Source organism: Sturnus vulgaris, chromosome 26 (genome assembly GCF_052056855.1).
Source record: "Sturnus vulgaris isolate bStuVul1 chromosome 26, bStuVul1.hap1, whole genome shotgun sequence".
NCBI lineage: Eukaryota > Metazoa > Chordata > Aves > Passeriformes > Sturnidae > Sturnus > Sturnus vulgaris.
Genome location: NC_142268.1, coordinates 5,150,411 through 5,216,949, shown reverse-complemented (window position 1 = coordinate 5,216,949; position 66,539 = coordinate 5,150,411). Strand labels below are relative to the sequence as shown.

Genomic DNA, 66,539 nt, shown 5'->3' with positions numbered 1-66,539 from the left:
GCAGGGAACAGCAGACTCCAGAGGAAGTTATTTTCTGTGGAGCTTCTCTGGAACCAAGGGATGGTCCCAACCCCATTCTCCAATACCTATCCTTATTGCTATCACCTATCCTGTATCATCCTATCCCTTCTTCCATGCAGTCCCAGCAGCCCAGATACCCAAGAAAGGCAGTATCACCAGCACACATCACAAGTAGCTCCTTCAAACAGCCCCCACATTCATGGTGGCACATCCCCCCTGTCCTCATCCCTATCCCTGTTCCTGTCCCAAGCATGTCAGCCTGTGAGCGGGTGGGCTGTGGGGAGTGTCTTTGTTCCCTGCCTTTCTGCATCCCAGCTCCTTCCCAGGCTGACCTGGCGGGTCACTGTGTGAAAGTTCAGTCTGGTCTGAACTCACACAAATTCCTGCAGCTGCTCAGCCCCAGGCTCACGTCACCAGGAGGGATGGTTGGATGATTTATAGGAAGGTTACTCACAGTGTTGCTTTGTTGTTAGAAATTGCAAACGTAAGGGAGACTCCAGTGAGAGGGAATAGGATGTGTGAAATACATCATCACAGCTTCAAGGATAAATTTAGGTTTTCCAGAGGAACATAATTCTGATTCAGCAGAGGACGGGAAAAATACGACATGGATTTCCTCCTGGCCTCCATCTGGGCACAGCAGCACGTCTCACCCAGACAGGCACTGGCAGCATTCCTGGACAGAGGGGGTATCTCTCAGTCTCTGTTCACACCTGGTCCTGCAGGGATGCATCCATTGCCACCCTGCTCTGGCCCTGCAGCCAGTTTGCTAAACCCCCACCCCGGAGGTCACCTATTCCTGCTCTTCCCAATCAAGTTTGCTGGCTCAAGCTTTGTCACTCCCCACTCTGGAGAAGGGCCATGTGGCTCCTGCCACCTACCCAGAGTGGTTGTACCCCAACCCTCACTGCCCCGAGGGCATAGCAGGGTGGCACAGCCTGCCAGAGCATAGCCTCATCCTTTCCCAGGGCTGGGGACACCCCCTTGTCAGAGGATACCCAAACTTCTGCTCTCAGCTGCTTCTTGAGCAGAAATTAATTTCCAAGCAGAGTCAGTCAGAAAGACGGAAAATTTGCCACAGCCATCCACCCCAGAGAGAAGCAGCTCCATAGGGAACTCAGCCATGTCACTGGGCTCCATTTCCACCCTGTCTCCTCTGGCTTTCCCTGCCACAGGGCAGCCCTGGGTAAACCACTGGCAGACCAAGTGAGGCAAGATGTTGTTACCCAGGTTGTCGTGTCTTCTGAGGTATCCAGAGGGTGGGTGAGGATTGCAGCCACCCTGGTGTCCCTCTCATCTGGGAAAGGTCCTGGGACCAATTAGCCCAGAGCAGGGAGGCCTATTTTCAGGTTTGAAAAGCTGACATAAAAGGCCAGCAATGCTCTTGTTCTAAGCAGTCTCCTTATTTTCCTGGGGAGCCTGGATGAACGTTATGCAAGTCTTAACTCCCCTTTATTCTTCCTGCCATCCTGGGCTCTGTGGGGAGCACCGGGGTTACTGTGCAGAAGGTCGCACATGCCAGAAGGCAGGAAACTAGAGGGCAGGGGTAATGTGGGAGGCTTTGCAGCCAGAGAAATCCGACCCTTATTTTTTATAACCATCTCTTGGTTTAACCAACATGCATTTCACATTAGGGTCTCTGGCTGGCTGAGCTTGCAGCTAAGGGCTCAGGGAGCTCCAGGTTCCGGGGGATGAGGCTGGCCCTTGGCATACTCAGTCTGCTCATTAGCCCATGTGGGAAGGGCCGGACCACAGGGACCAGGACTGGGCTCTGCTCTCATTGTGAGACAATGCTGGCTCCTATTTTATCAGCAGCCTTTGGCTAGTGACAGACAATGAATTTAGTAGAACCTTTGATGGGCATGAGGGTAACAGGGAAGTTCTCCAGTATTTTCTGAACATCCTTTCATTTCATTGTAGTTTCTGAAAGGAGATGCCCAGAGCCACTGGAAGGAAAGAGCTGCTGTGGCAAGTACAAGAACAGCCCACAGAGTTCATCCACAGCCCTATTGTCACTCCTGGCCACTCATCTCCTCCTCTGTGATGGGGACAGAGACAGCTCTGCCATTGCTTGGCATTCATCAGTCAGTATCTGCTGGTGGCCATGACCCCTCTGTCCTGCTGGCACAGCCCCTCACAGGCTGCATCTCCTGATGCAATACAAACGCTTTTTTTGGCTGCGCTGTGTGAAAATCCTCCAGGTCACTTCTGCTGCCCAGGAAAGTTTTAGTTGCCCCAGGACATTCAGGATGGGTATCCACGAGAACCCCTGGGGACATGCCCTCCTGTCCAACACTGTGCTGAGCAAGTGCTGGGTAAGAGCTGTGTGGCCTCCTCACCCACAAGGGCTCTGCTGGATCTCTGCCTGTCCCCATGGGGCTACAGCTGCTTTTCCTCCTGGGAAGAGACTTGCAGGAAAGTGCAGCAGAGCTTTATGAAGGAGGACGACAGGGGACACATTCCTCATGCAGCAGCAAAGACAGAAGGACACAAATTTTGAGGCACTATCCTAAAAACTCCAGCTGGGGAGTGCCTGCTTGGTTTGTGACTATGACAATGTGGTGCTTGGGTTCCTCACCTGGCTCTGCTGGCAGAAGCTCAGGGAGAGGTAGAGCCTTGCCCCCAGGGACCAGGCGAGGCAGCAGTGATGTCTCTCCACCCCCCAGCCAGCTGCATCCTAACTGTGTGCTCAGCCATGTAGCAGGGTGTCCAGGAAGGAATATCAGCCTCAGGCTGCGTCTGGGAAGTCGGGATATTTCCTGCTGTGAAGGTAAAGGGAAGGGTCTGCAGGGTGGGGACCAAAAAAAAAAAAAAAAAAGTGATGAAAACAAGGCTTTGTTGCATGCATTTTCCAAAGGGAAATATATCTTAACCTTTAGTCAAGATTTTCCTGCATTTTCATGCTCAGATTCTGGATTTTTCTAGATTTTTACACCACACTGCACAGGACATACAGGCATTGGGAGGTGAAAAAAAGCTGTGAAAACCTGAAAAGAAACAGATGAAAACGTCCCAAAGCATCAAGAACCCCAGCAGCCCCTTTCATAGCCCCCTTCGCTGGTAAAACACCAACAGTGGCTGGGGAAACTCCAAATCCCCAGCAGGGCTGGGAGAGAAGAGCTGGCCCCATTTCCGGCCATGGCTCTTTCCCTGCTCTGACACGGATTTTAGCTGATTCTTGGTTTCCTAAACTGAGCATTTTGCTGCCCACAGGGTGGATCTGAGCTCTCCCCAGAAGAGCAGCACTGTCCCTGCTGCAGGGCTTGACTTCCCAAGTGGGAGCTGCCCAGCACCCAGCACTCACAGGTACTTCCCCCGAGGCATCCCACACCCAGAATCCATCACCCAGCACTGAGATACATCCCCTGGGGCATCCTACACCCAGAACCTACCACCCCAGCACATAGCACCCAGAGATACCTCGCCTGGGTCATCCCACACTTGGAACCCAGCACTCACAAGTACCTCTGCAGGGGCATCTTACCCCAGCTTTCCTCATCCTCAGGTCAGAGAGGTGCATGTGCTGTGCAGTGGTTCAGCTGGGACAGGGCAACATCTGTTTAGTTTGAGTTTCTTAAACAAACAAAGGCTGTGGGTTTTCTACCTGGCAGACAGGGGTTTCCATTCCCAGGACTTTGCTCGGCACTGTAAGAAACCTGATGCAGGTCCATGTCTGTGCCCGAGCTTTGAGCTTGGATGCTGCTGTTGGACCAGCTCACTCAGCTGGAGCTGAGCGTGTGCCCTCGGGAGGTGCCCAGCTTTGACATCTGGTGATCCCCTATGCAAGAAAATTCAAATACCTAGAGAAAGAGGCCCTGATTGACAAGAATGCAGCTACACACTCAGGGAGTCTGGAAATTGTTTCTCCATTGCAAAGCACAGAGAAAAGGCAAATTCTGAGTCCAAGAAAACTCTCCCATCCTAAAAAAGGAGTCCAAAATGGGGACAATCAAAGTGGCTGAGGTTGCCATGATCATGAGCTGGCAAACAATCACCTGAGACCATGAAGCATCATGGCTCCTCCATTCCAGCTGAGAAGTAGGGTTTGTGCTGGGGAGTGTCTCTTTCAACGGTGGTTGTTTGGTTCCCTGTTGCGAAATGGCCCTTTCCAAACCCACCCAGATCAATTCCTTCAATTGGGCAGAAACTCTCTTGGGAGAAACTCTCCAGGGAGAGAAAAGTCAGGGTGCAGAGGGCTGGTCCCAGCCTTCCCAGTGCCCTTGCCCATGAGGTGCAAGTCCCCCTGGATGCCCTTCCATGCATTCCTTGGTGGGGACCTGACTTTCATCAAGAGTTTCCCTGGACCAACCAGAGAAAGCCCACCAGCAGTTTCTGGTGCGTGTTCCTTCTCCTGGTGTGAGGCTACCCAGGAACATCCTGTCACCAGCCTCTTCTGGGATTCTGCAGAAAACGTGAATATCAACACAAGTGCACTGTGGCATCAGCACCTTCCTGCGGCTCAGGGCTGCCTTCAGCACCAGTGACTTGAGGCAGTTTATGGGTTGTGCCAGCGGCTGTGGCATCACCAGCAGCAGGCTCAGCCCTCATGGCTGTCCCCCCACCTCTGATGGTTCCCTGGAGAAGCCCCAGCCACACCTGAGTGCAGATCCCAGGTGCTCCCAGCCACAGCAAGGACTGGGAGCCGCTGGCTCTTGCTGCTTTCCTTTGATGCTGAGTTTCACTGAGGTGCTGATGACTTTCTGGGGAAGAGCCTCACCACAGCCTCAGGGCTTTGGTGAAACCCAGCTGTGCAGCCAGTCCAGGCAGTGCTCATTTACACAACCACATCCTGTAAATGTTTGTAAATGTTTGCAATCCCCACTTACAGCTCCTTGGGATGATTTTGTAGGACATCAGCAGAATCAGGTAGGAGGGACACTGTTCTCCTGACTTCTTCGCCAGGATGGTTTCTTCCTCTCTCCCAAACCTTTCTAACACCCTGAGCTGATGTGAAGGATGGAACTCTGCCTGGCTGTGCATCTCCTTTATCCTTGGACTTCAGGACAGGAAGCAAAAATAGCTGTCAGAAAGGGGAAAGCGACCTTTGCCATTTGAATAACTGTTTGCTGTGTCAGCACAGGCACAATGTGTTTGAGCATTTTGTGCAAAGTTTCAGCAGCTCTGAGCCAGGATTTTCGCCTCTCTTTTGGCAGCCATGAATAACACCGGGAATGTGGCTTCATAATCCTTGCTCAGGGAAGCACTTGGGAGAGGAGGTACCTTCCAGGGAATGTGAGTGATGACTGTAGGATTCCCTGTGTGTCTCCATGCCAGAAACTCTCCCCTGACTTGTTGACCCACCACGGAATGGGAAGGGAAAGGCCACAGCAATGGGAGAGGATAGAATGGGATGGAAGGAAGGAAGGGATATGCTTCAGGGATGGGATGGGAAGACAAAGACTGCAGGCATGGAATGGGAAAGGCTGCAGGAATGAGAATAGGCTCAGGAATGTCACAAGGCGTTTGGGATTTAGTACCAAATCCTCACCCCATGATAGGTCTTTTGAACACACAAAACCAAAAGCCGAAGACCTGCCCCACTGCCTTCTTGGTTCAGTCAAGGGGTTCAATATTCTCTGCCACGGGGCAACAAATGGGTCTCCTGGGGAGCTGAGAGCCTGCCTGGAGGCCCAGAGAGCCAAGGACAAGGCAGCTGAGCTGGAACTCTGGGTCCTGGGGGCCCTGAGTACCCTCAGAGTGCTGCGGCTGAGGGTCCAGACCAGGGAGAGCCAAGTGCTGCCCGTGGGTGACCGAACCCACGTGGCCTTTCTGCCTTGGCAAACCCAACCCAGAGAGTGAAATTAGTAGCAATTAAAAATTAAGCTTGGCTCAGACTCAAATCAAACTTTCTACCAATTTTAGCTGCTTGTTGCTTTGGAGACAGCATGCACTGGAGTTCAACTGATGACGCAACACAGAGGGGATTTCTGCTTGCTTGGGGCTCTGGGCCAGGAAAAGACATGAGGGCTGCCAGTGGCTGGAGCAGAACAAGCTGAGGTTGGAACCAAAGTACCAAACCAAAGAGAGGTTGGTACACCTCTACAACACCTGATGTCTCATTTGAAGATTTGTGTATTTCTGCTTTTTGATTAATTCTCACTCAATTAATTTTTATCCTCTTCCAGAGGTAAAAAGGAGACCTTTAGAGCCAAGGAGAGAAACAAGATATTGATTAAATCTTCCAGCAAAGACCCCCATGACCCTTCAGTGAAGAAGGGATGCCCAGGGTACCCACAGGACCTTTGATGGAGTGTGGGGGCAGGCTGGGGGCTGGTGTGGTGGGCTGGGTTTGATGGCCAGGATGTCACTGTGGCAGTGCCTGGAGAGCTTCCTCAGCCATTCTGGCCACCTCCAACACCGAGTGACGGGCAGCACAGCTTGGCAGCACAGCTTGGCCCAAAGCAAACAAGGCTGAGGTCAGGAGCAAGGACAGCGGATGGCAGCCATGCTGAGTGGTGGCACCACCCACCAGCAGCCCCTGAGAGGGAAATCCCCTGGCAATGGGGCCCTCAGCAGCACCAGTGGGTGCCCACTGGCAGCAGCCCTGCAGCAAACCCATTACTGTGTGTGGAAAAGAAGGAAACCTCCCCTGTAAAGGCATTTCCCAGCTGTGGGGTGTATGCAGGATGAGATCAGGTGATGTCACAGGAGCTCTCTCACCATCCTGCAAACTGTCTCCAAGTGATCTCAGGCTAACACAGTCCTGGCAGGCTCAGAGACACCCTGCCCCAGTACCTGCTGGCTGGACAGGTGAGCAAGTGAGCCACCAGGCTATCTGCCATCTGAGGGATACCATAGCCAAAAAGAAATTAAGCCTCCAGTCACCCACTACAGCAACATTTTAATACAGAGAAGTGGAAGATTTCAGTTCTGCAAAGCCTACGAACAGTGTCACTGTACTTTTGTATTTCACTTTGAAGGGACTTGGAGAAGGCAAGATACCATCGTGATGGGCAGGGACAGGCTTGGGGCAGATGGCCCAGCTGGGGCACAGCTGCTCACCCCAATCTGCCTTTGAGTGCCCCTTGGTGGGGATGGGCACCAGCAGCCTTTGGGCTCAGTGGGTGTCTGAGCTGCAGCTCCTTGGGCCAAGTGTCCGTGTGGGGCTGAGCCGTGCCCTTGCCTGTGGCATCGGCTGGGTCACCCTGATGTGCAGCGAGAGCCTGGGGTCTCAGACACGGCTCCAGCATTCCAGACGGCTGCTGGAGAGGCAACTGCCACCCCTCATTTATGTTACCCTGACAATATTCCCCATAACTGACTGAACGAATCATGCAGGGCTGTAAGAGCTCCCTAATTAACACAGTTATTATTAGCAATGTCAGGACAGGTTTGAAAAAGGCAAGTTCAGAGTCCCTGTGCCTGACAGCAAATCCCGCATGACTGTGATGTCCTCTCTTGTCACTTGAGAGTTCTGGCCGGACCTGGACTGTGGGAGCAAGGACATCCCTGGGTGTCAGATGGGTTGGATGGGCTGCACAGGCACTGGTCCAGGTATGGCAGCCTCTGCACAGGATGAGTGGGGTCATGTTGTTGCCAGTCTTTCCCCATGGGCCAAGAAACTGCTCTTGGCTCATACCCAGGCAAATCCCAAGGGAATTGGGAGCTTCATTACTCAGGCCAATACTCCTGGTGATGTCAACAGGATGTGCAGGGGGAGCAAGGTGACAGGGCTCTGCAGGGAGCAGGGAAGTGTGCTGGCTGTCCTGCAGTGCTGCCTCTTCCCCAGCCCCCAGACCGCCCTGGCTTCTGCCCGAGAGCTGGTGGCTTCAGGGGCTCTTTGCCATATGTAGGGCAGCCCCGGGGTGCCTGCAGCAGCTTGTGCACTGCCAGAGCTCCTGCTCCCCATTGAGTGCTTGGAGAGGTGCCTAATTCATCCTTTCAGAGCAGAGATAAGATGGATTAAGGCCTGCTGAACGGTTGCCAAAAGAATCGCCATTAGGCCCTGGAGAGCTTAATCTCCACCAGACTAAAAGCAGACAGGCTGCACCCACAGCTAGTCCTGTCTGCCAGGGGATAAACACCCAGCTCAGGATTTCAGGGAAACCTTTGGAGGCTGTGAAACATATCCTAAATTGTACATGCTGTCCAGAGTGCCCAAGGCTGGGTGCTGGATCCCACACTTCCCCCAGCTCCCAGGGGGAAGTCGCTGAGTGTAATGCAGAGTATTACACTCATTGGCCATGGTGTATTGGCCATGGAGTCTCAGACACCTCTGTGCCTTGACTCTTTCTTTCCATGAGCTCATGTCCAAGGCTCCTCCATCCTGGCAGCATTATCTCCTGCAGATTAGCTCCCCAAGCTGTCCTTGCCCATGTACTTCTCAGCTGACTCACTTTTGTTATTTCCTGTCCCTATCTCTGATTTCCTTGGCTGTTCTCACACTACCATTCCCCAAGGTCCAGCTCCTCTCCAGGTATCCCTGACCTCAGTGCTGACATGTTTCCCAGCCTCCAGGCTGATTTCAGGGTATAATGATGTACCTTTCCATGGAGCTAGAGCATGGAGGGCACAGAGTTCCCTCTCCCCTCCCACGGTGATAGACAACATTAATTTGCATCCATGCAGCCTGCCTGGGACACCTGCACAGCCACATGTGGTCAGCATTGTGCCCAGCATGACCACCTCAGCCTGGGTAAGGAAGTTCCAATCTGGTGTCTCATCCTTTCCTGGGAAGAAGTGGTGAGACTGGCCAGGGGTTTGGAAAGCCAGACCAAGCAGGCCAGTGTTTGCAATTTAGTCAAATCTGTACCAGGTGCCAACTACCACAACGGATCTGATCCCACTGGCTTTACATCACAACCAACACCTCTCAGGACTAGAGACAGGGAGAATGGGCCCCATCAACCAGACCCTGCTAGAGATCTCTGGCTCTCTCGCCATCCCACAAAGAGAGATTTTGAGTTCCCTTTCCTGCCAGACCCTGGAAAGAGGCAAAGCGTTGGCAGCATGCCAGGGCAGTGCTTGTGACAGCGACTTTGGGGCTCATCACACCTCTGCCCTGAAGATACACTGACACCCCCAATGTCATTGTCTCTGGATTTTTGTTGACAGAAGAGGTCTCACAGGCATCCCTCTCCCACCAGTACTGTGTGGTTAAGTCAGCCTGTATTAAAGCACAGCCCCTAAAACCTCCAGCCCCAGCCTTGAGCCCTTCCCTCCATTACCTCGGGGTTCCCCTAACCCCCAGCTCCTTTCATACAGGTAAAGAACCCTCCAACTTCACTGTTGTCCCCCCTGCCCTCCCACCGCCACCCTCTCCCCTTCCTTGCCTGGCTCCTACACTTGCATTCCCCCAAGACAGCAGCTGCCTCTGGCCATGGGGTAGATGGAGGCTGGGCACTGCTCTTCCCTCTCCACTGGAATGATGCAACCTGGACTCTGTGGTGGTGACACTCTGTCCCAGCCAAACAAACACATCTCGGACCGCGTGTTTCATTGCAACAGCCTGCATAGCCCTGGCCTTCCCAGCCAGGGACAGCCCAGCTGTGGCTGGCAGAGCCAGGGCTGGCAGTGGCAGCTCCTCTGGTGCAAACACAGTCCCAGCACCCCTCGGGGATGATTTTTGGCTGGGCTGTGGCTGCCAAGACCAAGGAAGGGCTGAGGTCTCCAGTACACAAGAGACCCGCATCCCAAGCGGTTCCACTCCTGATGCTGGGATGAGCTCAGCTGGGGTCCTGTGGTGTCCCTGCATCCTCACCTGTCTCTGCACCTGCTCTGCCCGGTCTCTTCTCTGCCCTCCACGGCAGAGCAGAGCTGTTGGGGACATGGAGGGCATCAGCTGATCCTCTGGGGCCTTTTGGTGCTGCCCCTAAACTCCCTATGGGCACAGCCAGGCACATGAGAAGGGCCTGAGTCCAAGTGAAGCCATGGGATCCATGTGGCACCTGGCACTGGGATTGTCCCCAGTCACAGGATGAGCCGAGGCACCAGCACGATTCAGAGCAGGAGCCGAGGGCACTGGCTGTCCCCGAGGGTGACACAGGGACTGCCACAGCTGGAGGCACCACGGTGGAGCCCAGACAGAGCCCAGCAGGGAGGACAGCAGGGTGCCAGAGGCGGCAGGGAACACTGATGGGCAGATGTAGGTGAGAGTTAAGCTGTGTTGGGGGCACTGAGCCTTCCCCATGCTCCCTTGATGTAATATTTGTGGGAGCAGTGTGTTCCAGCAGTGCCATAAACACAAAGAAGCAATAAACTTGCCTTTCGCTGCCTGTGGAGCCTTGGGACCATCTAAATTAGGAAACAAAGGAAGAAACAACAACTCCAAAGGGCTTTTCCCTAGCTGAGCTGAAAATAGAGCATAAGCCGGGAGGGGGAAGTTCAGCCCAGACAGGGGCATGTGGGAGCTGGGACAACCCAGCTGGCCCCAGTGCCACCCCCACGCCTGGCCTAGAGCCAGCCTCTGCCTGGGAACAGACAGCCAGGGCAGTGTCCCTGGGCACGGTGGGTGATGGTGGCCTCAGCATCACTGTCCTCCCGAGAGCAGCAAAGGATGCTCAGCCAGGCTGTAGGGCTCTGGTATGGGAATGCTGGTGGTGTCTGTATGAAAACACACTGCCTCTACCTCCGCCCTGCCTTTTGGGCAGCCTGCCTGGAGCTGTATCTCCTCTCCTGCACCCTTCACAGCCCCTTCTTGCCCTGATCCTCCAGTAAGGGAGTGCCATTGCTGCAGGAGCCACACTTGTGTTCCAGTCCCATTTGTAGGTCACTGACCTCATCCTAGCTCAGCTCAGTGCTGTCGTCACATGGGCAGGAGCTGATCCCCAACACTCTGAACCTTGGCCCAGCACTTGGTATCTCCTGGGCATGGACAGTGTCAGCTCATTCAAAATTAACCATTCTGGGTCATCTTCCTCGCAGAAAACAATGATATTGCAGAAACTGAGGTTCTCACCCAAGGATGATTGTGAAGACAGGTCTGCATTCAGATTTACCTAGCCCCTCAGCAGGCTATTACTCCTCTTCTCACCCCTATGGTTCCCCAAACTGTAAAGTTTTATGGTACTGTCATCAACCCTCACCAGCCTATTGCCACCCATGACCAACCACTCACCATCTGTTGCCTTCCATCCCAAACCCATCCCTACCCACCACTAGCAACACATCATCATCCACCACCATCCACCACTAACCCATTGCCACCCCTCACCCCTCACTAACCCATCACCAGCCATCATCATCCACCAAACCATCACTGGCCCATGCCCACCCATTCCCAGCCAGTCCCACCCATCCTCACTGGGAAACAGACCCAGCCCCCTGTGGTGATGGCAAGGTGTGGCCCAGGCCCGTGTGGCACTGCATGAGAGGCTGTGGGGACAGTGCCTGCGTGTGCAGCTGAAGCACTGGTGGCAGTGAGCTGTGGGGTCAGTCCTGCCAGCCCCCAGGGCTTTTGGGGCTCTCAGATCACAGCTCATGTTATGAAAAGCATAAATTATTAATTGCAGCTAAGAAGAGAAAGGCTGTGAGCTGCTGCCTGCTCAGACCCGCTGTTCATCTCTGAGCTCTGCCAGCTTAAAGCAGGTCTCACATTTATATTTCATGAGTGTGTCCTTCAGCAGCAGTTTTACAGTGAAAAGAAGGAGTAATGCACGCTCTGCACAGAGCCCAGGCGGGCAGCCCCAGCAGCCTCCTCCATCCCAGCCAGAACCTGCTGCACGAGAAAACCCTCCCCAGGCACTGAATCCTGTTTTCTCATAAAATTTAGGACAATCCGTTAGGGCTTGTCCTGTGCTTTGGAGGCAGGCACCAGCAGGCGGGTTGGCACAAGCCATCCTTGTGAGGTGGGTGCTGGGAGCACACAGAAAGCTGAGCTCCATGGAGGTTGTCTCAGCCTAGAAGGCTTGTCTGGTCCTGAGTCCCAGCTGCTGTCCCATCAGAGCAAATTCACATCACACCTCATTAAAAATGTGGGGCTTAGTCCAGGCACCCACCCCAGACATATGCAGTGGAGGTGGGGTGAACTTATACAGCCCCAGCATTTGGGGAACATCCTGCAAAGACCTGTCGTGCAGAAACACCTCCCTGGCTCTGTGTTTTGGGCACCTGCCAGGTCCTGGACTGACCTGGGGCCTTTCTCTGCTTGCTGCCAGGTGGTTTGGGGTCTTGGGATGATGACCTGGGTACCTGCATTGGACAAGTTGGGTTTGTGCTCCATGCAGCTTCAAGCAGGAGTGTTCCCCCCTCAACACCCCTGGATGTGCCATCTCCCGTGGGCGGTTGTCAGCTTGGGTTCAGCTCTTCTATCACCTGCTCTGAGGAGCCTGTCTGCTTGTTTGTTCTTGCCTGAACCCATTAATTAACCTGAATTAAAGTATCATTCGAGCTGACAGTGCCGGGTTCCCTTGTGGCAAGGATGTTCATTACAATTACCACCTGGGCAAGGAAATGACAGCAAAATTCCTGCACTGCCAAGGTCTGGGAATGATCCACCAGCAGGACCCACAGACCTGGGATGAGGCTGGGATAATGGCAAAGAGCCCAATCCCACGCAGCTTTCTGGGTGCAGATGCAAAAACCCTTGAGCCTCAGGTAGCAAGGGGCTCTGCTGGGGGGATTGAATCCCCATCCAGCCTAGGGATGATAGGGAAAAATTCCTGTCTGTGATGCAGTAGCTGCTGCTCATGGGGTTTGGTTAGAACCCACCAAAAAGCTCCTCCCTGGAGGAGATACAGCCCTGGGATGGGCTGCAGAGCCATAGGCAATCTCCATCCCTGCCTGGGGTTTCCAAACCTGGTTGCACCATGCTGTGGCCATCCTGACCTGCCAGGTGCTAGGGCTGGCCCCGTCTGATCAGCATGGACATCCCATGGCCACTGGGCTCTTGTGGCTGTGATGGACCCTTCCCTCTCTCAGCACCCACTGTCTCCTGCCCAAGATGTGTTTTTTCTTAGAGATGAGTGGAAATATAGACAAATCCTTATGGAGCGAGAGAGGAGCATGGCCGGGTCAAGGAGCATTGCTTTGAGCCTTTTGCCCCTGCTAGTGACCCAACGGTGGAGAGTCCTGCATTTTGTAAAGATCATGCAGGTCCATCCTCATCCAAGCAAGAAACCCTGCAATGCTCCCACACCAGGAGTAGTGTGGGGGGTGTCAGTGGGAGTCCCTGTGCCCTTTTTTGGAGATTTCCATTGGAGGTGAAAGGAGTGAAAGGTGAAGCATGAGCAGAACTCAGCCTGTGTGTCCCAGTGCTCTGAGCCTGCAGCGGGTGCTCCTGTCCCCACAGCCGTGCAGCCCCTTCCTGTGCCTGTGGACAGATGGAACGCTGCTGCTGAAGGGCAGGAAATGCCAGCTGAGCCAGATTTTAAAACTAAATTATATCTTGACTTTTTCACTAGCTTTACCACAAGATGTGATCCCTGTCAGCGAGCCTCAGTGGGTTTGGATATGTTCATATTTCCATTTTTCTCTGTAGCCCATTTCCAACACCTTGGGTATCCAGTGCAGTTTCTGTGCTGCATGTTCTCGCTCGTTCAATGAATAATCAATTTAACTGCCATATGCACTGCTCATCAAGAAAAAAACTGCTTCTTGTTAAAGGTGTGAAAGTTAGTCATGTGTAAAATTAGCTTAGCCCTCAGATGGGAATTGATTTCAAAGCCATGGAACCTGCCCGGGTTCCCAGGAGCTGGACCGTTTTCAAACCAGCTCCTGTTTTGCAGAAGAGGGAAAATATTTTCCCAAAATATGGGAGGAGGGTTCTGGAGACTCACTCATGGCTAGGTGGCAGAGGGAAGAGCAGTCACCAGGATGAGAGCCCGAGCTGTATTCCCATGCTTTGAAACAGCCAGCTAGGAAGAAAATGTGCCAACACCCAGAGGGAGCTGAGGGCAGCTGTGCCCAAGCAGTGCCTGTCCGTGGAAGGGTGTCCTGTCCTGGCGCCTGTCCTGGGGCTATAGGTGACCCTGGCCAGCCCTGCTCCTGGGCTGCTGGTCCTACACGCTACAGATTGTTTCTTTTTGTTTTGAAGAAAAATGAACTTCTGGGGTGGGATTTTCCCCCACTCCAGGGATTTGGACATTAATTTGTAGTGGGGATTAAGAGTTCAAATCCCTTAAGCAGCTTTTGCAGCCCCATCCTTCATTCCCCTCACTGCTGAGACCCCTGGCCAGCCGTGCTCAAGCATGGGCAGTGTCTGTGACACCCCCACACCAGCAAGGCCCTGAGCATGGAGGCATTGGCATCACATCATCAAAGACCCCTTTGCCCTGCAGGAGACAGAGACATGGCTGTACCCAGTCCCTGGAGGGACAGCTCCCAGCAGCCTAGCTGGAGGTTTCACTGCCAGCTCCATCCTGGCTCTGGGCACAGAGCATCTGCTGGGGCTGAGGCAGGGCAGCATGAAGGGCTTTTACCATCCAAGACTAACATGAGCTTTGGTAAAGGCTCTGGCATCCCCTTAAATATCTCAAATTCAGCTACGCCCCTGGAGTCACCCTTCCCAAAACCACAGGGCTCAGCCTCTGCCCCACTCCAGTGTAGGAGGCCAGTGTTGGGATTTGGGGTTTAAGGCTGGTCCCCCCAGCATCACACTCCTCAGAGCTGAGAAGCTAATGAAATGTTTCCACTGCAAGACACTTCTATAAATAGACTGACACCATTTCTCTGCTTAATTACCATGGATTTTTAGGCTATTCCCACTACATTTCAGTTCTGCATGTTGATTTCCTTATGACTTGCCCCTGGGAATATCTGTCATGGTTTAAAGAGCAGAGTTCACTGGAAGGCAAGGCACAGCTTAAACAGCTCAACATCCAGGACAATAAACCCAAGGAGAAGGATTGTTCTCCTGGTTTGAATAGAGGGAAAGACTGTGGGTGTGCTGTTTCCAGCCGAAGACTGCTGGCAGCATGTGGAATGTCTGGAATGCCATGGCAGGTAACAGAAATCTGCAGGATGCAGCTGGCAGGGCTCCCTCTCTGGCAGGACCCTTACCCCAGGGCTTGGCCTGGGCAGGGGTTAAGGGAGGGCATGGCTCCCAGGTGTGGAGCACCAGATCCCTGGGATCTTCACCCCCTGCCTGGAAAAAGGGCTCCACATCACAAATGTATGTGGACCCCTTCCTGGATTTCTCCACAAGGTCCTGTCCCCACCTTGGAGATGTGGGGGAGAAGAGTGTGAATTTGGGGCTGTCCACTTGGGCTGTGCCCTGGTGATATGGCAGTTCAAGCATAGTGCAGGGGTGCAGTGCCCCTCTGTCCCCTGGCATGACCCTCCTTGAGCCATTGGCATCACCCCCTCCATTGCTGAGGGCACAGAGGAGGAGGATCCCAGTCTGGCCTCAGGGCACCCTTGGGCACTGGGGACTCCTCTTCCCAAGGGCTTTGGGATAGGGGGCGAGGCAGGAACAGCCCTGGGCCTGCTACCAGCATGGCCTCTCCACTGGGTCACAGCAGGAGGAGGGTGCCCAAGCCTGGGAACCCCATCAACATTTGAGCCCCATTAGTTCCCATCTCCATGGGGATGCTGCTCAGTCATGCTGTGGGCAGTCACAGGGCTTGGGGAAACCAGGGCTGCCTTCATGCCACAGCCCTCCTGCCTCTCTGGTATCACCAATCTCACTGCCCACTCCCAAGGTGGTGCTTGCTTTGCTCTCCCCTCCTCCTTCTCTTCACATTCCCAGTCACTCCCAGCAGGGATCCCCCTTTAGCCCAGAGTTTGCTGCTAGTCCCTGAAAAATTCTGCAAGACGCTGGCAGCTTGATCCTTCTCACATGTCCTTGTGTCATCCTGGGCCAGCAGCTCCCACTGCCCCAGCTGTCTCCACCTCTTACAGCATTCCATCCCTCTCCATGAAGGTCACTGCCACCATGAACCACCCACAACCACCCAAGAAGCAAAGCTTGGCCTGGGAAGGGAGAGGGAAATGCTGTACCCACACCCAGGCTGCTGCTGCCGCATCCCCATCCCCACTGACAGCCAGGCTGCAGGCTCTGCTGCACAAACTCCAAGGGGTTCTGTGATGGCAGCAGCCACTAAGTAACCTCTCAGGTCTTTCAGATGAAGTGAGGTAGCCACTGGCCAACAGGCTGGTTTGGAGCAGACCCTGGTGAGTGGGAGAGAATATGCACACACCAGGGAGATTTTCTGAGCCAGTGACCACTGTGGAATGTGCCAAATTTCACATTAACACAGTGATAGATGTCTGCAGGCACATCAAACCAGCAAAAGCCCTCCTTGTGAAGCAAAGGCAGCAGCTTATTTGGATTTCCTCTGAAATAATATAACTCCAGACAAGGGCAGATTTGAAAAGCATGCAGTTCCCAATGGCTTTTATCATAATACCAAAGAATCATTAAGGTTGGAAAAGACCTCTAAGATCATTGAGTCCAACCATTATCCCAGGCCTGCAAGGTTCACCACATTGAGCACTTAGGGCCAAAGATAGCACAGCTAAAATCATGCCCAGCCACCAGCCATCTGGAAAACAGCTCTCACTCATGTCACATCCAGTGTGTCAATGCACTGTGAGGTGGGAACAACTGTGGTGTGCTCCAGTCTGAATCAGGGCTATGTGGAGGGAATGGTCAGCACAGAGAAAAGGAGCAACTCCAGCGTCCATTTGTGGGTGCAGCATCCCATGGCAATGCTGGGAAAGGAAATCTCTCAGGATCCAAAACCTGGGCTCACCTGTGAGCTAGCAGCCAAACAAGTCGAGCATATTAGGCTCGTCCATCTAAGAAATGTTCCAGATATTCATATCTCTGCTTCGGGTTGTGCTCCCTCCCTGGGGAATGCATAGGAAGGAGAAACACAGGGGAGAGCAGCTCTTCGTGGTTTGCATAAGCTTCTACTCCTCTGTCTGAACAGGAAATCAGTGAATTTTGGGAGTCAGGTCAATGCTGCCCAGGGAAATTCTGAGTTTGGTTAGGGCCAGTGAAAATCTGAAAAGCTGTCCTCAGCTGGGGTGGCGGCTGAGCTGTAGCTGTGCTCAAGGAGGCTTCCATGAGCTTCTAAGAACCTTCCAGGGAGCATCCCCACCTCCTACCCCAGCTCCCAGGAAAGAGTCAGCATCTTCACCCTCCTTCCTTTTGCTATTTGCTGATAAATCGCTCCTGGATCCTTAAGACACTTCCACGAGTCCTGGACTGAGGGGTGGTGTTTCTGCAGCACTTCCCCACTTCTAAGGAAATACCACATCAGAAAGCTCATGCTCATGGGGTCAGTTCCTTTGCTCTTGGGAGAGACTCTTTCCCATCGGGGTGTCAGAAAGGGGGGGGGGGGGGGGGGGGGGCTGAAGACCCCTCTTCCCACTTGGAATTAGACAAACAGCTCAGCCCAGAACAACAGGGATGCACCAGAGGAGTGTAATGCAGCTGGTGCTTGGCAATACATTACTGGAAAGTCCGAGGTGGACAATGCTAAAATGAAGTGTCATCTCCCATGGAACATTCCTGACTGCCCTGGACTCACAGCTGCCTGTGGAGGACCCTGGATTTCAGGGGCTGCATGGAAGGACAGTGCTCCCCACACAGTGCAGCCAGGTCTGGCCAGCAGGAGAGCAGGATGCTGCTGAGGGTTTTGAAAGCACAAAGCATCAGACCAACTACCAACACCCAGGACCAGCACTCCACACCCAGGACCCAATGCTCATCCCTGGTACTAGGACTTAGTACCAATACCCAGAGCCACTCCCAGTACCAGCCCTCAGTACAAGCACCCAGTGCTGACCCCAGCATCAAAGTGCTGATGTTCAACATCATTCCTAGCACAGAGACCCTGTAGCAGCACCAGTGCATGAGGCAGTGGTGTCCCAGATTTTGGTTTAATTAAACCAGTTCAGGGTTTGACCCATTCACGCACAGGCTTTCCCAGTTTCTCATCCCTGACAAAGGAGAAGGAATTCATTAAATCCATGAGGAAAGGAAAAGGGCTGGGGGTGAGCAGGAGTCCCCCCGTCGCCTGGGGCTCGGCAGGGCTAAGGCATCTCCTGCACGTGGCACAAAGAGCCACAAGAGCTGCTCCCCCAGCATGCTGAGCTCATCCTCCCACGCCTGCGCCTGCTGCCCGGACAGGGTCTCCGGAGGAGCCGAGCTCACGCAACAGCCCTTCTTCCAGGCACCCGTGCTGCTGCCTCCAGAGCTTTATGAATATTGTAGCAAGGCGGTTTCTTTCATCTCTGCTTCTTTCCAGGGAGCCCCAAACCTTCTGCACATTCATTTCCACCTCACTATTCCTCTTAATTATTTAAAACTCGCCTTCCCGAAAGCGGAGCCCTTCCATTATCACTCCTTCCTTTGCAGCGCGTGTGGAATTTGGGGACTTGCAAATCCACTCAGCTTCTTCACATTCGTGCAGAGCAGCAGGTTTCCTCAGGCTCCCCTCCCTGCTCCCTTCCAGCCTGGCCCCAGGCCACATTCACAGAGGCCTCAGCCACGGAAACCTCAGACCCAAGGCAGAGCATAGCAGCTTTTTACTGGGGTCCTGAATGTGGAGGATCTTCCCCACATGACTTTGATAATTTCCATGACTCTTCTCGGAGATTCTCCCCTAGAGCTGCGTGTGGGGTCAGATGTCCCTGCACTGCAGCTGTACTGACATGGCTCATTCTAGAAAAATCCCTGCTGCTCCATGCCCAAGCTCAGCAAAGCTGAAAGCACCTGCAAGAACTCTCTGCAGGGCAGATCCCCTCCCTGTCCCTCTAATGAGATTCACTGTTTATGCCTTTTGACAGGGGAATGCCAAAGCTCCCCAAATACTTAAAGTTAAAACCTGCTGGCTCAAATGCAGTTTTCAATAAAATAGATCTATATTAACACCTTCTCTGTCTACTTCTGAAAGGTGGCAGCTGCATTTGAGCATCAGAATATGTCTCTTCCTGCTGGCCCAGCTCCCAGCTCACCATGCTGCTGGGATCCAGCCACAGCTGAAAAGGGAGGGTCTGGTGGAGCTTTGGGGGTGCTGGCAGGACACAGGAGCTGGGGGTGACTCAGACAGCTTTGACACATCTCGATCTCCTGTCATGCCTGAACCTGCCGGGTGCTCAACAGCCAGGGATTTGTGCCTGCACCAGCCCTGCCTGCCCTGCACCATGCTTGGGTGTGAGCAGTGTGACCAGAACGTTTGCTGGAGCAACAGACCCCTGGCCACTGCTCTTTTCCCCCATCCTGCTGTTGGTGTGCCATTCTCTGGTTATTTCATTCCCTAAGGGTCTCTTGGTTTGACTCATCCTCCCTGAGGCCACTGTGGGAGGATTGGGGTTTTCTCCCCCCACTGAAGGGGACAAGGGTGGTGAGGAGGTGCAGTGTGCCCCTCATGGACACCTGGTCACCCTCACCAGCTGTGCACTATTCCTGTTACTATTATTCATTTATGCATTTATTGGTACCCAGCTGCAGACTGGAAATAGGCTGGGGGCTCCGAGAGGACACTGGTGTGGAGGGGCTGCCAGAGTCCCCAGCCTCCACCACCACCAGCAGCATCATCCAAACAGGGAGACCCCACCCTGAGCAGCTCCCAGCTTCATAACCCCCAAAATACTCCAAGAGAGGTGCATGCAACCCCTCTAGGGCTGTGTCAGCAATGTCCTGGGTGGACATTGGAAATTGTTGCTGTGGCATCACTGAGGACCCTGTGGCACCGGCCCTTAGGGGGTCCATCCCTTCCCCACCACCCTGACTTGGTTGGTGGCTGCTCCCCAGCACTGGGACCCCTGGCTCGTTGTGGCCAGGCCAGCACTCGCCTCCATGCACCACTCCCTGAATTAATCATCAGCCTCACTCTGCGCTCAACTCCTCACTTAAAGAGATTTTTACACATTAAAAATGCACAGCACTAAATGATTGATGGCTAAGGCCCCCTGCACCCTGAGGAGGAGCTCAGGTTGCTCCAGCTTTACTTTCCACCAGGACTCCAGCACGTCCTTGTCCCCATCCATCCCCAGTGCTGCACTGGGCATCATCTCAGGGGAAAAAACAGCATGGCAGTGACCCCCAGAAAAGGCATCTTTAGCTCTCTAGAGCTGCTGGTGGTGTGTTGAAGGTGTTTTAGGTGGTGGAGCATCTCCAGAGCCCTCGGATGAGCCTGTTGTGGCCATCACCAGTGGGAACAAGATGCTCTGATCCTGACTGGGGTCTTGGGATGGTCTCAGGGGGGCTGTTTGCCAGCATGAGCAACACAGCGGAGGGCTTCAGGCTTGAGTGAGAGCTGCAATAGGAGCCTTCTGTTCTCTCTACCCATGACTCCATCTCTCCATGTCATACCAAGCCATGGCAGGTGTTTGGGAGCAGCCATCGAGGGGCTGCAAAGGTCAGGAAGGGAGAGAAAAAATCTTTGTGCTGACCTGGGCTGGGTGGGCTCTTGTCCATCCTGTCACTGTCCCCAGCAGAAACAAGCTCTTGCCCCCGCCTTTCCAGAGCCTTGCTGCTCCCTGCCCCTAGCCGATGCCCACACATCAGGCACCTCCTCCTGACACATTCCAGCAGGCACCCCCAGCACCGACCTCCTAAACTCATCCCCTAAACACACCCCCACACCCACCCCTTAAACTCACATCCTAAACCCATGCCCTAAACCCATCCCCTAAACTCAGCCCTAAACTCACCCCAAGCCCATCCCAGGCCCCCGCCCCGATTCCCGGGGCTGCAGCGCCCCCTGCCGGTCACAGCGGGGCAGGCACGGGCGGACGGGGCTGGGAAGGAACTGGGAAGGGGCCGGGAAGGGACCGGGAAGGGACCGGGAAGGGGCTGGGACGGGGCTGGGAAGGGACTGGGAAGGGGATGGGAAGGGGCTGGGAAGGGGCTGGGACGGGGCTGGGAAGCGTCCGGGAAGGGGCTGGGAAGGGGCCGGGAAGGGACTGGGAAGGGGCTGGGGAGGAGCTGGGAAGGGGCTGGAACGGGGCTGGGACGGGGCTGGAACGGGGCTCCGGGAGTGAAGCGACGGAGCTGAGAGCTCGGGGTCATGGCCGCCTGTGACCCCCTCACCCCGTCACTCTATCGTTCCATCACCCTGCCAGTGCCTCACCTTGCCACCCCACCACCTTGTCACCCTGTCACCCCATGATGGCTGCTCCCCAGGCAGATGTGACTTGCTCCCAAAGTTCCCCCGGACCCAGCCTCAGAGGTTCACTCTGGGCAGACCCCGACGTGCTGCCCACCTCACCAGCGAGGTCGGCACCTCTGCCTGCTGCCCCCAGCCCTAGCTGTGCCGTGGTGCCCTGCTCCCCAACCCAGCCACCACTGCCTGCACTCCCCTCTGCCCGGTGGGTCTTGGGTTCCCTGCGGCATCACCCTCCTGTTCAGAGGTCGATGGGCTGCACCAGGCACCTCCTGGAATCCTCATCTGTCTGGAGGGACACTTCCTTTCGCACTGCCCCCACACCCTGCTCGACCTCGACATTCAGGGCCTGGGTTGCACCCCTCACACATTGAATCATTAACAACTGTCCCTTATTTCAGGTGTCTGTCCTGCTCTCGGAGGAGACGTGTCTGGAGCAGCGCCAGGGGGCCGGAGCAGCACTTCTGGCACCCACAGTGCTCCAGATGTCCCCAGGTGCCAGTAATGCTGTAGGTGCTCCCTGCCACGTGTCCCATCACGCTGTTCCTCTTCTTTTCTTCCTCCAGGGAGAGGATGCAGGTCCCACACGCCTGGCTGCTCCCCATGGGGCCGTCCCTGTCCCCGCAGGGTAGGTAGGCTCTGACCAGCAAGTTCAGAGGTACCACCTACAATTGTGCAGCACCTGCAAGAAGAAAACTCCCGTAGATTGGACACTTTGCAGCTTCTCTCTGCTCGCTGGCAAAGAACGAACCAGCTGGATGCTGGCACCCGGGTAGTCTGGACACGGTGGGGCTCCTGGACAGAGCCTGGCAGGAGGGAGCTCCTGGAAGCGGTGCCGACGGATCGACACCTGGGGAGCGTGCTCCTGTCCTGGAGATGGAGTGGGAAGCTCCCAGTGGAGATCCGAGAGCAGAAAGCAATGGCAGAGGTGCTGCCCGGAGGAGGGTTGGGGCTCTGACCCGCCCCGGAGGCGGCAGCGGCACAGCCTCTCTGTCCTTGGCCCCGCTCCAGGGCTGCCAGCTCAAAGGCACGATTGTCTGCCGGCGCCAGATGTGCCGCTCCGAGCGCGGCACAGAGCGGCTTTTCTGCTCTTCTCAATGACAGATCTGTGCCATTCCCGTCGGGAAGGTTCCGCTGCGTGGCCCCGGTCCTTGCCAGATCCTCGGCAGCCGGGAACCTGCCGGACACGAGTGGCTTTTCCCGATTCCGCTGGAAATGTCAAAAAGGAGTCGGGCGCCGTCAGCCCGAGGGCTCTGCGGCAGAGGGAGTGAAGCTGTGGCAGGGGGAGTGGAGGCCTGAAAACAGCTGGAAATTACTCGCCAGGGAAAAACGGAGTTTAGCTGTGCAGGGCAGAGAGGCATCTGCTGGTCAGGAAATTCCCTCTTTGTCCTAAGGACTCAGCTGGCATCTTTGCTGGGTGCTGAGGGCAGAGAGCACAGCAGCAGGAGGGATCTGGGGACTAGTTTGTGCTTACAGTGTACAGCCAGACCCATCCTGCTCTGCAGGGTGAAGGATTGAGCTGGAAATCAGTGAGTGAAGCTGAGACCCTATCACCCACCAGGTGATGGCGACATCCTTATCCCGACCCAGGCCAGTGTCTCTGTCTATCACCAGGGGCTGGGGATCTCAGGGTTGTTGCCCCTGAGCAAGGGCATTTCCTACAGAGGACAGGGCTGCAGCTGGGACCCCACCCTACTGTGGGACTGAGGTCACAGGAATTCACAGGAGCAGGTGTCCTCCTTTCCAGGAGTCACCCCTTTTGGGGACAATCAGTTTGGGCACCTGTTTTCAAAATCCATTTTACAGCCTGCTGGCTACAGAAGGACATGAGGGCCCAGAGCCCCTAAAGGAAAATTATGGCTGCTCATTGATGATTTTGAAAGAGTGTAGTGTTTCAGCCAAGATCACAGATTTTCAAGGCAACCCAGGCTGCAAATTCTCCACGCACAGCATGATCCCAGTACCAGAATGTCCCAGATATGGGGACATCCCACTGATGGGTCTCACTGACGCTGGGGTGTGTTTAGGGCCACACAACATCAGGATGTGCCAGCCGTTGGGGCAGGTCCTCCTGATGCTGCCGGCAGGGTTGGCCCGTGGCCAAAGCAAACCCCAGCTGCAGAAAACCTGCACGGCATTTCCCTCAGCACTGATAAGGCTGAATTGCAATTGCAGCCACAAACAAAAAAAGCTGTCCTGGTTTTCCCTGGGCTAGCCAAGCGCTGTGCCAAGCACATCAAGGATTGCCTGAGATAAAAGGCCACGCCCACTGTGCTGCACAAGCACAAAATATCACCTGTGGCCGGCTACATCAGAGGGGACACGGGTTGGGGTATACAGGGGATGAGAGCACCTGGACTAGGGCTGGTCTTGCAGAGCTGTGCTGGCGACTAGCACGCACTGGGTCACATACCTACCCTAGTGGAACGTAGCAGGAGGTGGCACGGAACAGACGGTCCCAGGGAGAGTGAGTCATTGAGGGTGGTCTATGTTTGATGCAGGTGCCACAGCATAGCCCTAACCTATGGTCAAGGGGGTCTCCAGGAGGTGATGGGTGGTGGGAAACGGCAAAGCAGAAGGCTTTTGGCAAGGAGTCTGTGTGGTGGTTGTCACTTTGTCAGGGTTTGTCTTCCCCCAGTGGCTTCAGCCTCCACGCAAGCCCCTTCTCTGCCAGCTCAGGTGGGTCTGAGCACCACGTGTGCACCCCTAGCTCCTTGGGGACCCTTCCCCAGGTCCCACGCTGCTGGGGAAGTGGCTCTTGGGCTCTTTGTTTTCCTGCAGCATCTCAGGGAGGAAGGATCTGAGCAGAGAGGTGACAAGAGGAAACAAACTTTCTGTTCACTCCCAAACCTGCAGGCAGAAAACAAGGACATCCTGCTGGGTTGGCTGGGCAGGGACGCTGTGCCTGTGGGAAGCGTGCTGGGCTGGGATACTGCTGGCATTACCGCCCTTTCCTACACGGACTGGGCCAGACAGAGCCTCACAGCTTCTGCCTCTGGTCCCAAGCTGTGCCCAGCCTGGCGAGTTCACTCAGGGGACCATGGAGGGGGTGGTGGATCCAGGAGCCGAGCTCAGGCTGGCCTGGTGGAGCTGGAGCAAACAGAGATTAACTCAGGAAGCCAGGAGATGGATGGAACACATCTGATCATCTGTTTCCCAGGTGTACCCTGAGCACACACTGCTCCTCCCTGCCATGGGCCACCACTGGCCAGTCTGGGCACCCAGGACTTCGGAGCCCACTGCCTCAGAAAGGACCAAGATCAGCTCAGGGCTGCAAGACCCTGCTGCCCACGGGGGAGACCAGACTGCCCAGGGGTCAGGATCCCACAGCCCAGGGAGAAAACTGAGTCATCCAGAGCTGCAGCAGGCGGAATGGCTCATGCTGAAGCACATGGGACTGCAGCCCTTTCCCACCAGCATATACAGCAGCATTTCTCAGGGTCTCTCCATCCAGGAGCCATCTGAATGACACAGAATGACAGCGAATGCCTGCTGCTAGCCCACCAAAACCTGGACAAGCTTTGTGTGTTTTCTCGTGTGCCACCACCACCCAATTCCTGTGCTGTGTGCAGAGGGACAGGGATGCAGCCGGTTCTGTCAGTCTGCAGTCACCTCCAGCTCCCGGGGCTCTGTTCCCAGCACACTGTGGAGAAGCACTCAGCTGTGCTGATGTGAGTCATAACACATGCACACAGGCACACACATTTCTTACTGCCCTGATAGGAAAAGAGGCACAATCACATTCACAGTCCCAGTAGGGACTGGCAGAGGGAAAAGGATTGGTATTCACAGAGAAAGTAATTTTTTTAGACCTTCTTCTGGAACAAAGAAAGCTTTTTAATAGATTTGATTCTATGAAAACTCATCAGCATCATTTTTGGGTCTGGCACAGCTGTTCCTTCACAATGGCCATTGAAATCAGCCTTGACCCTGTATGAGTGTCCTTACCTGTAGCCTTTCCCAGACTGAGCATCTGTGCATCTTTCACCCACACAGGCACCAGTCCTAATGCCCACAACCTCACAGTTACACTTTGGCACAGGTGTGGGTGCACCACTGCAATTTGCCTCCAAGCCTGGGCTCAGCTACACCTGCTGGGCATTGCCTGGGCAGGCAGGTGCCACAGCTTGGACTGGTCCTGGCTCGGCATCCCTACTGTTGGGTGAAGCCACCACACCAGTCGCCAGCCAAGGCTTCAGAAGCTCTTTGCTCCATGTGATCTGCTCCTGGATGCAGATGGGATTTACAAAGGGTGTAAACACAAGCCAGCCAGGTGAGTTCTCTGGCCATGGCCTCATATTTAAGTCCCACGTACTTGCTGCAGAAAATAATGAATATTGGAAACAAGGGATGTCCCTTGGGTTTGATTCTTCTCAGTGATCAGAACTTAAAGCCACAGGAGTCTGATCCACGGAGGGAACAATGCAATCCCTCTTGTTCAAAGGCTGCAGGTGAGTCTCAGCCTGGAAATATCTCTAAGCTGCCAGAGTTTTGTGATCCAGCACCACATTCAGGCAGCCCCAGAGGTCTGTTTCTTCGGTGGTGCTGGGTGGTTTGCAGTCTCCCCAGTCTTCCACAGCTCGACCCCCGTGCTGGGGTGGCACGTGGGGGTCTGGCACCCACAGAGCTGCGGTGACATCACTTTCCCACGCTCATGTTTCCTCAACTCCTCCTTTGTTGTTTTCTTCCCTTTGCAGGGCGGAAACTAGAATTGCTACCTGGAGGTGGGTGACATTTTTGTCGGATGTCCAAGGGCAGGAGTGAGGGACCTGGATGTGGGCCCATCATGGAACTGTGACCCGGGATGCAGGGCATGAGCTCCGCAGCACAGCCAGGCCTTGGCTTATTGCCCCAGACTACCTTTCCTGACCTGGATGGACAGAGAAGGTGAAGGTGCACGGTGCAGAGGACCCAAGTGATTTCTTCTCCAAGTAGTCAGTGGCAAGAGCAGTGCTATTCCAGACCTGCTTTGGAGACTGATTGAGGGTGTGAAATCACCAAGTTCATTACCACAGGATGCTGGGGAGGCCAAGTATGCAAATGGATTGGCGAGGGACAAGGTCTGTCAGTGGAGGTAGATTCATTAGAGCTATTAAGGTACTTCCGTCCGGATGCAAACCCTTTCCCAGGAAGTCCCCAAACTGCCTGCCAGCAGCTGGGAGGGACGTCGGGAAGCACATCTTGTTTCTCCTGCTCTTCCCGTGAGTAGTGTTACAGAAGAGCCAGATATGGAAAAATACCCGTGAAGTTCAGAGCTGAGAAGGAATGAAAAAGAAGCAAAAATCGTTGCTGAGGGTTTCAGCGCTGAAAGGGTCTGGAGGAGTTAGTGAGGGCAAGCTCTAAGGTGGGGAATGGCCGGGGTTCTTACAGAGAGCCCAAGAGCTCGCGGCTCAGCGACCAGCACGGGAAGCAGGCGGGGAGAAAGCTGGCAAGAAAAGGAGACAAACAGCCGCTGCTGGGACAGGGAGGGCTGCCAGAAACCCAGCGGGGCCAGGCCCGGGGAGCCCAGCCAGGGCCAGAGGCACACTGCTCCTGGCCATGGGTGGGACAAAGGCAACATGTGCGGCGGGCGGCTGTGCTGGGGGGAGCACAGTGGTGCGGGGAGCTGAACCCCAGCCACCCGCAGGACCCCGGCAAGCAGCGGGGCTGAGCTCAGGGCAGAATACCCCAGCATCGGGGTGATGTGGGCAGGGGATCCCCCTTTCTGCAGGGTGACCATCCCCCATGTGGACAGGTTAGGGAGAATCCCGTCCCGAGTGACTGGAGCGGGCGCACCCCATCCCCAGGGTAATCAGAACAGAGGACCGGGGGGTGACAAGGGCAGGGGACACCCCTCCCCCAGGTAACAGGAATGGGGCATATCCCATCCCGGGCGGGCACGGGGACAGTGAAACCCCCTCCCCACGCGGAGAGCGGGCTAGCGGGGATGCCGCGGGGCGAGCGCTCGGGGGCGTTACCCGTCCCGTCCCGTCGGGCCCGGGGCCCGGGGCCCGGGGCCCGTCCCCGCCCCCGCCCCCGCCCCGCCCCGGCCGCTGCTGCTGCCGCTGCCGCTCCCGCCCGCCCTCGGCCCGGGGCTGCGGCGGGCAGCGCTGCCCGGCGCCGCGGAGCCGCCCGAGAGTCCCGGGCCCGGGGCTGTGTCCCGGCTGCAGCCCAGGAGCCCGGCGGCACGGTGAGGGACGGCGGGGACCGGGCGGGACGGGCGGGCCCGGCGGCCGCGGCGGCGGGGCGGGGGCTCATCCCGGTGGCGGCCCCCGCAGCCGCCGCCGCCCGTGGCCCCCCGAGAGGCTGGAGCCCCCGCAGATGGGGATGGGGCGGGATGGGGCGGCCCCGGCACCCCCCGCCCCGGGGGCTCCGCCCGAGCGGCCCCGGCGGCGGGAACGGGAGAGGAGCTGGGCCGGGCCGGGCTGGAACTGCCCCCCTCCGGCTGGCGGCGGCGGGGGGCGGTCCCCGGGTCCCCTGGGCTGGGGATGGGCTGTCGCCCCGACGTGCGGGTGCCTGGAATGTGTTGCTGGCGCCTCGGGGCGCTGGGGATCCCCCAGGGATGCCGGGAACCCGTAAGGTTGGGGATGCTGGCGGACTCCCAGGGAGCTGGGGAACTGCATGGTTGGGGGTTCTGGGGATTTCCTGGGGTCCTCGGGACCTCTTCGGGCTGGGTGTGCTATGGGTTCCCCTGGGACCCCGGGGCTGCTGAAGAATTTGGGGTGCTGCAAGGTTTGGAGTCCTGCAGGGTTTGGGGCTCTGCAGGGTTTGGGGTCCTGTAGGGTTTGGGGCGCTGCAGGGTTTGGAGTCCTGTAGGGTTTGGGGCGCTCCTGCGTGCACATGGAGATCCCACTATGGGGTTGTGCACAATGCTATGCGTGTACCTCGCCTGTACCTGGGCTCCGGGTGTAAATTTAGTTTCATCTCCGAGCCCCTCAGAGCAGGACAAGCCCAGGCTATCGCTGCTGATGCCGTGTGTTGTCAGCAGCCCCCAGGGAATCGGGAGGTGTCTGTGGAAGGTGCTGCTGGACAGCTGTGGTGAGGGTGCAAGGAAAGGGGTTGATGTTCTCTAGTGAAACTGTAAGGAGCTTCTAGCACTATCAGTGTGAGGGGGCTGGTAGAGCTGATCCCCATGTGACTAAGTCTGTGTGTGGACTCTACACCTGGTGTGTGTGAGCTCAGGTAGGTCCTTGAGGAGCTGGAGTGGGTGCAGAGCCTGGGCAACCCCTTTGGCCTCCCAGCCAACCGGGCCGTTGATGACAACTCCAGCAATAACAACCCTGAAGTTAGGCTGAGATGATCGAAGCATTTCCTTTTGTCTCCCTGGGTCAGCGTTTTGCACCCACCCACCTGGATCCAGCTCCTCCAAGAGCAGCTCCAGCATAGACAGCGTGGCCAGGGTGGCCTGGGCAAATAGGGACAGGCCCTCCCATACAGCCCCTGCAGCAGGGGACAGGGACAAGGAGGTGTCATGAGCCCTGGGTACCTCCTGCTGCACCCAGCCACAGTGCTGGCAGGTAACACTGCAGCTGACAAGCACGTGTGACAGCTGGCTGTGTGCGAGGAGCCCAAATCCTGGCAGGTTGCTGGTAGTGGAGCAAGCCGTGTGCTTGCTCAGTGGTTTCCCTTTAACTTTGGAACAGCCTCAGTTCCAAGCTTCAGGGCTTATCGCCTGCACAGCTACGAGGGAAGCATGCCTGGCTGAGATAAATCAAATTGTGCTGGCCAGGGCTGCTCTGGACTCTGTTCTTCTCACATTCCTCATGACCTCAGTATTTTGGCTCAGGAGGAGAGCCAGGGAGAGCCCTCCCTGTGTCCAGCCCCGGCCCTGCTGGTGGAGCAGCTCGGGCTGCAGTGCAGCAGGTGGTTGAACTGGGCTGAGGGCTGCTACAGCTGCACCCCTGGGGAGGGAAAGGGCCCAAAGGTCTCCAGCTTTAGGAACAGTTCCCCCAGACCTCTCCTCTGCCAGTCCGGGAGCTCAGGAACCCCAAGGGAAAATTGCCCCATGAGGCCAGGGGTCCCAAGATGCTGTCTGGAGCTGGGGCTGGAGCATGAGCACCAGTGGTGCCTGGGCTGTGCCCAGCGTGCCTCATCCCTGACATGACTTCTTATGACAATTGAGCAGAGCAGCTCCAGTTTTGACCCCAAGTTTCCCATGTTGACATTGGTACAACAGCACGAGGGGAAAATACAGGTGTGAGCCCAGGGCAAAGCATAGCCCTGCTTCCATGGGGGTGGTTGGGTGCCTGCACATCCTCCTCCCCTCACTGCCAAGCCTCCCTACCAGTCCTTTGCTTGTACTATCCTGCTTTCCTGTTGAAACACCAGTGCTAGAAACACTTTCACTGCTTCCGAAGAGAGCTGGGATCATGAAAGGGCTCCCCCCAGGGATCCATGTGCCCAGCCCCTTCAGCAACCTGAACCAGTGCCCAAGGGAGCAGCTGAAAATCAGTCTTTGACCCCAGAATGGCTGCTACAATTGGTCCCAGCAAGACTTCAGCCCAGGTGGAGAGCAGCTGCCTGAGTGGTGCCGTGGTTGTGGCAGCCGGGTCCGGCTGGTCTGACAGTGCCTCAGCCATGGATGTGAAGACTCAACCTGCTGGACAAGTGGGGACCATCTGCCCCTACTTGTCCAATCCAGCCCCATGCCTTTTCCCCAGGGACAGTTTGCATGGCCCAAGGAGCCTGGGAGGTGTTTGCACCTTGCAGGAGGGTTTGAATATCATGGGGTCCCTGGGGCCACTTGGACATGGTTGGGAGCTAGCACGTCCCATCACCTTTTTTGGAGCTTAGTGAGGACAGAAACTCGTGCCCTGGTCCAGCCCATTCTGTCAGACACAAAGAAATGGGGTCTGGAAGCAGTGGGAGGATGTCCCCCATGGTCGGGATGCAGCTGCTGAAGGGGCCATAGGAGGTGGCAGGTGATGAGCAGCCTGTCCCCAGCTCAGTGGAGGGGACACCAGTGCAGTGCTGGTGCAAACACTTTGCTGCTGCAGTGGTGTGGGAGGTCTCCAGACCTCGGCAGAGGAGGTTTTTCCTGTCCCCAGGCAGGACAATACCCAGGCCGGGCGGCGGAAGGGAGCTGCCGGCCACTTCCCCCCGAGGAAACGCACCCGCTGGTCTGGCTCCTGTTGCTCTCTCTTCCTCTTTGATTTACAACATGTGTGGAGCCCAGCGGGAAGTTTGTCCTGGCCCCAGCACTGTTTAATTACCTGCAGCAAGGGCCGTGCAGAGGAGGAAGCCAAACTCTTCCCAGGGTGGGAGGGATTAGACGCGGTGGGGGATGTGTGGACCCTCTTGGGCATGAAGCCAGCAGCTTGGGAATGATGGATGCCAGCATGGAGCTGGGATGTTCCCAGGGGAGGTGGAATGGGTGCCTGCTCGAAGGTGGGATGATACCAAGGGAGGTGGAATTTGGGATGTGCATTGGCTGTGGGTGGGTCGGCAAAGGAGCGGGAGAGCCCCAGAATGCGTCCTGGTGACTAGTGGAAAGTGTTTCATCTCTGCCCAGTTGGACTCAGCCCTGTGCACTGGGCTGTGAGTGGAAGGTCGCTGTGGTGCCCAGGCTGAGCCTGGCCTGGCGCTGCCACAGCTCTGCTGGCTCCACAGGGTCAGGGCAAGCTGAGGGCTGGTGGCTGCAGCAGGGGCTGGGGAATGGCTGCAACATCAGCATGAGGGACGGATGTGGGTGTTTCTGTGCAGCCAAGGCCAGATCCTGCACTGTTCCCTGGGCAGCGCTGAGCCTCAGTTTCCCTGAGGGCTGTGCCCATTCCTCTGCAGGATTCTTCCTCCCCTGCTTTCTTCCAAAAATAGCCCAGTGCCAAATGCTTTGCCCACCAACAGCTGCTCAGCCCGATGGCCACCTGTGCCCCATGGGCAGAACCATCAGAACCCTGATGCCATGCACAGCAGCAGTGCATGCTCCCAATTGCTCTTGTCCCATCCCAGGAGCCCTTCACACCTGAGCCCCAGCATCCAGATGCTGTCAGATGTTGCATCAGGTCCCAGCTCAGTGCTCACAGAAGGTGGCACCCCCAGCCATGAGCTCAGTTCTGGACCACAGCCATATCCTGTTGGCTCTCCTCCAGTGTGTCCATGCCTGGCTCCTGGGAAAACCAGGCTCCTATTTCATTTCCCTCTGCCTTATCCGGCATTATGGACAGGGAAAAGCAGTCAGGCCCCTCCTGGGGGTCATCAGCCCCTGAGGACACCCCTGAGGCCTTGTGGGGCACCCTGGTTGGTGAGAATGGGCATCACACCCAGCACTGACAGGTGGTGGCAGCTCCCTGCAGTGCCGTGGCTTTGCCAAAGCATCAATTCCCTTTATCCAAAGCAAACTTCACACTGAATATTGCACCTATACAGGTTACAGCCTCTTTTTTTTTCCTGGCCTGCTCCCACTGTATGGCCAAGCTCCAGCTTGTGACCCTTGGATCAGGCAGCACCACGCTTGCCTGGCACTGGCTTCAGTGCCAGCCCTGGGCTGGAGGAGGCCAGAGGACCTGGCAGATGGCAGGGGGCAGCCACAGAGCTCTCCCTGGATGGGGGTCAGGGCAGTGTGGCTGCCTGGGGCTCACCAGTCCCGGGATCATAGGGTTTGGCTGGACGTGGTCTTGTTGTTGCAGGTTGATGGTCCTCTGGTCAGCAGCATTCCAGGAAGAAGATGGCTCAGCCAGCACCCCTGAACCAGAACCTCCCAGGTAAAGTGACCAGGGTTATCACCAGGTAGTGCCAGCGGAAGGGGTGCAAGGGAGGTGGCAGGGCTGAGCTATCCCATCCCATCCCATCCCATCCCATCCCATCCCATCCCATCCCATCCCATCCCATCCCATCCCATCCCATCCCATCCCATCCCATCCCAATGGAGTTCCTCATTCCAGCACCAGCCCTGACATGGACTGGGTGCCCTGTGATACTCTATGGCACTGAGGGTGCTGGATACAGACACATCACACATTATGGAGGAGAGGGGCCTGCAGACTCTGAAGTCCAGTAATAACCAGTTGGAAAAGTCATCCTGTCTCCATCAGGTCCCTGCCTAACCGTCCCTGCTCCTCTTGCAGATCTCGGGGGCCCGTTCTTGTACCGGGACCAGGATGATGGAGAGAAGAGCTCATATTCCGTGGAAACCCCTTATGGCTTCCTGCTGGACCTTGATTTCCTGAAATATGTTGATGATATTGAAAGTGGCCAAACACTCAAGAAAGTGCCACTGCCTCGCAGGGTGAAAGGGTCCCGTGCACCGCCCAGCACCCTGCGCAGCCCCAGCAGCCACACCAGCACCTGGACCTCCACCGAGTCCCTGACCTCCACGGCCAGCGAGGAGGGCAGGACAGCACTGCTGTTGTCCCCGCACGGCCGAGCGCCCCTGGAGCCTGTGAGCAAGCCAACCTCCCACCCCATCCCACTGCTGCCAGTTCGGCTGCTCCCACCTCCCACCCGCAAGTCCCTCGTGCCAAACCCACGGGTGGAGAAGACCTTGCTGGAGACGAGCAGGAGGCTGGAGCAGGAGCAGGGTCGTTTGCAGGATGTTGGCGGTCCCTCCCAAAGTGCCCTGCCAAGTGCCCTGGGCCAGCCACCCCACTGGGTGCCAGTGGGCACTGAGGGCCAGGCGGGCTGGGGCCGGGTGAGTCCTGGCAGCTCGGGGCGCAGCACTCCGGCTGCGGGGCTCGGCACGGCGCCGCTGCAGCACGTGCGCGAGCAGATGGCTGCAGCCCTGCGACAGCTCCGCGACCTGGAGGAGCAGGTGAAAACCATCCCGCTCCTGGAGATGCAGATCTGCGAGTTGAAGAGGGAGAAGGCAAAGTTGCTAGAGAAGCTGTCGGCAGAGCCTGGCGAGGCATTGTATCACCCCTCTGGCTCTGAGACAGGGGAAGGGGGTGAGGAAGTGCCCCGCCCAGGGCCAGAGAGTGAAGCAGAGCCAGCGAAGGGGCGAACGAGCAAAATTGCAGAGCTGAGGAAGCTGACAGAGAAGCTGGCTGTGCCGGAGCGGAACATCAGGGCTTGGCCAGGCAAGAGCCCCAGGGTGGCTGAGAGGCCGTGCCGCTCTGTGGCAGTGGGTGAGGACCGGGCCATGACAGATGCCGTCTTCTACTACCGGTCGCAGCAGGAGAGTGGGGACACGCCGGACGGTGGCACACAGGGACGCAGGGATGTGGCTGTCTGGGTGCTGGAGTCCTCGCTGGGGCTGGCCACTGAGGCGGAGCGGGAGCTGGAGCTGCTGCAGCAGACGGTGGGGCACCAGAAGGAGGTGATCACCGTGATGGAGGGGCATCTGCAGGAGGCCACGCGGGAGCTGGAGGAGCTGCGGCTGGAGGTGTGTGCCCGCCGGCCCCGCGGGCAGGTGGACAAGGAGGTGATGGCCAAGCCGCAAGTGGCCGAGGCACAGGTGGAGGCTGTGGTAGTGACACGGAGCCGGGCAGCTGGTGACCCCCCAAAGACGGCAGAGGCAGGTGTGGAGTGCTGCCCCCCGACCTCCTGTGTCGCTGTGGGCTGCCGCCCCCACGGGCAGGACGTGGCAGTGGGACCTGATTCAGCTGCCAGCTGCGATGACAAGGGCAGCCAGACAGATGTGGGCAGCGTTGTTCTGGCAGGAGAAAAGGAGTCTGGTGGAGGCAAGGTGATGGAGCCTGGCCTGGGTGATGGCCTGAGCAGCCCCTCAGCGCCAGGTGCAGGAGCAACGGGGGAAATGTGCCCAGACAGCCAAGGCCCTGGGCCAGCTGTGCTGGAGATGGCACACAGCAACCAGGACCCATCCCCAGCACAGGACAGTGGAGCTGCCCCAAGCCCTGCAGCCGGTGAGCATCACCAGGGATGATGCCAGGGTCTGGGTTGGAATGTTCCTGCAGGAAGGGGAGGATGGCCTTGTTGGGGTAATGCCTGTAGGGCCAACGCTACCCATGCTCCAGCAGTTGCCCATGTCTCTTCCATGCCTATCTGGGGGTCTAGTGGGTTTGGGGTGCTTGGCTAGTCCCAGGGAGAGACCGTTTACAAGAGCATGTAGTGACAGGACAAGAGAGAGCGTTTTCAAAACAACAGTAGGTTTAGATCAGATACTAAGAAACATTCTTCACTGTGAAGTGGTAATGCCCTGGCACAGGTTACCTAGAGAAGTTGTGTATGCCCCATCCCTGGAAGTGTTTAAGGCCAGGTTCGATGGAGCTCTGAGCAACCTGGTCTAGTGGAAGATGTCCCTGACCATGGCAGTGGAGTTGAAATGAGATGATCTTTAAGGTCGCCTCTAACCCAGGCCATTCCATGATTCTACAATTCTATGATGTTGCTCACTGGCCCTTGACAGCCATCTCTTTCCCTGTAGGAGCCCTGAAGTCCATAATGAAGAAGCGGGATGGTCCTCCCCGGGGCGAGGCAGAGGGCAGCAAGAAGAGCCTGCAGTTTGTGGGCGTGCTGAATGGGGAGTACGTGCTGAGGGTCTTCTGCCACCCCGTGAGCCAATCCTGGTCTCCTGCATCCCTGTCCTGGGCTGGTACCAGTGACAGGGCCTGAAGGGGGCCACACTGGTGCTGTGTTGCCATTGAGCATCCTCCTTCTGTGCAGGTATGAGAGCACATCGAGTGAGGAGGAGGAAGAAGGCAACAGCTCCTCTGAGAAGGCTTCAGCCGACAGTTCCAACAGTTCGGAGCAGGGAGACACCGACACCTCAGAGGAGGAGGCTGGAGAAGGCACATGTGAGCCCAGACTGGAGTGCAAGGGGACTGATGTGGCCCTGCTGGAGCCCCCGGAGGTGAAGGAAAAGTAAGTGCCAGTGAAGAAGGCTCTCTGCTCCATAGCCCTGCACAGCTGGGAGCCATGGTACTGGCCCTGCCAGCTCAGGGCATCTGCCCCACTTTCAGTACTCATAGTGGGAAAAACCCATTCAGCTCCTGCAGAGACTATTCATCAGGAAACAATCTTTCCAGTTTCTTGGGTCTGCTAAAGAAAGGATGGGAGGCCCCAGATGCCTCTTTGCTGCAGAAGATAGAGTGGGACAAAAACCCAACAGCCTTCAATAGCATTTTTCAACAAAAGGAAAAAATGTGGCCTAAGAATGGGTGAATCGTGCCCGAGCACATCCATATAGGGCTCTGTTCTGCAGCGGTTTGCAGAGACTGAAGCAAGCCAGGGTGCAGCTACTGGGCTGGAGGTTGCACTCTGGGGACCTTGTGGAGTTACAGGCACTGGGGAGCTCACAGGTTTGGTGAGATGATGCAGCCACACACTGTGGATATCCTCATGCTTTCCACAGGTTCGAGCTGAGCCCCAAGATGAGGGAGGCCTGCCTCATTGTCAAGACCCACCTGGGCCACCCTGGTGCTGCCAAGAGCAAAGAGGTGGTAAGTGGAGTGTTGGGATGGGATGGCGTGACCAGCCCCTGCCGACATCCCCCAGAGCTGGCCCTACTCAGAGAGGGACCAGCAAAGCCTGGCTCAGCACCTGCCCCCAAAATACAGCCCTTTGCTCCAGGGTTTGTCCCAGAAACCCCAAAACCCCTATGGTCTCAGCTCAGGCCATGCCCAGCATGGATTTGGGCAATTCAGGGTCCTGCCTTCACCCACCCCCTCTGGAGCAGGGATTCTGCTCCCTGCCACCTGGGCTGGCAGCAGGGGATGGGTGCCAGGGTGTGAGACCATGCAGAGGCTTACGGGGAGCTCAGGCTCTCTCTCCCCACAGCTCGCCAGCAGCAGCCTGGTCCTTCAGGAGTGGTTCCGTCTGTCCAGCCAAAAGTCGTCCATCCCTGACACGGTTGCCAACCACCTCCTGGCCTTTGCCGAGGTCTCACCGGCTTTCCTGGCCCACGTGGTGAACCTGGCAGATGGGAATGGCAACACAGCCCTGCACTACAGCGTCTCCCACTCCAACTTCCACATCGTGTGGCTACTGCTGGATACAGGTCAGTGCCCCCCAGCCCCAGAAACAGCCCCTGGCCAGCATCCTACTGTACCCCAGGTCATGTCCTGGCCATGTCAGCACAGGAAGTAGGCATTGGCAGCAGAGGGACAAGGAGAACTTCCCTGGGCTGTATCTGTTCATAGGTGTGGGGGTGGAAGTCACCCCAGCCCCTTTGGGAAGCCCAGATTTCATGGGGGAGATCCATCAGCAGTTCTGTGCCTATGGGATGGCTCACAGCACCCTGGGCAGGACTGCGAGGAGGAGCCAGGCATGTGGTTTGGCCCACCAGCCCTGCAGCATCCTGAACCCCCTCTGCCCACCCCCATAGGGATCTGTAACGTGGATCACCAGAACAAAGCTGGGTACACAGCCCTCATGCTGGCAGCACTGGCAGCCGTTGAGCAGGAGGAGGACATGAATGTGGTCAGGAGGCTCTTCAGCATGGGCAACGTCAACGCCAAGGCCAGCCAGGTTGGTGCTGTCTGGGGGCCGCCACATCTTGACCCTCCCACCCCCAGGCAGATGCCAGAGCCACGCTCAGTTCTTCCAAGGGCAGGACAGTGGCTCCAAAACCTGCAGGCATTGGTGCATGGGGAGGGCATCACCTTAGGAGCTCCTCCTGCCTGGCAGCAGGGCTGTCTCAGCTGTGGTCCTGTGCTGTGGGGACAAGCAGGTAGCAGAGTGGGGCAGGAGTGGCCTGGCAGTGTCCCTTCCTTGCAGGCTGGCCAGACAGCGCTGATGTTGGCTGTCAGCCACGGGAGGCAGGAGATGGTGGAAGCTCTGCTCGCCTGTGGGGCTGACGTGAACCTGCAGGACGAGGAGGGCTCGACTGCACTGATGTGCGCCTGCGAGCACGGCCGCCTGGAGACCGTGAGGCTGCTGCTGGCTCAGCCCACCTGCGACATCTCCATTGTGGACAGTGTAAGGTTCTGCCACTGGGCCTGGGCAGCCCACGCTGTGGCCTGTCCCCAGACCCCTTTCTGCATGCTCTCCTTTACTTTCTAGGATGGTAACAACGCTGTTGCCATCGCACTGGAGGCCGGTCACAGCGACATCGCTACGCTCCTCTATGCTCACCTCAATGGCACAAAGGCACAGACACCCGTGAGTACCACACCGCTCTCCACGGGAGGGGAAGGGGCTGTGACACAGACGAGTGTCTCCAGGAAGAGGCTGCAGGACCAAGAGCAGAGCATTTCAGGTGCCACGTGCTCAGAACAGCCCAGCTGGCCCTGACCGGGAGTCACTGGAGGGGTCTCTGGTGACCACTCTCTTTGCAGCAGGGGACTTCACCAACAGCCACAAAGAGCCCCAGGAGTCCAAAGAAACAGAGTTAGAGTGACCTTGGGATCCAGCCAGGGGCCACCATCAGCACTGGGCTGTGATTCACATCCCCTCACCTGCCACCCCTCCGTGTCAAAGTGCTCTCTGCAGCTTTAGTCCCGTCACAAGCACCATCCCTGGGCCTCCCTCGCCTATCTCCTCCACTGGATCCAGCTCACAGGCGGACACCTCACCACCAAGTGACCAGTGCCAAGTGACCTTGCAGTGGGACCCCACCCCTCTGCTCCCTGCCACAACCACCAGAGCTGCGCCACCTCCGAGCCCTCAGCAAGGAGGAACAGCAGAGAACCAACCCAGCAGAAACAGCACCTGGTTTGTGCTCTCTGGCAGCTCTGAGAAGGCAGCAGTGCCAGTGACATGGAGCCAGGAGGGCAAGTGACAGGTCCTGGCGCCAGCAGGGACATGGTGCTCTGCAGGCACATCCTCTACAGCAATGGGAGAGGGAATGCTGTCTTGGATAGGGGCTGGGAGCATTTCCACACTCAAATACTTGCCCTTCTTTTCTGGCATTTCCTTTCCTGGCTAAAATCTGACTTTTTTCTCTTTTCTAGCACATGCATACAAAGCAAGAAAAATATATTGCTTGTCCAAAGGATTAAGTTCAACATGAAATCACGTGGGATTTGGTTTGCTCAATAGGAGCAAAACCTCTGAGCAATTGGGGTTGCAGCCAAGTGAAAAAAGGGGCTGAGGGCCAAGGATGTATTTGGGGACTAAGCCTGCCTGATAACCCACAAGGGGAGCAGGTCTTTCTCCCAAGAAGAGAGACCAATTACCTCCTGAACATTCCCCAATTAACTAGTCCCACAGACTGTGTGGATAGCCAGAGCCCACAGCCGAGTCCCTCTCTGCCTACCTCCCATCCCAAAAGGGAGAGCAGCTGAGGACAGCACCAGGAAAAACACATGGGGCCGAAGAGCTCAGAGCACACAGGTGGAGCCTGCAAAAGGGAACATGTATGTCAGAGAATGTGTCTGTGCAAGTGTGTGAGCACTGTGGGGTGGGAATAGGTTAAGGACAAGGACCAGGATAAAGGATTTTGCATGGGAAGGCAGCTGTGCTCTGAATCCTTCACAAAGGTAATGTGTTGTGCCCCACATTCCTACTCCTTGGCCCAGCCTCACCACTTCTGCCCCCGCCTGACCTGCCCTGAGCTGGGGAACCCCACAACCCTCCCAAGAAACTTGCTCTCAGCTTTGCACTGGAGTTAATATACAGCGCTCACTGCCACTCCCTAATACACTACTCTGTTGATTGGTATTTTAATACTGATGTTTATTTTTAAGATATAAATAAAGTTATTTTGAAATATTACAGTAACATCTGCAGTCTCCTGCCTTCTTGTCTGGCTTACAATAAACCCTGCAAGAGCTGCAGCAAAGGCACAGCCTTGGCACAGCTCCCGACCTGAGCAGGTGACCCCACATTCCAAGTCATTCACTGCAAGTTTGTGCACTGGCTACATCCCTCAGTCTGGTTTTCTTCCTGCTGAAGTGTCTCAGGCAGCTGCAGCAGTGTCTGCCCATTTCTTTCTGCAGGACCAGCTGCAGCCCTGCACTGCTCTTGGTTCTCTGTGGTGCTGATATTACACTGCATCATTAAAGGACAATCACCAAACCTATTGTGAAGATGCAAACTGCCTCCCTCCTCAGATGGACAGGGACCAGGCTGACACCACAGGGATATTCCAGAAAGGATACAGTTCTCTAAGCCACTCTGTCCCAGTCACCCAGCACTCAGGGCTGGCAGGGGCCAGAGCAAACACTCTTGGGTCACTGATGAAGGTGTGAAGGAATGAGCAGCAGCCACAGGACTGAACTCAGAGGACTTCTGGCACACACAGCCACTTCTGAGCTCTGCTGCATCACACAAGCCAGGGAGTACAGCCTTGTACTAATTCTCTGAAACAGAAACCCCCAAAGAATCACAAATTACATCAAGCAACAGCATGAACACAGGGGCTTTCTCCACGGCACAAACTCCTCACCTCATGTTGCCCATGAGCTGTCCAAGGCACAACCAGAACTGGAAGGACAAATCCCACAAACACTCTAACATCAGCCCTGCAACAGTGCCTGCTCCAGTTCAACATTTTGCACAACTGTCCCAGAAGTGCTCTGCTTAGCTTTAGGACACCCAAATCCTCACTCACACCTGCCACTGAACTGCCTCAGTCAAGCTCGGGACACTGTAGACCAAAAACACTCCCATTAGAGACCACACATGAGAAGCTGCAGATCTGACTCTACCCAAACACACCACGAACATGGACCACTCTATAAGAAGATAAAGAACACCAGTCCTTAAAAACCTACCCTTGAACCAGCAGTTTTAAGGCTCATTCTAGACTTTTCAGGCCTACTTCTGATTTACATAATATCCTAAAACAACATATCTTGCTAACTGATTTTATGGTGGAAAGGAAAGCCAAAGAAAGTGAGACAGAGGAGTCAGTAAGTCAAAAATAAGTGACAAGCATTTGCCCTCTGTGGGTGACTGCCAAGAAGATATATTTACAGCAGCATTCACTGAGCAGTTTGCTAAGGACAGACAGATAGATGCACCAAGCCGTTTTTTTGTAAGCTGGTACCAAGTTTGACTTTCAACTCGTGATTTAATTCCACTGAGGTATGCTAAGGTTCCAGGGCCACTTCACCATTACATACAGAAAATCACTTACCAAGAACGTTAGGATTAAGACTACTGTAATCAAAACATAATTATTTTTGTTGCAAGAAGTCAGTAAAGATGCAGTAACACAGTGATATTATAATAAAGACACTATGCCCTGCAACAAGCAGGGCATATTGCTACTGAACCCGAAAAAAGCGGCAGGTGCTGAGGTGGGAGACAAAACAGAGGTGTCAGGCGGCGCTCGATGAGTGAAACCCGGGCAAGGGGCTACTGGAAAAACCCTTTATTGCAGTGACACGGCCGCCACACTCCTCCCCATCCGCGCCCCGCGACCAAACGAGCGGCGCAAGGCTCCATGCCCCGACGGACGATCGGCAGCAGGGGCGGCCCCACGGCCCGCTTAGCGCAGCCGCCGGGCCTCGCGCTCCGACTCCAGCAGGGTGAGAACGTCGCCCTCGCGCACCGGCCCCTTCACGTTGCGGATGATGGAGCGGCTCGTGTCGTCCATGAACTCCACGCGCACCTGCGGGGCAGGACCGCGTCAGCCCGGCCGGGTCCGGCCCGTGGCATCGCGCCCGCCCGGCCCGGCCTGCTCACCTGAGTGCACTGCCCCTGAGAACCGGTCCGGCCCAGCACTTTGGTGACCTGCGGGGACAGAGTGGAGAGTAAGCGCGGTGCCGCAGCGCGGCGCAGCCCAGCTCGGCCCGGTCCCGGTACTCACCCTGGCCAGCTTGATAGGTTGCACGCGGCTCGTGTCCATGGCGGCTCCGGGGCGCGGAAAGAGGGGGCACAACCCCGCGTCACTTTATATAGCTTCAAGTCTCGCGAGACCCAGCGTTCCGCGCGCGCTCCCGGCACCCCCCGCGCCCCTGCCCTTCACCGCGGCCAAGATGGCGACGGCAACTCGTCTGATCCAGCGGCTCCGCAACTTCCTGGCGGGGGTAAGAACCCCGGGCTCGGGCGTGTTCTGCCCCGCGGGAAGCTGCGCTGCGCCCCCGGCTCCGAGGAGCCTCCGGCGCAGGGCGGCAGCCCTGCCTGAGCTGCTCTGGCCTTGCCTTGCAGCGGGATCTCCAGGCGAAGCTTCAGCTGCGCTACGAGGAGATCGCTAAGAGGTGCTGGGGCCGGGCTGGGCCGGGCGGCGGGCAGGGCGCTGAGCTGCCCCGGCCCTGCTACTGACGCTCGGGTCGTTCTCTGCCTAGGACCCAGCCGGCGCCGCGGCTCCCGGTGGGCCCCAGCCACAAACTCGCCGATAACTATTACTGCACCCGGGACGGGCGCCGGGAGTCGCTGCCGCCCGTGGTGGTGGCGGCAGCGCAGAGAACTCTGCCCGCGGGGGCACAGGCCGGCAGGTAGGTCTGACGCGGGCGGTGCTGCATCGCTGCCGCCGCGGAGCGGGGTCAGCCCTGTTCCTGATTTGTATAGGAACACAGAACACGCCCAGCGGCAGTGGGAAGTCACTCAGATTGGCAGAAGAATGTGGAACTGATTATTTGGGTCTATGCTTCCTTGAAAATAATTGGGATGGGTGGAAACTACTCTGGGAGGAAGCTACTGTGCTTTGATGAGACCCCACGTGGAGCATCTGTGTCCAGCTCTGGGGCCTCCAAGAAAGGACCCGTTACAATGAGTCCAAAGGAAGCCACAGAGATGCTCCGAGGGCTGGAGCCCTTCTGCTCTGGAGTCAGGCTGAGAGAGCTGGGAGTGTTCACCTGGAGAAAGCTCCAAGGAGACCTTAGAGCTTCTTCCAGGGCCTGAAGGGGCTCCAGGAAAGGGACTTGGTTCAGGATAAGAGGCAATGGCTTCCACTTCCAGAAGGCAGGGTTAGATGGGATATTGGGAGGAAATTCTTGGCTGTGAGGATGGTGAGGCCCTGGCACATGTTTCCCACAGAAGCTGTGGCTGCCCCGTCCCTGGAAGTGTTCGAGGTTGGGGAGGGCTTGGAGCCACCTGGGATGGCGGAAGGTGTCCCTGCCCATGGCAGGGGCTAGAATGAGGTGGGCTTTAAAGTCCCACCCAATCCAAACCATTCTGGCAGTCTGATTAACAAACACCTCCAGCACTAGTTTGCAGCCTGGACTTCTGGTTAAATTAAAGTGTGATTTCCAGAGTGTTGCTAAAGCGTCTTCTCTCTTTCCTCCTTTCTCTACCCCAGTTCAGGCGCTGCAGTGACAACAGCGGCAAAGAAACCAGTGACTCCAGGACCACCACTTAGGAAGTGGGAAATTTCCAAGGATGAGCCCTACTTGTGAGCAGGGAGTGAGCTGAGGCTGTATGAGGAGCACAAGTGGTTCCATAGCAGCTCTGATGGGGAGGCTGTGCTGGATGTGGCTCCAGACTGCTGGAGGGATCTGATATCTGATTAATAACTGTATATAAAGCTATGATTACTTCCCCCCATTTTGTCTGTTTTATTTGATTTATCTAAGTTACTGCTGTTTAATTCCAGTATATTTGGTTGGTTTGAATAATGATACAGCACAGGAGCATTTGTAAGCTGTAGTTAGTCAATGAAGAGCAGAGCTGAGTAAAGCACAGCCTCACTCACAGGGGCCCCTGGGCCCAGGTTCTGCAAGAAAAGTTCAGCATCCTGGGGAACTCATTCCTTCCACCGCCAGTGCCACTGTCGTGCTGTGACCGCACGCTGCTCGGTCCAGCAGAGCGCTCATGTCTCTGGGAATACAGTGTCTAGACCCTCCCCGGGAACAGCAGGTCACTGTCGACTGCGGTTCTTACGGATTTCCAGGGATCCGTGGGAGATCCCGGCTGCTCCTAGAGCTGGAAGGGGGTTCCGCGGACCCTGGCAGCTCCGTGCGCTGGCTCCAAGGCAGGCTGGAACAGGCACGGCTCCGGTGCTGCCGAGAGCGCCGCTCGGGCCGAGCGGGCCCCTCCCCCGGTCACGTGACACCGCCCCGGGCACGGCCCCGAAGCGCATGGGAGGTGGGCGGGGCCTCCTCAAGGGCGCGCGCCCCGCCCCCGCGAGCAACCCATTGGTGGAAGTCGGGATTGAGCGCACGCGCTTTTCCTGCGCGCTCTGCGTTTCTAGCAGCGCGGCGGCCTCCGCGAGTCCCTCCGGTGCGGGCCCGCGGCATGGCCGGGCCGGGACTGCTGCCGCTGGGGCTTCCGGTGCTGCTGCTGCTGCCGCTGCTTCCGCCGGTGCTGCCGTTCCCGCCAGGCCACGGTGAGCTGGGGGAGCGGCCGGGCGGGCGGCGCCCATTGGTTCTCCGCGCACGCCCTTCGCTCTCATTGGTTGGAGCCCTCGTGCAGCCTGCGCGCGGGGTCCCCGCGCTGTGGGGCGCGGGGGGAAGGGGGCTCTCGCGCTGAGCCCCCCGCCTCCCCTCACGCGCCCGTTCCCCGCAGCCGCCCCGTCTCCCTGCAGCCCGGACCAGTTCCAGTGCGCGCCCGGCGCCCCCTGCTTCCCTCAGGACTGGCGCTGCGACGGCCACCCCGACTGTGAGGACGACGGGGACGAGTGGGGCTGCGGGACCGCAACCACCGCGGAGCCGAGACCCGGCGGCCCCGCGGTGACTCCGCCGAGGAGCTCGGCGGTGCCGCTCGCCGGCAGCGCAGGTACGGGGCCGCGGGCTGCGGGCGGGGGCGGCGAGCCGGACCGAAGCCTTTGTTCCCTGCCGTCTCTGGCCGGTCCGGCTGCGGTCGCCGCGCTGTGGGTGGAGGAAGCGCTGCTGGGGACGCGCACCTTTGGTGCCGTTCCTCTGGTGGGAACGGCAGTGACGCCCCGCAGGGCTCCCTGAGGAAGGGCTTCTGAAGTATTTCCTTCATTCTTCTAGAACATGCAATTCCCAGTAGCTGCTTCGAGAAGATACTGGAATCTCTCCACCTCCCGAGCTCCTCTGATCTCTAGGGAATGGGGAGGCTGAAGGGAAGAGCATGAGGAGGAAGTTCTGGGCTATCAGGGCTGGTCAGGAGATGCAGACACAGCGTCTGGGCTTGTGTCCGGCTGTGTCTGCACCCCAGTACTGTCGGTACCAGAGCTACTTGGCTCTGGATTTTCCTTTGTCAAACACATTGACTGTATGGGGTACTTGGCAGGGCGTTTCTGGCTTCCCTCACCCTGGGGTTTCTGAGGGTGTGGAGAGGAGGGGGATTACTGCAAAGTGAGAGACTGGGTTTGATGCCTGCACCTGTTCAATTGGTAGGTGAACTGAGGAGCTGCATTTCGATTGTACATTTGGCATCTCAGTGCCATGAGGGCTGGTTTGAGCTCCAGCTGGGAAGTTTCCCACCTTCCCCTATTATGCATTTCCAGTAGAACTTTTTTCCTCCAGTTTGGGTTAATCACATTAGCAGTAGATAAGGTTTTGCTTAAATTGAAAAAGGCCTCTTGGTGCTCTTGAGGTGAACTGGGAACTCAGCCAGGTGTGGATTGAACACTGCTTTGAGTGCTGACCTTAAGCTGAGTTGGAAGCCTCATGGACTTGTTTCTCTTTCCTCACAGAGCCTTCAGCTACGCCTGAGCCTGAGGTCTCTGTGCCATCAAGGAGTCAAGGTTACACATGGATCTTGATTGTTGCAGGTATATGAGACTCAAGTGCTGCACATGGTCTTGGACCTACCTACCTTGGGCTATAAATTGAGTATCCTGATGGGGTCAATTCCAGATCAGTAGCTACTTTTGCTGGGCTGGGAGGGCTAAGGGAGGCCTGAGATCACAGCTTAATTGTTGCTCTGCCTTGGGTGTACTGTGTCCTTGGAAAGCCATTCCATGTGATCTGGCAGTAGCTCACCTCCTCTCTGTCTGTCCCTTGTCCTTGAGGGACACTGCTCATCTCTGGTTGTTGGCTCATGGTATTAAGCAGCAGAGCCCTGTCCCAGGACCAGAACAGTGAGTTTCTGCTTGTGCATTCTCCTCTCCAGAGCTCCTGGTCATCCTGGTAGCTGCAGGTTCTGTTGCTGTGTGGGGTCTGTCCAAAGCAAAATGCAGATCTGACACCTTCAGTCTTGAAAAAGTATCCAGGGAACAGCTGATGTCTGACGAGAGCCAGAAAGGCTCCTTGCCCTGAAGAGTAAGTGTTTTGCATCCCATGTGCTCCATGTGCCTGAGCTTGCCCTGTGTTTCTGGCTTCTAGAGCCTTCCCTTTTGGGGGTAGACTTTCCCAGCTTCCCTCATGCTTGCCAACCAGGTGCATGGGGTTTTAGTCTGCCCTGCAGCAGCAGAACTCTCCCCTTTTCTCCCTGCTGCCAAGGACATGGAGCAGTCCTGCTGCGATACTGATCTTTTGGTGTGGGATTTTTTCCTCCACTCTGCATAAATTGAAACTGTGTTTCTTCTCAAATGACTGTCAATAACCAGGTGTTTTTCTGGCTTTGTAACAGGAATCCTTATCCCAAGGTGATAAGGTGGGACTGGCCTTGTCTGTCTTCCTGCTCGCTACAGAGTCTGACTGAATTGGACTCTCAAATCTGCGTTGTAACACTGGAATACCAAGAGAATGTTCCCTTTGTAAATGGGTCTTTAGATTGTTGTACTACCTTGGCTCCAGAAATAGCACTGGACCTTCCCTGGCACTGTGACATCAGCACTCCCAAAGGTGGTAGAAATGTCTTCGTTGTTCTGCACGACAGTCATTACTGCTGATGCCCACCAGTGTGGCCTCAGACCCGAAGATGCTTTTCTCCTTGAACTGCCAGGTGTTGTTCAACTGTCTCCTTTCACTTCCAGCCAAGAGCCTTTTTACATCTGCCCTATTCTTCCTGGATTTTGTGAGGGAATAGGAGCTTTCTCACCTATTTCCATAGACACTCACTGGCTGCACAGATCTGACAAATACTCCATGCTTGCACTGCTGTTTGATGCTGCTCAGTCCCATGCATGGGAGGCTTTTACTGACAGTGCCACCATGGGGGTGACAACAGTTGCTCTGGCTTTGCTGTGCTGTCACCCAAGCCCACATGGGGCAAGGATCTCCTCAACCCTGGGCCAGCAGCTTCTTTCACACTCCCTTCCACAAACATCTCCACCCTTGGCAGACCTGTTCTGCCCACCCCAGTAGGGAATGCTGCGTGGGGCTCCTGTTAACACTCTTAATGGTGTCTTCCTTAAAACTATTCTGACGTGAGTTGGTGTCCCTTGAGGGTCCGTACTGGGACCAGTGCTATTGCGTGTTTTCAGCAATGGTGTGCAGAGAGGGATCAAGTGGACCCTCAGCCAGTCTGAGGATGAGACCAGGCTGAGGCGTGCATCTGGGGAGGGGATGTCATCCAGAGGGGGATGTCATTCAGGCCCACAGGAGCTTCATGAAATTTGATAAGGTCAAGTGCAAAGTCCTGCACCTTTGTTAGGGCAAACCCTGGAGAAGAGATGACTCAGGGGAGCCTTGTTGTGTCTTGTCCATGTCTAAAGGGGGATTGTAAGAAAGATGGAGAGGGGCTTTTCATCGAGGCCTGTAAGGACAAGGGGCAGTAGGTACAAACTGAGGGTGGACTTAGGTAGGACATGAAGGAGGGTTTTATGGTGAGGCCCTGGTGCTGGTTACCCAGAGCAGCTGTGACTGCCCCATGCCTGGGACCAAGCTGGACAGGGCTCTGAGCAGCTTGGTCTAGTGGAGGTGTCCCTGGAAATAAGTCATGTCTTGGGTCAGTCACTGTGTGGCACGTGGAGCCCCAGCCAAAGGAATCAGTGCTGTGCACTTCTCAGAACTCTCCGTGCAGGGCAGATTAGTGCCCAGTGCCCCTGGTTCAGCACTGGCCACATGCACCTTGCACAACTGTTCACTAAATGTGCCAAGCTGCTGCCTTGGCTGCTCACCTCTGTGCCTTGAAGGTGGGAACTTGACTTGCCAAGCAGTCACCAGTCATCAGCCTTGGAGTAGGAGTCTTCCACTCCTGGATAGCATGTAAGTGCTGCCATACCCCATGGGAGAAACTTTTTACATGTGGTGTGGAGTCCTGACTTTTTCCAGGGCTGCTCTTTTTAGTACCAAGGAGTCATTTGCAAGGGCACGCACAACCTTCTGTTTCCATAGAGATAGGTGGAGATAGCTGTGGTGACTGACACAGGAGAATAAAGAATGTGAAATTAACAAGTTCTGGAGTTTTTATTTTTCCTGGAGATGTGCATTTGCATGGATTGAGCATTTGGGAATACAAATAGAGAATACAAATACAGGGCACGCAGAACACAAATACAGGGGCTGCATCACCTTTGGATTGTCACATCCTGGGAAAGAGGACTTGGGTTGGGTGGGCTAACGTGGGGTGCTGTGGGGGAGCCAGTGCTGCTCTGCCTGCCTGGGACAGATGTGACTCCAGCACACACCAGCTGTAGCAGAGAAAATTAAATACAGGAGCAAATGCAACAGAGAGGGTGGGGACAGGAGGAACAGATACCATAGTAGCACCAGAGGTGCTACTGCTGAACTGCGGACAAGTGGGGAGCTCAGCCAAAAGCAAGGTGAAAAAAATGCCTGAACCTGTCCCTTTGCCAGAGCAGAGCACAAAGTGCAGGGTGGGAAAGGTTCCAGGGGTCCCGGCAGGACAGGGCTGAGCTGGGGCCACTTGAAGCACTGGTGCTGGCAGGGCCATGTGGCCGAGGTCAGCTGTCACCAGCTGGTCCCAGATCATACCCTGAGTTGCAGCTGCCAAGCCAAGCCTGGCCGTTCTGTGATACGGGGCAGGGCACTTGCTCCATGCAACAGGGAGTGAGGCTCTGGGGCAAACTCACAAGACAGTGCAGGTTTTGCTTTCTGCTCCCTGAGCTGAGCGCTTCTGGGTTGAAAGAAACACATTTTATGGATCTTGTGCCAAAACTTGGAGCTGTGTTCCTGACAGCAATTTCCCTTCCTCTGTCCAGTGCTACAAGTGTTTTTGTTGTTCTAATCCCCAGGCTCAGACACTTCAATTGTAGCAGAGCCTGAGCTGCTTTTCAGGCCAGGATCATCTTTGAGCTCCACATCTCTGTATTTAATTAAACCAGTTCATGGAGATTAGTGTGATGTTTTACATGTTGAAGTAGGATCATATTCCAGGATAAGACCTCAAAGATCAGCCTGTTTAATTTTGCTTCCACTTTTCCTCACAAATCCAAAGGATTATTTCCTCCTTTTCAGTTCCAGTAGTTCAGAGGAACTTTTACTGCCTACTTGCATTTCCAGCATCCTGTTCCCTGTTTCTTCCCCTGCGTGGGTGAGTCGTGGGGCTGAAGGCTAATATGATGACATAGGGCAGGGGCACAGGGGCAGCCTGTTCCTAAGGGGATCTTCTTGGACACTGTGTGGAGGTGGAGGTCCTTCCTTCACCTCATCCTCTAAATCTGCACTGTGGGACTTGAGGGATGAGCTGAGAGGTCATGACCATCTCCCTTCCCTGGCTGCGACAGCTGACAGCTGGGGCAGCTGCATTAGCCTTTAACGAAGGGCTGGTTCCAAGAGCAGCATCTGGTGTGGGGGTACAAAGCCAATATAAATCCTGCATGTCTGTGCCTTCCTGTCCCATCAACCAAGGGTAAATCGAGGCAAGTTTGTGCTGTTTCCAGTTTGCTGTCATGGATGTCCTTCCAGGAAACTGCATGCAGCAAATGCAAACAGCTAATAAGAACAGAATAAGGGAAAAGAGAAGTGCAGAGCTAGAAATAGTTCTTTACATAAAAGGACTAGTGACTCAATCCCATTAGTGTCTTAAGGAGCAGGCAGTTGGCCGCCTCCGACTGCTACAATGCAAACCCCAATCTGATCAGCAATCGGCTTTGGGACCCCGGCAGGTGCCACGTGGCACCAGGACACAGCTGTGCCCCTCGGGCAGCCACTCCACTGCCCCGAGCTTGCAGCACTCATCCCGGTCAGTATGTGCCCAGTGGGATCCTTCCCATGAAGCCAGAGCTGCTGTCCTGCGGCCCGTAACAGGAGGCACTGCTTCGGAACTCTGGGCACCATGAGGCAACAGTGGGCCAGGCGAGCCAGCCTCTCGGCCAGCCTGAAGATAGGGGATCACCGGGGCCGCTGCCGGACCCCGGAGGAAGAGGAATCCTACATCCCATTTGCACAGGACAGCCTGGTAAGGCAATGGAACTCCATGCAAAACGTGGCAGATGATAACCAGAAGAGCGAGACTCCCATTCAAAGGAACAAGTACCTGCTCAACATTAACGTGGGTGGCAAATTGTTCCAGATAGCTTACAAGGTACTGGCCCAGTATCCCATCACTCGGCTTGGGAAGCTGGCCCTCTATACAGATCCTGTGAAGAGGCTGCAGCTCTGTGATGACTACTTGGTGCAGAAGAATGAGTACTTCTTTGATAGAGATCCTTCAATTTTCCACTACATTTTTCACTTCTACCGAAGTGGAGTCTTGTGGGTGATGGATGAGATGTGCCCCAGCAACTTTGTGGAGGAAATCGAGTACTGGGGAGTCCATCTGAAATACTCCCAACGCTGCTGCCGGATCCTGTTCGAGGAAAAGCGAGATGAACTCAGTGAGTACCTGAAAATAGAGAAGGAGCTGGAGGCAGAACTGGAGCCCATGGAGTCAGGGACGCAGTTTGATGGCAAATTTCTGGGTCGGTTTCGGAAGATGGTCTGGAACCTCATTGAGAACCCGTACTCTTCTGTCCCAGCCAAGATCATTGCTGTTATGTCAAGCTTCTTTGTGCTTATCTCCATTGTGGGCATGACACTGAGCACAGTGGAGGAGATGAAAAACAAGACAGCGAAAATGTGGATGGAGCAGATGGAGATGATCTGTGCAATCTTCTTCACCTCTGAGTACCTCATGCGGCTCATATCCTCCTCCAGCTTCAAGAACTTTCTGCGGGCAGCGTTTAATGCTATAGACCTGGTGGCCATCCTGCCCTTCTACATCCAGATCCTCTTTGAAAATCTGGACGATGGAGACATGCAGTACCATGAGGAGCTGCACAAGGTGGAGAATGTGAGCAAGCTGGGCAAAGTCCTCAAGCTCATCAAGCTCATGAGGATCTTCCGCATCCTCAAGCTGGCACGTCACTCCACTGGCCTCCGGGCCTTCAGCTTCACCATGCGCCAGTGCTACCAGCAGGTTTGCTGCCTCCTTCTCTTCATTGCCATGGGCGTCTTCACCTTCTCTGCTCTCATACACTCGGTGGAACATGATGTCCCCGGCACCGACTTCACCAGTATCCCCTGCGCGTGGTGGTGGGCAGCGGTAAGGTGTGAGCAGCTTCTTCCAGAGGGGCTGTGGGAGGCTCCGTGGGTAGGGGCTGCCCTGGTGCTCAGGTGTTCACCACTGCTGATGGCCAGGAGGCAGGAAGAGCCTAGCCTTCCCACCAGCTCAGTAATGGTGGGAAACCCAGAGCCCTGCTTGCTCTGAGAAAAGAAATCAGAGGTTTAGACTAAGCTCAGAGGCTCAAAAGCTGATGCTGAGGTGGGATGGTGGGACAGAGGTGGTGGTTTGGGAACCTCCAGGCCTGACTTGAGCAAGGGGGATGTAACTCAGTTTTATCTGTCAAGGGACCCAAGTGTTGAGTGGATGCAGCCTGTGGGCATGGGGACAGCCACCCTGGACAGCCTGAGGCCTGGGCAGCATTGCAGCCCTGCTGAGCTCGAGAGACACAAGAGCTTGTGGGTTGGAAATGGGGAACCTAGGGCTGGATATGGGACCCATAGCCACACTGTGCCTCAGTCTGTGTCAGGAGGGTGGACACAGACTGGAGTGTGTTGCCCATTTGCTGCCTTGCTTGTGCCACGAGCCAGCAGCTCTGCAGAGCTGAGCAGTATAATAAATCTGGGATTACCTCTGAGATGGGGAGCAGCTAAAGCACTTGAGAGCCGCAGGTTATTGAGGATATTTTGATTTACAGATTAAATGATTCCATAGATCACTTCTGCTCTTATAATCCCCTTTGGCCACGAAAAGCTGTCTGTTTCAAATTCATCCCTCCTCGAGGAAGGGCAAAATCACTCAGCAACATCAACAGGTTCAAGTGTTTCAACATCCCAGGCTGAGCCTGGTTCTGGGAGCACATCTCCCTGCTAGCCCCGCTCCCCATTTACTAAACATGGTTCATTCCCAGGCAATGCCTCTGTTTCCCCTGGAGGGAGGCTCCAGGAAGCTTTGTTTGTCTGGCACCAGGCAGCTCACAGCCAGGAAGCTCTGGAGCCACAGCTCTGAAGGGGAAGGAAGCTCCAGCAGACATCGACTGCTGAGGAAGGCTCAGCTCATGGGTGTCCAGCAGCCTTTGAAGAGACACACACAAAGCAATAAGGGAGCAGGATCTGGCCTCTGATCTGTGCTTCTGGGGCTTAGACAGCCAGCTCTTTCCTTCAGCTCTCCACACCTGCTGGGAACAGTGGAGCCCTGGTCGTGCAGGCTCTGGAGAGGGGACAGTTCAGCTGGCTGCCCTCAAGGTCAGGGTCTGGCGCTGGTCACAGAAGGGTGGCTCCACAGAGGGGCAGGAGGGAGTGAGTTCTAGCACCAGTCAGCAGGGTCTGCTGGGCTTGTTCCCGTGGGATTTTATCCTTTTCTGTCCCTGCACAGGTCAGCCTCTCCACTGTGGGCTACGGAGACACTGTGCCTGACACAATACTCGGCAGGATGGTGGCATTTGTCTGCATCTCCTTCGGCATCATCCTCAATGGAATGCCCATCTCCATCCTCTACAACAAATTTTCTGACTACTATGCCAAGCTGAAGGCCCATGAGATGAGCCAGTCACTGCAGCTTTCCAGGAGGATCCGCTTGAAGGAGCGAGTCCTGCGGAAGTTCTCAGAGTGCTGGAGAGCTGACCCCCGCTATTACCGCTGACCACAGGCTCCCCGTCCCCCAGACATCCCCTGTCCTGGCCATTGTCCCAGTTGGTCCTGTCCCCCAGGGGGGCTCCAAGCTATGGGCAGAGTCACAACAGTGCCAGGGCTCTGCTGTTGCACAGGGGCTGCTGCCAGCTGGGACTTCCCTGACTGCTGTGTGCCAGACATTGCTGTCCCACAGAGAAGTCAGCCAGAGGGGGCCTGGGAACTGTACAGCCAGGGCAGGATGTTTGTCTGCCATGGGCTGAGGCAAGGGGCACCCTGACATCATGGGGAGTGTGGGATGGGACTGAACTGTCGCCTGTCTGAGACAGGCAGCCCAGTGTGACACACGTGCAGGTGCTGCTCTGCTCCCCACTGAGTAGGACACACACAGCTCCCCCTGCCCTGTGACTCCTTCCCAGCCAAGCAGCCAGTCCTAGTCCAGTGTGGGGATTTGGGTGAAGGCCCAGACGAAAGGCTACAGCCATGCATCCTTCCAGCCGAATCTGCTCTTCTTCCCACTTCCCTGGAGTTTGGGGCACAGCCCTGACTCGGGATGCTGCTGTGATGGGATGCAGAGGCACTATAGGCATATAGAGCTTGTAGCCAGGGCACCCCCAGGAACAGGTATTTAATAAACAAGGCCCAAACCTTCATTGTCATGGATTCTTGTCCAGCCACTGTGTGTGATTCAGTAAACTGCTCATCATTTGGGTGGGGACATCTCCCCAGGGCTCACAAGTCCATCAGTGCAAGAACAGGGCTCTCAGGGATGCAGATGAGCCTGCCCATGGATTCATTAGTTTTGGAATGAGGTGCTTTGGCCTGGGTGCATTAGACCTGGAGCTGAGACATGTATATCAGGACACACCATTTGGCTCTGCCCTGTGTTCACATCATGGGAGGCAGTGGGGGACACGGCTGGGAGGCACAGGGGAAGGATTTGCCCTCTGGTGTGGGACGATGTCCAGTCAATGGGCTTCCTGGGGGGATGCACCCTTCCCTTGGGTGAGATGGAAAGAGGGACCTCGGGCTACAGGGAAGGTTGGTGTTGGGCAGGGCCAACAGCTGCTAGTGCTGCTTCCAGGTGAGCAGGGGGAAGAAACTGGTGCCAGCCAGACCAGGGTGCAATTCGCTCACTTGTGAGCTGGGCTTGGAGATGCAGAGGTGTCAGGAGACTCCTGGTATCAGCCTGGGACTGTGGCTAAGCTGCTGATGTTGGAAGCTTGGACAGAGACTTGGAGGAGCTGAGTGCTCTGGCAGGGACAGTCACACTGCCACTGAGAGCTGGACTGCAGAGGACAAGGGGGCTGTGCCAGCAGGTGTGGGAGGACCCCTGCCCCGACCACCAACACCTACACCCACTCCCCAGTAATCCACATTGACACCTGCCCTCTGTACACCTCTCCAGCACTGACCTGACCCCACCACGTTGGGTAGCTCCTGTTCCCAACCCCTTTCTCTTCCATGAGGAACATTTTCTCTGGGCACAGTAGTTTCCTCTGCCAGGGTTTCAGCTGCTATAGACTTAATTTTCTTCCCAATGGCTGGTACAATGCTGTATTTTAGATTCAGGGTGAGAATAATCCTGATCACACACTGATCTCTCAGCAGCTGATTGCTGCTAGGAGACAGGCTGGGTACAGATCAGTGGGTGCTGAGCAATTGGGTAGTGGGCATCACTTGTCTGTCTTGGGGTTTATGACTCCCTCCTTTTGGTGTCTCCCTTTTCATTACAAATGAAATTACAAGTATTATTAAATATTACCTTATTTTATTTCCATTATGGAACTTTCCTTATCTCAACCCACAGGTTTTACCTTTTCTTCTGATTCTCCTCCCCATTCTACCAGGGTGGAGGGGGAGGCCAGTGGCTGTTTGGTGCTTAGTTGCCATCTGGGGTTAAATCATGACAGCCACCCACCCGCCCCAGCAGCATCAGCTCCAGATCCTGTCATCACATTCCCCCAAGCACCCCATCGCCTGCTCATCTCCCTGCACCCCCAGCTGCAGGCTGATGGATCCTGAGATCATTCACTGGGCACACCAACCTCGTCCCCTTGCCCCTGGAGACTGTGCTGCAGCTGGATCTTCATCCCTCTGTGTGCACCCCCTTCCCTGTGCCTGTGAGATGTCTGCTTGCCCTATTCCTGGCAGCAGTTCAGAGTTCACAGGCAGTCTTTGGAGAATGACACTTTTAAATAGTTGCTCTGAATTAATTTTACAAGTCACAGCAATGCAGGAATGTATAGACATATACAAGACACTGTACAGGCGCTTTCTGTCATATATTAGTGCTCTTGCTATATACATATAGTACAGCCTGCAGGAGCCTCTACATGGGCAGGGACACCCATGCCCCCGCACAGGGCACCCCAAAATGGAGCTGCTGCCCTGGGGCTGCTGGTTCACACGGGCTCATTCGGGTTGATTTAATCAGAGCTTGGCCCTGAGCCTTCTTGGGCTGGCCCTGTCAGGGGGTGACACCATCCAGGACAGACCCAGCACCACTTTGCTTTGCCCGTCCCAGTCTCTTTTAGAGGGTCTGTGGGACAGAGACCCCACTGATGCTCAGGAGGGAGCGGGTGCAGCCTCACTGAAGCAGTGTTTCCAGCCCCCTGCTCCTCCTGCCTCAGTGGCAGCCACAGCTCGCAGCCACCATGTCATCGTACTGCTTGAGGACCACGTTCTCATCATCATCGAAGTAGAGGAGATTGATGGAGAAGAGCTTGTCGGGCACACAGCAAGGGGTGCTGACACCCTCGCTCAGCTTCAGGGCGTTGATGATGGACTGCACCGTGGCGTGGTTCGTCGGCCGCATGTTCTCGCCCAGAGGGAAGGGGCAGGAGCCTTTGCAGTGGAAAGCATTGTACCCCCGTGGTGAGATGATCCAGCCAGACCAGCCAATCTCCTCAAAGTCCACGGACAGGGGATGCCTCTGGCAGGGCCGGAGCCGGTCCAGCGAGCGTGCACTGCGTGACCTGCCCAGCTTGGGCACCGGCATCTTGGCAGGGAGATTGGGAGCCTGTGGCTTTAAATCTGTCAGAAAGGAGCATTCAATGCCATTGGCCACTACATGAGCCTGGGTGGAGGGAGAAAATACTGCAACTCCCCCCCGGGCCACCTCTCCCCACAAGTTTTGTCTGCAACCCTCTGGTCACAGCCGGTCACAGACCAGACAGAGCCACTAGGAGGTGACAGCCTGTCTCACAGCCAAACTTAAATCCAGCTTCACATCTGCAAGCAGGCAACACCCTTGAGAGGGCTACACCAGGAAGGAAAGAGCCTCTCCCTCCAGCCAGGGAAAGAGGTTTGGATTTGAAGAGCCCACATGTGGGAAGCACCCCCTAGGAAAGGGATGTTGGCACCAAGGGAGTCGTGCCAGGCGTGGGACCCACCTGGGAAGCCGGCTGTGGGCAGCGATGCTCCACGGCGCCCATCGTCTGTGAAAAGGACCAGCATGGGCTTCTTGCTCTCATGGTGGCCACGGCCAGATGCAAACTGCAGTGGTGGGGAGTCCAGCGGGCTCCCCCCCGGGCCCTGGACTGTCACCAGCAAACCCTGGTTGCTGCTTTCATCTTCGGTCCAGTCGCGAACCTGGGGAACCAGACCAGTGTCACCATGGACCGGGAAAGGCACTGCCCTGGTGTCCCCACAGGCAAGTCCCAGGCCAGCAGCAGGACATCATGAACCGGGACTCCTTGAGGCCACACTCTGTGTGCCATGGGAAGGGGTTGCTCCAGGGCCGTAGCACAGGGGACACTGTGGCAGGAGCCAGAACCAGCACTCCCTGCAGAGCACTGAGACAGGTTCAGGGAAGGATGAAGCAGCCCCCAGGGCTCTTAGCAGGACTTTTTCCTCCCTCTCCCAAAGGATGTATCCTCCCATGTCACTGGGATGCATCCAGGAAACTACACTGGCACCTGAAAGGCTGCTGGGGGTGAAACGGGTTAAAAAACCTCCTACATGTGAACCCTAGGATTCCCTGCTGCCTAAAACAGAGGAAAAGTGACTCACAGCCGGCGTGATGGCAAAGACCTCCCAGCCCGAGGTTTGCAGTGAGACAAGCCGTGCTGCCAGCAGCTTCTTCCCTCCAGGGGTGTCTGGCTTGTCTTTCTCCAGCACCTGGTACACACTGACCTGGGAAGGCAAATGGTGGTCACCCCGGAGTATTCTGCCCGAGGGGTTGACCCTGGACAGAGGTGGGGGGGGAAGATGGGGGATTTTTAGCATGGATCTGTAACAACCTTGGTGTGCCATTGCTGATGTTTGCACAAGCCGTAACGATATTCAAAATTTAAGGATATAAGGATATTTAAGGATCAGCCACAGTTAAATCATTGTGATTCTCTATGAAACATTTGTTCATGTGATCCTAGAACTAGGCTGTGTTCTCACTGCAGGCAAATTGACCACAGTGTGCCAGTGGCATCCGTGGGCACAGGCTAAGGGAGAGTCCCATCCCCATCCCCATCCCCATCCCCATCCCCATCCCCATCCCCATCCCCATCCCTCTCCTCACCTGGCAGAAATGGTGTCTTTTGGGCCCGTCTGTGATCCTCGGCCAGAGGCGGAAGAGGTGCAGCTCTGCAGTCAGGATCTTCTCGCTCTTGGCCACGCTGGAGAGGACAAACAGGAACCGCATGTCCTCACTGTGAGCTGGAGAGAAGAGTGCGCTGAGAAGAGCAAAACCAGGATCGGCACCGCCACCGGCCACGTTCAGCCCCTCCCCACAGCCGCAGCCCAGCATCACAAGGAGTCCCCCTTACTTTTATCCAGGAAGCTGCGGACGGTGTTGCCCTCCAGGATGTCGGGGTTCTTGGTGACACCATCCGCATTGGCGACAGTGTTGAATAGATCCACCATGTACTGGGGCGGCTGCTTGAAGTGAGTTGGGGGGGCCGGAGGGTCTTCCATGCCAAAGACTTCCAGGAGTTTCTTCAGCGCCTCAGCCCGCCGGCTCGCCACGTTGGCTGGGCTCGGGCATGCTGTCTTGGCCAGGGCCAGCAGCAGCAGGACAGTCCCCAGCATGGCTCTGCGCTCCCTGTCCCTGCACAACTTCCCCGGCCTCCCTGGTGCTGCATTTATAACTCACTGGAAGGCTGGACTGGAGTGAAATATGCACGGGAGCAATCAAGAGGGTAAAGAGAGCTAATTGCCATGCTAACAAGGTGAGAAGCCCGGCTCCTGGGCCCCCTGCATCAATTAGCCCCAGTACACAAGCGGGAGTGAGGGCGGCTCACCAGGCACTCCCAGGCCTGGCAGGGAAACGGAGGTCTGGGGCCACCAGCCCTTTGCCAGGGTCTTGGCTGGGCTGCATTTGTTCTCCGTAGGAGACTAACTGGATTTTAATGATGGCACTAATGGGACAAATCGGAGGACCTTTGTGTGGAGGAATGCAACCCATCAAGATGAGCATCCCCTTCCCATCCCGGTCCTGCCGCAGAGCTCGGCCCCTCCCGCAGCCGCTGCTGAGAGTGAGGATCGTGGCGGGGGCTCAGTGTCCCCCTGGTGTCCCCATACCATGGCCCTGACAGGTGTGCAGGGTGCAGTGCCCGGGGTCCCCTCTCTCGGGGGACAGCCCAGGCTCTGTGTCCTGCCGGGGCCAGGGGCAGAGCAGGTTCCAGCAGAGGACACGGGCTGTGGGGTCACACCGCAGCAGCAGCAGCACCCTAATCCAGCTTTCTTTTTGTTTTGTTCTTTTTGTTCGTTTGGTAGGGTTTTTTGTTTGTTTAAAAAAAAAAAAAAAAAAAAAAAAAAAAAAAAAAAAAAGGCTACTTGCTTCCTTGGAATTAAAAGGCATTTGCTGCTAATTCCTGAATGGTTGAACTTAATTAAATACCTGGCTAGTGGGATAAAAGCCACTAGGTCTGGTTCCTCAATCACAGAGAAACCAAGCTGGTGCAGGTGGACATGCCACTCTGTACAGCTGCAATGGGAGTGAACGGAAAAAATTAGCATTAATTAACTAATTCGTCAACCGGCTGAAGACCTGCTAGGACCATCTGATGGGAGACAAGGTGAAGGCTAATGTCCAGCAGTGCCCACAGTTTATTCCAAGCCAAAGGGCTGTTAATTATGCAGAGCAGGTACGGCGGCACCGACAGGCTGGAGTTCATGGAGAGAGGAAGCGATCTGTATCCCCAGGATCCTTTCCCTTCTCTTCCCAGCTCACCAGCAGCATCTGGGGGTGCCTGCAGAGGAGACAGCTCTGCCCCAAAATGCCCAGCTCCTGGTTCCTCTCCTGTGTCCGGCTCCACAGTTTGTAACCGAGAGCGGCCAACCCGTGCACCCCCAACCCGTGCCAGACGGCTGCATCCTCCTGGGATGCTGGATGCAGAGGGGTCTTGGAGCTGCACAGCGGAGCCCCAAGGACCTGCAAATTGCCCATGATGTTTATTTTACAAGCTGCAAAACATTTTGTAGAGGGTTCATTTATACCCGCTGGTTAAAGTAGAGTTTATTCAAAAAATAACCTTCTCTCATTTACATATCTTACAGACAGTCTGGCGGGGCTGCAGGAGCCCCACCCGCAGCTTCCAGCCCCGCTATCCCCGGCACTCGCACTCCCGGATGGCAGCGACGCTGCGGACTTGGTCCCTGCGGCTCCGGAACCTGTGCGTGTCACAGCCGTGAGTGGCACAGCGTCTCGGGACAGCCTGTGCCCAAACCAGGCATTCCTCTCCATCTGTGATTCCCTGCAGTTAGAGGAAAAACAGTACATCCCCAGTATATCCCCAGTCCCCCATGTCCTGGGCCTTCTGTCCACACTCGGGAAAAGGGTAGAGTAGGATGGGGGAGAAGGGAGGCAGATTTTTCCCTGCAGCATCTGTTTCTTATTCTTGGAGTAGCTTGTGAACTATCACCCCCGCTCTGCCTGAGCAGAGCAGGTCTTTCTTCCTGCATGGTTTGATTTGCTTCTCTGCAAAGAATCCCAGAATGGTTTGGGTTGGAAGGTACCTTAAAGCTCATCTCATCCCAACTCCTGCCATGGGCAGGGACACCTTCCACTATCCCAGGCTGCTCCAAGCCCCATCCAGCCTGGCCTTGGACACTACCAGGGATCCAGGGGCAGCCACAGCTGCTCTGGGTACCCTGTGCTAGGGCCTGCCCACCCTCCCAGCCAAGAATTTCTTCCCAATGTCCCATCCATTCCTGCCCTCTGGCAGTGGAAGCCATTCCCTGTGTCCTGTCCCTCCATCCCTTGCCCCAGTCCCTCTCCAGCTCTCCTGGAGCCCCTTTAGGCCCTGCAAGGGGCTCTCAGCTCTCCCTGGAGCCTTCTCTTCTCCAGGTGAGCACCCCCAGCTCTCCCAGCCTGGCTTCAGAGCAGAGGGGCTCCAGCCCTTGGAGTATCTCCATGGCCTCCTCTGGACTTGCTCCAACTTGTCCATGTCATTCCTGTGCTGGGGGCCCATATTTTTATGTCTACAATCAACACATAGTCCTGCCCCTTCAGGCTGAAACAACTTGCCTGGACACATCTTGCCTCAGCAACCCCCTACTCTTCCTGCCCCACAGCTTTGCCAGCAGGTGAGGGACAGGAGTGGCACATTCCAGGCTGCAGAAGCCACTGTCAGGATCCGTGTCTGCTGTCCTGGGACACCACAGGCTCTGTAACCACCTGCCCAATTCAGCCCCATCACTGCAGGTCGGGCTCTCCCTCCGGCACAGCTCAGCATGGTGGGTGAGCTGGGGGTGCTCCCCAAACCCTGTTCCGTGTCCCCCCATCCCGGGAGCCGCAGATGAGTTGGGTGAGAGGAGCAGGGGCAGCTCCCACCTGGCGCGGGGTGCGGATGTGCGGGAGGGAGGGCGGATGGAGCCTGGCAGCTGTGCTTACCTAAGCAAGCAGGGATCCCCCGAGGAGCAGCTGCCCAAGCACCTTCCCACATCGATTTCCTGCAAAGATTTGCAAAACAAAGACACAAAAATGCCCTGCAGCACCTCAGCAGGGACACCCCAGGATCCTCCACCCTCCCTCCAGCCTCACATTCAGCATCCATCCCCAAAGAAGGGCAGCAGCAAGGCACAGCTGGTAAGAAGTATTTTGGGGGCATTGCAGTGGTTTTGGAGTCAGAGGTCCAAAGGTATACTCAACTAAACAGTAGGAGTCTGTTGAACTGAAGACATACCTAACAACTAAATATTGAAAAAATAAATATCACTGTTCCTTAATTACTTTTTAAAAGTAATCCTCACTCCAAAGAAAAAGCCATTTGTTCTTTTATGGCCCTGATGTATGCGCAAATTAGTGACAGCAAAAGACATTTTATAGCATGAGAGAATACAAATGTGAGGTTTTTACCACTCTAGTTTGATGCTAGTGTGAAGCTGCTGATGTTAGAGCACTCACCCAGAGCTCAAACGCCGCATGAGGGCCCAGCTGAACCCACCAGAGAGGAGCCAATCCCCCTGGAAACCTACCTGAGCTGTTCCTCCCTGTGTCCTGCAGAGCTCCGGACAATTTCATAAAAATATTCCACCTGGGAGGCACGATAGCATTTTTCCTTCATTTCGCAGTTCTTCAGTGTCTGAATCACCTCGTCACCATGTGGGGTTTTTGACCAGAGCAGTGCTGAACTTTGTGGGTACACAGAAAAGTCCATTTGGAAGGAAAGAAGAAGGAAAGAAGAAGGAAAATTAACCTGGAGCTGCACCCGAGGTTCTTGCAGCAGCAGCACAGACTATCCAGCTTTTGGCACCCAGCACCCACTGGAAAAGGCTGTTCTCTTTGTCAGAGTCCCAGCTGGGAGTTTGAGGGTCATTCCTTCACCAGCTCAGGGCCTTAGTGGTAGGTTTTGTTCCTCCATCGCAGTTTCAGACCATGAGGAAAGGGAGGTTATTAGGGGTCCAAGTTGTGACTGCTGTCCCTGACCCTGTGAAAGCCCCAGTTCTGGCATGTTATCTCTGAGAAAAACTGTATTTGAACACAAAATATTGATGGCAGCACTTTTCCTGGAGCCACACTCTCACACAGGAATGGGGGAATGTGATTTAGCATTTACTCATTCAGCATTTCCCTCTGGATTTGCCAGGGACTGTGCCCTGAATGGGCCTCTCAGATGCTGAAGCCCGTGTTAGGGGCTCTCCTGGAGATACATCCCCAGGCACCTCCAAAGGGTTTGATCTGCTCCAGGGTCCCCACAGGAGCACCAGCTGTGGGATCTGCCACTGTGGGGTGGGGAAAAAGGGAAGGGAAGGGAAGGGAAGGGAAGGGAAGGGAAGGGAAGGGAAGGGAAGGGAAGGGAAGGGAAGGGAAGGGAAGGGAAGGGAAGGGAAGGGAAGGGAAGGGAAGGGAAGGGAAGGGAAGGGAAGGGAAGGGAAGGGAAGGGAGGCTCTGCATGGGCACACCAACAGCCACATCCCTGCTGCTGTGTCACCACCACACCAGGACATGCCACCTTGGCAGGTCCTGATGGTGCAGGCAGGGGTTCAGCAGCTGGAGAGAAGGGACAAGGATCCTCCAGCTGCAACATCTACTTGGAAGGGCAGAGGCACAGACTGTCCTGCATGACTCAGTCTGAGATGATGATCTGGACAGAGAGAAACTACGTTGTTTCTGTGCTAAATCTCCTGGCTTTTCTCCCCTCACCAAGTAAATTAGGATTAAAAATTTCCATTGCATGAGCTAGAGGAGGGGGAGAAGGATGGCTGAGCTGATGGCCAAGTGGGTTTGGGCTCTATCTAGAACCTGGTCCTGCCCTTTGGGTGTGGATCCTTCGGGATTTGTGTTTGGCTCCTGGCTTTTCAAGGGTTTTGAGAGTTTCTTGCCCTCTCCCTACTACTTCAGGAGGAGATTTCTTTGTTCCAAGATGGAGCTGTTTCCAGGGGAAGGAAAAGTGATTTCTGAAAGCAAATATCTCTGGGATGCCTTAAGAGTAGGGCACAAAATGACAACGGATTTCTGGAAGTCAATATTTCTGGGTGAGATTTTAACATACTTCTCCAGCCACGTCCCCCTCACCCCCCCCCCCCCCCCCCCCCCCGCCTCATTCCTCTGACGTTTCCAAGTCTTTACCATGACACTGAAAGTATCAACCTGACTTTATGGGGGAAGATCGAGAAGGAAAGTGCAGAGACCTGCCCTAGGGCAGAGGCGAAGATGGGGGCGAGTCCACATTTGCCAGCCCTGGGCTATTACCATGACTGAGATTCTCCCTCCCTGCTCCGTGAATTCCCCTCCCCGGGGCAACAGAATCGTCCAGCACCTTCCACTAACACGTCTGGGAAGTAAATGCTGATTCTCCCAGCTCTGGAAGAAAGCACTTCACGCTGCCTAATTGCCTTTTCCCCTTGCAGCTGGATAATCAGCTGCTGCTGCTGCCGCCCCAGGAGGGGACCCAGCCTTAGGCAGAGCCCTCGGAGGCTCGGCCGCCCACCCCGGCTCCCAGCATCGTGGGATGAATTCCTTTCCCCTGCGCCGTTCTCCGGGCTCTCCTCGGCGCTCCCGCGGTCTCTGTCCCTCTCTAGCGGCGGTGCCTCAGCAACTGCCGGCAGCTTTGAACGGATTGGGCTTTAGAAATGCCAAAAAATTTACACCAGCAAATTCCAGGACAATGGAATTTGTCAAACAGTTGTGCTAAATCATTTCAACGCCACTTTCAATTCTGATAAAACCAGTTCATCTCCACTGACGTGTCTTGGGTTATTTTATGAGTGAACTCATAAAACAGCTCACCAGTTCACAATGAATGAGTTCAGCTCTGTCCCAATGGGAGGTTTTGACCCATCTGGAATGATTCGGTTTGGAGTCTCCACGTCCAAGTGATTTTAAAACCATCAGTGTAGTTCACTGGCATTTCAGACTGTCAGTAAAGAAACTGCATTTTCCAGGGCTCTGTTTCCAGCAGAGCTTTTATCATCAGGTTGGCTTCCTTGCTTTGATTGGGAGGGCTGGAGCAGAGACCCCCGAGGTCCCTCCCAGCCTGGGTTACTCTGACTCCCTGCCCTCTGGCTAGGAGACATTTCCCTGTACATTGAGGTGCTTCCCATCCTCAGCCACGAACTCAGTAGAGAATTACTACTGTGCTTACAGACCTATGTGGTAAAGGGCCAGCAACAGGAAACTCAACCCCAAAACGCAATCCCAATATTCCCAAAGGCAGAGGCTTAGCTCAGCAGACTGGGAGCCTTGAGCTTGGACATTGGTGCTGGTCACACAAGAGCACTCATTCCCATATTCCCAGAGGAGGGAGCGGGGGAGGGAGAGGAGCCCTCCCTTATTCATAAGTGCACTGTAGGTTGGGTCAGAGCATTTCTCCTTGTTGATCATGTCCCAGGGAGAGTTTGGAAAGAAAGTTTACAGGGCAAGGAGCCAAAGACATTCCTCGGGACAGGTGCTGCAGTGGCAGCCCTCGAGCACCTCCACCTCCCCAAGGCCTTCGAGGAGCAGGAACTGCTCCAGGTGCAGCCAGGTCGGCTCCCAGCAGGATCCCCTGGGGCAGGGACCACTGGGACAGGAACCCCTGGGGCAGGGACCCCTGGGGACAGGGAACCCCTGGGACAGGAACTCGGGGCTCTCACCTGCAGTGGCACAGGACAGGGCCAGGGGACACGCCTGCATAAAAACACAGCACAGGGAACAACCTCCAGCATCACCTCCCGACACAAACCTCCCCTCACCTGGAACTGTTCAGCTTTTACTCCTCTCTCTCACCCTGCCTGCCTGGAGGACGCTGCACCAGCAGTACCACGGTGCTGATAACAATGGGACAAATGATAACAAGATTTGTCTTAGCTACAGGTGATCCCTCACAGGACACATACGTGCAGCACCCACAGAGTTTCCACCCTTCTCCAGGGTCTTTTATCCTGGTGGAGATGGGACTTTATGCAATGTCAGCTCTCCTGGGGTCAGGACAGCACTACAGCCATGTCTCCAAATGCACAGGCTCTGCTGAGTCCCTCCTAAGAGTGACACATGGCACATCAGTGGGAATGACACCCTGCCAGCCTTGCTCAAAGAGGCAGAAGCAGGTCTCCAAGCTCTGCACCTCTGAGAGCAGATCTCAGAGGTAGCTGAAAGAGCAGCTGGGCTGTGAGCAGCCAGAACCATTCTCAGGTGCTGCTGGGGTAGCCGGGTGGGCACTGCCACAGCTCCTTCCCTGGCTGAGCTCTGGCCCTTCCTCTGCCCTGGGGTATCCAGCACTGCTGGAGAATTTCCATCTGTCTCACCTGCACAAACCACTGGTCAGGCCAGGGGAGGATGAGGTGAGGGATTTTCTCAGAAGCCAAAAGCAGGTCTTTTAAAACTTGTGTAAAACCATAGCTCCAGTCACCAGTACCTGACCCTCCCCCTGCCCCAAGCACTCATCTTCCTGCTCCTTAGTGAATCAGGCATGGAGGACTGTCTGGAGAGCCCTGGGAGCTGCGGGGGAGGGAGCTGATCCCCTGGGATGGGCAGCTGGAGAGCTGGACAAACAACACATTAACAGGACTGTCAGAGACATCCGCGAAACACTGGATCCACTAAGGGTCACCACTCATTTATTGTGGGATACCGAGCCCAAACCAGGACTGAGTACCACAAAAACACTGACAAAAAAGACATGGCTCACTCCTGGGAAGTCTGCCTGGGAGAGAGATTTCTTCCGTCTAAGGTGGAAACTTTTAAGGGACAGTCTGGCAGTAGCAGTGCTGTCACCTCAAACTGGTGTTTGCAGACCAGGAGTAAAACACTTTGTATTACACTGGTCAGTGCACACAGACTAAAAAGGAATTAAAATGTCACTAGGAAATCACAACCTTTTTCTTTAGTGAGCACATGAGGGATGGGGTGTGAACAGGTGAGTGCCCTGATTAGCAAAGGGAAAAGGGGATGCTCAGCCATGGCTGAACCACACACCTTGCACATACTGAGTGAGCCTCAGCCCAGTGGGTCCAGGGCAGAGGGCTCCGTCTCTCCTGGAGCCCAGTGAAGCTGCTCGAGCTGGAAACAAACCTGTCCTCCCCAGCCAAACCCCAATTTCACAGCTCTCCACACCTCCTGCACTAGCACATCAGGATGGGAAGGTGGGGTCAGGTGTGGGAGCAGGGGAGGTGCAGGAAAACGGCATCCAGGTTTGGACTGGTTTGCTCTGCTTGTATTTTGAGGTTACATATTACCAATATTTATTGGCTAAATGCTGTTTCTTCTGGAAATCCTTTTGAAATGAACTATTTTTCCTTAATAGCAGCGTCCCTATTCCAAGATTTATTGATATAAATCCTTATTTCACCAGATAATAGGGAAGAAAACTTGCACAAAAAGTGCCCACGGCATCATCCAACACCACTGTAGGATGCAAATCTGTTTGCTTTGACCTGCTGAAGTCACAGACCCAGTGTGTGCTGCAAAAATGTAAATTTTGCATTGACTTAAAAATGGGTTTTCAGCGTAACCAGTTTTCAGCGCTGGCTGCAGGGGACCAGGAAACAGGAAGGAACATTTGAAACTTGCACTTGGGGTACAGCTGCTGCTGAGGATCCCTTGGCTCAGGGAAGGAGTGAGCAGGAAGCCAGGCAGCAGTTCCCAGCTTATCAGCCATTCCAGTGGAGACCCCTGTGGATGCTCCTCACCCACAGCAGGGCACAGACAGCTGGCACTTGGCAAAGGACACTGTGCCAGCTGAAGGCACTGTTAACCCCTGTTCTCCCATGCTGCCTTACAAGCTGTGATTTTTATTTTTAGGCAAATATTTTATATATATCTCTTGATGATTTTTTTGAGCATTCTTGGGGACCCAAAGAGGTTGCAGCTGACTGAAAGCTGGTGAATGTTGTCCTGATTTTCAAGAATAAGAAGGAGGATCCCAAAAACTACAGGCCTGTCAGTGTCATTTCAGTTCTTGGTAAAATTATGGAGATTATTCTGGGAGGTGTTGAAAAACACCTGGAAGACAACACAGTCACTGGTCACAGCCAGCACAACTTCCTGAGAGGAAAGTCCTGTTTGTCATACCTTTTATGACAAGGTGATCCACCTCGTTGACCCAGGAAAGCCAGTTGATGTAATCTTTTTGAATTTCAGTAAAGGTTTCAATACTGTCTCTCCCAGGGTCCTTATGGACAAACTGTCCATCCCACAGCTGGATAAACACATCAAGGGATGGGTGAGCAACAGGCACAAAGGGTGACATCAGGCTGGCACTAGTCACCAGTGTGGTTCTGCAGGGCTCCATCCTGTGCTCTTCAACATAAATGTCTCAGATGGAAGGGACGCCGAGCATGTTTACAGATGGTACAAAACTGGGAGGAGCTGCTGACTCCCTGAAAGGCACGGAAGTACTGCAGAGACCTCAATAAATCAGAGGGCTGTACTGTCACCAAACATATGAAGGTCAACAAGGGCAAGTGTTGGATCCTGCCCTGGGATGGGGCAGCCCTGGATGCAGGGACAGGCTGGGAATGAGAGGCTGGAGAGTAGCGCCGTGGGAAGGGACCTGGGGGTCCTGGTGGGTGGCAAGTTGGATCTGAGTCACTGCTGGCAGCCCAAAGGGCCACCAGGCCCAGGGAGGGATTGTCCCACTCTGCTCTGCACTGGGGCAGCCTCACCTCCAGTGCTGGGGACACCTTGGGCACCACAAGATCAGAAGGACCCAAAGCTGTTGGAGTGTCTAAAGAAGAGCAACAAAGACAGTGAAGGGCTTGAGGGGAATCCATTTGAGGAGCAGCTGAGGTCACTTGGTCCTGTTCTCTGCAGGAGACTGAAGAGAGACCTCATTGCAGTTATACCTTCCTTGTGAGAGGAAGAGGAGGGGCAGACACTGATCTCTCCTCTCTGGTGACAGTGACAGAACCTGAGGGAATGGGCTGAAGTCATGTCAGGGAGGTTGAAGGCTGGGGACTAAAAAAAGGTTCTTTCCCCAGATGGTGATCAGGCACTGCCCAGGCTCCCCAGGGAATGGTCACAGCACCAAACTTGCCAGAGCTCCAGGAACATTTGGACAATGCTCTGGGGCACATGATGTGACTCTTGGGGATGGCT

At 55.6% G+C, this 66,539-nt stretch overlaps 6 protein-coding genes and 1 long non-coding RNA gene across 11 annotated transcripts; 4 read left to right on the top strand and 3 right to left on the bottom strand.

Moving 5' to 3' along the window:
• Positions 1–26,164: 26,164 nt before the first annotated feature.
• KANK3 (KN motif and ankyrin repeat domains 3) lies at positions 26,165–38,549 on the top strand. 5 transcript variants are annotated; one of them, XM_088179259.1, is made up of 11 exons: positions 27,070–27,186; positions 31,622–31,696; positions 32,060–33,793; positions 34,315–34,414; positions 34,554–34,751; positions 35,242–35,329; positions 35,667–35,886; positions 36,214–36,356; positions 36,606–36,806; positions 36,891–36,989; positions 37,169–38,549. In XM_088179259.1, the coding sequence occupies exons 2-11, from the start codon at positions 31,660–31,662 to the stop codon at positions 37,220–37,222; spliced, it is 2,874 nt and encodes a 957-aa protein (XP_088035385.1). In that variant the 5' UTR covers positions 27,070–27,186; positions 31,622–31,659; the 3' UTR covers positions 37,223–38,549. The 5 variants fall into 5 exon arrangements, with proteins under 5 accessions (XP_088035383.1, XP_088035385.1, XP_088035384.1 ...); XM_088179258.1 differs by having other exon boundaries at positions 37,166–38,549; XM_088179257.1 differs by lacking the exon at positions 27,070–27,186 and adding an exon at positions 26,165–26,218 and having other exon boundaries at positions 36,891–38,549.
• Positions 38,550–40,131: 1,582 nt separating this feature from the next.
• Positions 40,132–41,066, bottom strand: RPS28 (ribosomal protein S28). The gene is made up of 3 exons (XM_014884427.2): positions 40,585–41,066; positions 40,461–40,508; positions 40,132–40,386 (listed from the first exon to the last, which is right to left on the bottom strand). The coding sequence occupies exons 1-3, from the start codon at positions 40,621–40,623 to the stop codon at positions 40,264–40,266; spliced, it is 210 nt and encodes a 69-aa protein (XP_014739913.1). The 5' UTR covers positions 40,624–41,066; the 3' UTR covers positions 40,132–40,263.
• NDUFA7 (NADH:ubiquinone oxidoreductase subunit A7) lies at positions 40,709–42,260 on the top strand. The gene is made up of 4 exons (XM_014884337.2): positions 40,709–40,804; positions 40,926–40,975; positions 41,063–41,212; positions 42,016–42,260. Exons 1-4 carry the CDS (start codon positions 40,754–40,756, stop codon positions 42,110–42,112), a joined length of 348 nt encoding a protein of 115 aa, XP_014739823.1. The 5' UTR covers positions 40,709–40,753; the 3' UTR covers positions 42,113–42,260.
• A 594-nt stretch (positions 42,261–42,854) lies between these two features.
• On the top strand, positions 42,855–46,900 carry CD320 (CD320 molecule). The gene is made up of 5 exons (XM_088179260.1): positions 42,855–43,041; positions 43,221–43,430; positions 44,317–44,394; positions 44,736–44,884; positions 45,195–46,900. Exons 1-4 carry the CDS (start codon positions 42,951–42,953, stop codon positions 44,879–44,881), a joined length of 525 nt encoding a protein of 174 aa, XP_088035386.1. The 5' UTR covers positions 42,855–42,950; the 3' UTR covers positions 44,882–44,884; positions 45,195–46,900.
• A 1,610-nt stretch (positions 46,901–48,510) lies between these two features.
• LOC106857980 (potassium voltage-gated channel subfamily V member 2-like) lies at positions 48,511–53,450 on the top strand. Its single transcript, XM_014884361.2, has 2 exons — positions 48,511–49,994; positions 51,327–53,450. The coding sequence occupies exons 1-2, from the start codon at positions 48,747–48,749 to the stop codon at positions 51,591–51,593; spliced, it is 1,515 nt and encodes a 504-aa protein (XP_014739847.1). The 5' UTR covers positions 48,511–48,746; the 3' UTR covers positions 51,594–53,450.
• LOC106857981 (bone morphogenetic protein 2-like) lies at positions 53,352–56,608 on the bottom strand. Its single transcript, XM_014884362.2, has 5 exons — positions 56,347–56,608; positions 56,100–56,236; positions 55,595–55,717; positions 54,976–55,174; positions 53,352–54,616 (listed from the first exon to the last, which is right to left on the bottom strand). The coding sequence occupies exons 1-5, from the start codon at positions 56,606–56,608 to the stop codon at positions 54,210–54,212; spliced, it is 1,128 nt and encodes a 375-aa protein (XP_014739848.1). The 3' UTR covers positions 53,352–54,209.
• Positions 56,609–57,368: 760 nt separating this feature from the next.
• LOC106857955 (uncharacterized) lies at positions 57,369–61,519 on the bottom strand. The gene is made up of 3 exons (XR_015808496.1): positions 59,999–61,519; positions 59,415–59,473; positions 57,369–58,275 (listed from the first exon to the last, which is right to left on the bottom strand). It is a non-coding gene; the product is annotated as an uncharacterized LOC106857955 (long non-coding RNA).
• Between the last annotated feature and the right edge of the window lie 5,020 nt (positions 61,520–66,539).

Coding starts and splice junctions, on each gene's coding strand:
- CD320 (XM_088179260.1), top strand. CDS start 42,951: ATGGCCGGGCCGGGACTGCTGCCGCTGGGGCTTCCGGTGCTGCTGCTG. Junction 43,042..43,220: donor GCCGTTCCCGCCAGGCCACG/GTGAGCTGGGGG, acceptor CGTTCCCCGCAG/CCGCCCCGTCTCCCTGCAGC. Junction 44,395..44,735: donor ATGGATCTTGATTGTTGCAG/GTATATGAGACT, acceptor TCTCCTCTCCAG/AGCTCCTGGTCATCCTGGTA.
- LOC106857980 (XM_014884361.2), top strand. CDS start 48,747: ATGAGGCAACAGTGGGCCAGGCGAGCCAGCCTCTCGGCCAGCCTGAAG. Junction 49,995..51,326: donor GCGCGTGGTGGTGGGCAGCG/GTAAGGTGTGAG, acceptor GTCCCTGCACAG/GTCAGCCTCTCCACTGTGGG.
- KANK3 (XM_088179257.1), top strand. CDS start 31,660: ATGGCTCAGCCAGCACCCCTGAACCAGAACCTCCCAG. Junction 33,794..34,314: donor TGCCCCAAGCCCTGCAGCCG/GTGAGCATCACC, acceptor CTTTCCCTGTAG/GAGCCCTGAAGTCCATAATG. Junction 35,330..35,666: donor CTGCCAAGAGCAAAGAGGTG/GTAAGTGGAGTG, acceptor CTCTCCCCACAG/CTCGCCAGCAGCAGCCTGGT.
- LOC106857981 (XM_014884362.2), bottom strand. CDS start 56,608: ATGCTGGGGACTGTCCTGCTGCTGCTGGCCCTGGCCAAGACAGCATGC. Junction 56,237..56,346: donor CCGCAGCTTCCTGGATAAAA/GTAAGGGGGACT, acceptor TCTTCTCTCCAG/CTCACAGTGAGGACATGCGG. Junction 55,175..55,594: donor TCTTTGCCATCACGCCGGCT/GTGAGTCACTTT, acceptor CTGGTTCCCCAG/GTTCGCGACTGGACCGAAGA.
- RPS28 (XM_014884427.2), bottom strand. CDS start 40,623: ATGGACACGAGCCGCGTGCAACCTATCAAGCTGGCCAGG. Junction 40,509..40,584: donor AACCTATCAAGCTGGCCAGG/GTGAGTACCGGG, acceptor CTGTCCCCGCAG/GTCACCAAAGTGCTGGGCCG. Junction 40,387..40,460: donor CTCAGGGGCAGTGCACTCAG/GTGAGCAGGCCG, acceptor CCTGCCCCGCAG/GTGCGCGTGGAGTTCATGGA.
- NDUFA7 (XM_014884337.2), top strand. CDS start 40,754: ATGGCGACGGCAACTCGTCTGATCCAGCGGCTCCGCAACTTCCTGGCG. Junction 40,805..40,925: donor TCCGCAACTTCCTGGCGGGG/GTAAGAACCCCG, acceptor CTTGCCTTGCAG/CGGGATCTCCAGGCGAAGCT. Junction 40,976..41,062: donor TACGAGGAGATCGCTAAGAG/GTGCTGGGGCCG, acceptor TTCTCTGCCTAG/GACCCAGCCGGCGCCGCGGC.